General features: G+C 31.8%; 1 protein-coding gene and 2 long non-coding RNA genes across 3 annotated transcripts; 1 reads left to right on the forward strand and 2 right to left on the reverse strand.

Annotated features, from left to right (window-relative positions):
* The first annotated feature begins 5,706 nt into the window (after positions 1-5,706).
* LOC134270263 (coadhesin-like) lies at positions 5,707-39,959 on the forward strand. The gene is made up of 8 exons (XM_062752461.1): positions 5,707-5,746; positions 5,892-6,008; positions 16,929-17,102; positions 23,296-23,469; positions 28,404-28,577; positions 34,414-34,587; positions 38,890-39,085; positions 39,780-39,959. Exons 1-7 carry the CDS (start codon positions 5,707-5,709, stop codon positions 39,066-39,068), a joined length of 1,032 nt encoding a protein of 343 aa, XP_062608445.1. The 3' UTR covers positions 39,069-39,085; positions 39,780-39,959.
* LOC134270262 (uncharacterized) lies at positions 25,811-27,303 on the reverse strand. The gene is made up of 4 exons (XR_009992753.1): positions 27,109-27,303; positions 26,480-26,545; positions 26,093-26,175; positions 25,811-25,886 (listed from the first exon to the last, which is right to left on the reverse strand). It is a non-coding gene; the product is annotated as an uncharacterized LOC134270262 (long non-coding RNA).
* Positions 30,863-32,384, reverse strand: LOC134270261 (uncharacterized). Its single transcript, XR_009992752.1, has 4 exons — positions 32,203-32,384; positions 31,577-31,642; positions 31,192-31,274; positions 30,863-30,985 (listed from the first exon to the last, which is right to left on the reverse strand). It is a non-coding gene; the product is annotated as an uncharacterized LOC134270261 (long non-coding RNA).
* Positions 39,960-57,313: the final 17,354 nt, after the last annotated feature.

The raw sequence follows: 57,313 nt of genomic DNA on the forward strand, positions 1-57,313 counted from the left end.
GGCTGGAAATATTTCCAACACTGTCGACATTGTCATTACATCCATAGGGAAAGGCTGTCCCTAGTTTTCTTATCCGAAACTCTTCTCGTTGTCACGGAATGGTGTAATCAACGACGGACTATTTGTGTGGTGATAAATCTTTTCGAGAATTCTAACTTTCATTGATAAAATAGAATGATCAGGTGAATTAAATTGTTTGTATAAAAGCTGCTGACCACCATGATTTACATGTATTTGAAGTCGACAAAAAACAAGTCAACACAGATTACATTCTATTCAATAAACAAGATTAGAAGATTTGCAATTCAGATTTTCCCAAGTTTTGGTATAGAAGCTCTGTCCAGTAAAATTACTGGTGAAAGAAGTGTCAATTATCAAAATGTCACAGGTTTTACCGTTTCGCACAGAACATTTTGTAATAAAAGACATGGGATCGGAAAACTAATTCTATAACGTTTACTTCCATTAAGTATATTAAATAAAAAATTAGTTTTTTAATCATCTGTTAACACTAGTAAATTAAAGCAGTGACTTGTTTTTCTCCATGTGACTTTTTTTTCCGAGAGACTTTATAAACTGAGCAGCATATCGCTGCGCCAAAACACTCTGCAATAATGCTGTATAAATAAATATACTAAAGGTTGTAATTATTCAGATAAATTCTACACTTTTCAAACCTTACAAAATGAAACCAACAATCAGCAATGATCAATAATTTGGTTTAAGATCCGAGTATCTAAACTTTCTTCCAGTATCCACGACTCCACATCAAAAATAGCTGAGCCTCTTTTTCAGATATTAGTTCACCACGCCCGATCGAAAAAAAAAAAAAACAATCTCACCTCTCTGTTGATTTTATTCCTGACGTACACAAACTAAACAAAATTGATTCTGCATCTTATAATGCAAAATCAGTCACTACATGAGGGGGCTTCCATATAATAACCAATATTGGCTTTGCAGTTCTTGAGAATTTTTTTTATAGATTTATCCTATGTATTTCTATGTAAAACTTTGATCCCCCATTGTGGCCCCACTCTAACCCTGAGGGTCATGATTTTGAACAAAGGTGAATTAACACTACCTGAGGATGCTGTCTTATGAGTTTCATGTTTCCTGGCCAAGTAGTTCTTGAGAAGAAGATTTTTAAAAGATGTCATTAAATTTTCACTAATTCATAACTATTTCCCCTTGGAAGAGGGCTTGGCCCTTCATTTGAACAAACTTGATGCACTTCATCAAAGGATACTTCGCAGCAAGTTTGGTTGAAATTGGCCCAGTGGTTCTTGAGAAGAAGAAGAAAATGTGAAAATTTAACGACGACAACGACTACGACAACGACAGACAACGGACAAATTTTGATCAGAAAAGCTCACTTGAGATCTTCGGCTCAGGTGAGCTAAAAATATATTTTAGTCCTATCTGAGAATTTTGTATAGATATTACATATCGTAGATTAGGTTTATAAAATACCAAGACAATGATGTTCAAAGAAGTGCACAATCATAAATGTACTCAGATGTTAAAGATTGCTCCATTGTGTAAACATGGTTTAAGATATATAATTTCATTTATTTTTTATACTATTTTAAGATACTACTGTTTTTCTTAACTAATGATTAAGTAAATATATTATATGATAATGCTTTTCTTCTTTACATGTAAACATTATCTGATAAAGTTAGAGATGATTAAAAAGTTTACCATGATGGAAATAAATCATATCTACAATAAACATCTACAATGTATTTAGATTTACTAAAATTGTTCTCTTTTCGCTATCTTGACATAAAAGATTTACCAGTACATATCAAAAATAAGTATCCTTGAGCTTCCAATTGTTTCTTAATCTTTTCCCAAAATTAAAATTCAGTACCCATGTTGTTTCCATGGCAATAGAATTTGCATTAAATTTTAACATTGCTTCTTTTACAAAACTGAGGGAATACTTTCGTGTGTTTAAGGTATGAAGAGACCAATGAATTCATTTCCAATGACAAATGTAAAATGTTACATTCAGAACTACTCAGCAATTCTTCATCCACAAAATTAATTCCCAAAGAACTAAAAAAAAAAAAAACATGAAAATTGGATCCCTAGGAAATATTTGATTTTACAGTATATTGGTAGAGGGTTTCAAATTAAGACAAACAAGACTGAGGGTTTCTAACTTTATCATGCCACCGCCTAAATTGATATGAAACGTCAGTTCTTAAGGTCTTCTGGAAGTCCCTGGCTGCTGGGCGCTGAACAAAATATCGGTTACAACAAATATTTACAATGCACAGTAAATAAAATAAAACGGATTCTCATCTTTGCTTTGAGTGACCGGTATAATATTTTTTTTATTATAAAAAAAAACATATAAATTATCAGTTATTATATTTGAAATTTAAAGTGTAAAAAACCAATATTGCCTTTTGGTGTGATTGAAAATGTTTTGCATTATTTCAAGTTGAACTGTGGCTCAAGACGTACATGAAATGAAAGTATTCGAAATGTTTTTGATTAATTTAAGAACTCATGAATTAAAAAAACATTCTGGTTCAGTACTTTAATTCATAAATGTTGGCAAATTGAAATGAATTATAATAATTATAGTGAAACAACATTTGATATCGAATATAGCATAATGTATGAATGGAACCTGTAACTTCCTCTCAGTTATTACATGTTTTCAGTGTCTTACCTGAATTTTTATAATTAATTTTGCTAATAAAATGGAATTTTACACCCTAAGGACAGATAATACAAACAATTTTTTTTCTTTGAAAAGAATAAATATCATGTCACAAGATTAGAAAAGTGGATGGTTCTTAGAATTTTTTCTCCAAAGAACTAGAAAATGAAAATTGCTTGGAAAATATCAGTAATATTTCAAAAAAACAAACAAATATAGACAAATCACATTCAGTAAAGGTTAACAGGTGAAAATAAATTTCATAATATGTTTTCTTTGTGCTAAAAGTGTTAAATAAACTTACAAACTTTGTTTACTTGCATTTTTTGTTGAAAGCAAAACCGAAAATATCAAATGTCTAATGTTCTTAAGATTAGGATGTCCAAACATGTTCTTCATTAAGATCGTTTTGTGCTAACTCCGTGCCAAACATTAATTAAACTTTAAAAACTAAATTTAACTACTAATAACTATCTATTCCAAAAAAAACAAACAAACAAATGGCAAAATTATTACGATTTTTCTTATCTTAATGAAATCACTCAATGTCTGGTGTAAATACTACTTAAGTTTGCTTTTAAAGGAACTGGTATCTAAAATTTAAAATTTCATTAGTAATTTCTATTTAAACTTTGGATGAATACAAGTGATTATCATATGTTGATTTCGTCAATGATGTAGACAGCACACAAGAATATGATAAATATAGTTTAGAGCATAAAGCTTCGTATGAGGATAATCCCTAATAAGTCGTAGACAGAGAGTACAGTTCAGTTTCTCTTTGTGAAATTATCTTTTTATTCTATGAAGCAACATACTATGGTCAAGTATGAAATAAATTGATAACAAATAGTATTCAAGTGCAAAACTCCTTTAAACAATGCAACATTGGAGCAAAGCAAACAATACCTCCAAAATATTAGAGGTGTCATCAAGTGCTATCGTGAACATACCCTGAAGACCGTTCAAATCCGGCGTCTGCTTTTTGTCATCAAAGCTTTGAGATAGTAATTTGCTTATGATTTTGAGTTCGGAAAAAAAATCGTTAGTACTTGGAAGGCATACATTTACTACAGTATTTACTTTGACACTATAGTGAAAATTTTGAAACTTTGATTATTGTATTTTACCAAAGTATTTTTCATAACATACACGATTAGAAAGAAAGGGGGAGTTTCGATAAGGCTGTTTCTCGGCCCACTTGTTTTCATAAAATTGAATTTCAATTTATTTTTTCAAAATAAGTGTAGAATAAACGATAAATATCTAAATTTTTGTTATTAATATTTCAAAAGTTAATATGAAATAAATTCACACCATAGCCGACACAAACTTAGATGTACCCGCAAGTGCGTTATCATTAGGCCTATGGGAAAATATAAGAGGGTGGCATTTATAACTCGGTTTTTAGAACTGAGGTACATGAGGGACACTCACCTAGTTTTGAATGAAGCGGAATTCAAACTCGATCTCTAATTCAGCAAGATACATTTAATACTCAAAATAAGTTTATCAAATAAAAGTTTGAAAGAAAGCGATTATAGAGAAAAGTGCGGAAAACCAAATGGGACAGACTGACAGACAGAGGGACGGACAGCTAGACAGACGATATGGAAACTATACCTGTAGTTCCTCTGGTTTCACCGGTAAGGGACTATTAATTGCTATCTTGCTAAAATATGTTGACTTTGTTGAATATTATTTATATATTTTAAAAATACAACGAGCATTGCAATGCAATTCTTTTGAATATACTTTTAAAATAATATAAATATGTACTTGCATTTTTTTTAATCGTACTGAAATCCATTTTTCTTTCAAAGCATGGTTTTAAATTAAATTTGATAATATTACTGTATATAATTTCACAATAAATTTTGCGCTATAACTTAAGTTGATGAAAATGTATTGCAAACAGTTCTAAACACCTGTAAATTACACTCAAAGTTGATCTATCTCATGTCTTTTTTATCTATTTGCTTCCCTACGTACGCGAAAACTGTTATAAATTGATTATTATGTTCAAATTAAAACTGTCAGTAAATTCCTCTTGTAAACGTTTCTGTCTGTACTATATATATATATATATATATATATATATATATATATATATATATATATATATATATATATATATATATATATATATATATATATATATATATATATATATATATATATATATATATATATATATATGTGTGTTTTATTAGTTAAATTCTCCCTCTTTTAAAGAAAAATTTACAATTAAAATCCGAGAAAAATCTTGCAACTTAAAAAACATTTACATAAAATAGATTTTATGTATTTTCTGTAAAAATTAATAATGAAATTGGTTATTTGATGTTTTTATTCACATTTATCACATTTTATTTATGATTTGACGTTGAAAAAACTGCCCTATCCCCTTTTAAGTATGCCTACTCCTAAAATGAAGGGAAGGGGGTATACTTAAACTTTTATTCATCACGTGACCAGATAATGTGTACTATAAATTATTTTCATATTTTTAGGAAGCTAAGACATTTATTTACAACATATCTCAATTTCATAACATTTCTCGAGGGGCCGCAAAACAGCCTTATCGAAACTCCCCCTTTGAAAGGGAATTTCAGATTAAAATCCCTTTTCTTCTTTGAAATAAAACTCTTTTTCAAATACTAAAAACACCGTATTGTGATCAGAAAATTTATGAATTAAGATGATGATAACACTCAAAAATAATTTCATGCAATAACATTCAATTTGAAACTCACGATACTTTTAAACCACGGGGGAGCATAGCTTGCATTCCAATGAAATGTAATTTGAAACTATATTTTAAATACCAATGATAAGGTTTATTAAATATAATTGAACATCATTTTTAAAGGGTCCATTATGCTTCTCCAAGGAAATACGTCTTTGAAGTACAAAAGTACGTTGAAACAAGCCTGATATAATTACATGTTTCATACTCCGTGTAGTTCATATAAAATAAAAAGGATGAAGTGGAGGCTTAAAGAGGAAACAACATATCTGAAACAATGTCCTCTGTTAGTCCTGAAAATGAAGGTTTGAAAAAAGGTAAGAAAGCTCAACTATTGGGCGATATTAAAAGATAGTTTTGAGAAAGCTTCACCATTATACATTAATGTGACATGTTAAACTCTAATTTATTACTGGTAATAATTTACCAATGCATATTCTTCATACTTTTATGTAAAATTAGGTGAGGTGAACTTTAAAGCTAATGGACAAACACAAAGGATTGTTTCAATAGTACTTGGAGTGCTGCTGACATTAGCCGTTACAGCTTTTATAACGATTCTTGCCATACATCTGAAAGGTACTTATATTAGTTTACTTAGAAATTACTAAGAATTACTACTAATTACTAAGAAAATACACATAAGTGTAGTAAAGGGGATTTGAAAAAAATGTATGCAACAGTAGAGCTTAAATATTGAATTGGACTCAATTTCTTTCAATGACAGTCAAACCAATTTCTTTCAATGACAGTCAAAAATTATAGAAGTTCATGCGAGAATGAATTATTTCTCTTGCGTTAATTTAGTACTGATGAGATAACGGCTTTATTTCAAAAACAACATACAAAATAGATCACATGATTAATAAACTCTGTCTCGATGTTGGGAAAAAAATAAAAATCCTAGGACTGAGATGTCTGACTGTCACTCTACCTAGTGTACATGCTGCTTATTATAGCTCAAACATGTTCCGTATAATCAAAAAGCTTTACAGCACTTCGATTTATCTAATCATTTTAATGATGCTATACTTATTTCAATGAATTGCAAACATAAAAATCGAAATCTTTGTATTTTCATGAAGAAAAAAGCGAATGCAGTGTTGATATTTCTTTTTTCGTGTCATTGTAATTTTTAGTTTACATGCTCAAAGAATACGAAAGAATTAAGTTGAACTTCATGATCTTGATTTATATAACTTGAGTATATCAATCACTATAGTATTTTAAAGTAACCTGGGTTAATACAAGAAAATCATATATACAGCAATAATAAGTTTCCGAAGCTATTGTTAGAGTAAACAAAAACATCAAACTTATAATTTCTATTATCTAATAGTATATGTACATGTAAATAACATAGTGTGGAAAATATAAAGTGTTATCTTCAAAATGTTGTAGACCGCGGTTTACTGGTATTTTTGTAAATTTCATGAAAAGACCATTTTTTGTAGACCTCTATTCGGAAGAAAAACAAAAACGGTTTTCTTTGAGTTATGACAATTTGTCAAATAACTGGGTTTAATACAAATTTTAGATAAAGTTTATACTTGTAATAAAGAGTTTAAATTTTCAATATCTTTTAATTTTTTTTTTAATTAAGAGGCAGTCAACTGAAAATCAGGCAATGGGTGGCACATCGCGTGTCATGGATTTTTATTATTTTTTGCATATAGAGTTATTCAAGCAAGTGTTTACACATGACAACATCAAAAAAATTTTTAGTGCTCAACTAGTCCTATTTTTGGTAAGTGCTCAATTTTAAGTGCAAAAAGGTCAACATGGGGGAAAAAAAAATACTAGGTTTTTATTTTGTTTTATATTTACCAGATACGCAAAACAAGGATGTCTATCAATATTATTTATACCACAGACTCTTATTTTAACTTTAACAATGAATAAGACTCCAATTTATATTTCTTTAGAAAAAATTTTGTGGTCCAAAATTGAGTTTAGCAGGTAACTTTTTGAATTCATTATCCAATTTTCATTACGTTATAAAATCCAATACATTACACTGACATATTAGTTTTCTCATGTTATTATGAATACAAAGTACTAACTTTTGAGTCACTCTAAAAAATCAGTGGGCACCGGTTTATTGCGAGAAATAAAAGGAGTCGAATTTACCTATGTTTTACAATTTTTCCAAATCATACCGATCCCGACCGGAATTATATAAAGAAGGAAATACTATAACTGTAATGCTAAATTTTGCTCTTTTGTTGTAATATGGCCAAAAAATTACTTAATTTATTTTTTTACATGTCTTATAAGTGGCAGTTTTCTTCAGTTTCATAATTTTACACATTTTGCATAATTTTTAATCGGGATCAGTTTTATTTCAATCGGGTTCGGTTTTAACCGTAAAAATAGAAATATTCCTAAATTTGGTTCCTCGTTTAATTTATCAGAAAAAAAATACTTGTCTTTTATTTCTGATTAATCAGTCAACTGTTTTAAAATTATTTTATCCATAGATTCAAATGTATATTCAATGTCGTGTACGTACATGAAGATTACAATCATGTATAACATCTGTTTGATTTCTTGATACCTGTACTCGGTATTTAAAAAAAACAACAAGTATTTGTACATGTATTATCCAATAGTTTTAATTAACCTTGAGTATAAGTAACTGTTCAAACTAAACAAAATTGGGCAGTATTACGTTTTTCAAAAAAAAATTATATCCGGCTGATATCCAATGCATCTTGTGGTATGTAACTTTCATATTTAATTATTTGTTACTTTAATATTAAAGATTTGGGTAATACATAATATTTTAATTGCAAACTTTATACTTTATTGTATTTTTGCAGTTAAAGTTGTCTCAATTAAGTCTTATATTTTGTCTGTAGGTTCAAAGTTTATTTTGCTACAGTACATTTTTCTATCTTCTATGTGTATACTGCATAAACGGTAACTTATTGTCAATGTTTATGAAACTATGTATTTTTTCTAGTGTATTCTTTGTATTTGTTATAGGTCAATGTCTTTATTCTAATTCTTCATTAAATAAAATGGATACCAACATCTGAGTCATCATTTGCAATTAACTGCTCGGTTACATATGCAACACCTGAGAGCAGACAGTTTATCTTTATTAAATATCTTATTTCCAAGTAATTTATTTTCTCATGAATTAAATAGTTAAATAAATTGGCGAAATTATACTTGCACCTACCTTAATGCAAAAATATTTTTTTTGTGAACTTTCTCGGCTTTTTCAAATTTTTTTTTAAACCTGTCACCTATAAAAAGCCTTTTTTCCTATATTTTCATCTTTTATAAAATCTAATTTTATAGAAATAAGAAAATAAGTTATTTTATATACACGAGTAGCATCATTTTTAAGAGCCTATAAATCGCAAGCAAAAGGCCGGGGGGGGGGGGGGGGGAGCAAGGCGGCACCTTTAAAAAAAGGTTTTATTAATGTGAAAACATTTTAGAATTGGCCAACATAGTCACATATTTTAACTCCATATTGAAGGCGAGTATGTGATTCTTTCAATATTCAAATTAACCCCCCTCCCAAACTAAAAGATACAAAACAAAAAAATACCCCAACGAAATTTTCCGTTATAGTGCCTAATTGAAGTAAGGAGTTGAACAGTAATTTTCCTCAATAAATAGTTTTTAATCTTAATTTTCACTTTTTTAATAAAATATTTTTACTTTGGTTTGACTGCATAGATAAATATAATTTTTAAAAAAATATCATAAAATAAACAACTCCGTAGAAAATATTGTGTAAATCTAAAATATTCATCCAATTTTACAAGACACATTCAATATAAACAATTCTAAGCATAGCCTAGTAACTCAGTGAAAAAAAATTTGTTCTCGGACATGTACAAAATTTTTAATTAAATTGGACTTCTAGCTGAGACGACGCCCGTGAAAAATACATTTTATATAAAAATATAATATATATAATATATGATTATTAAACATGTAGGATAATGCACACTGAAGAGTAATTGAACAGAAAAAAAGAAATTATTTATTTTTAACCTTTTTCTTTGCGCTTTTATGCATAGAATTTACAAACTTCTGTGGAAAACTTGTAACTAAATGTATTTCATTATGACGCAATATAAGTCAGGTATATGACGTCACTGATACATCAAGGAAACTTGGATTCAGCTTGAATAATACTGCCGATTTTAATCCGAATATTACATTTGGAGGCGAAAATAAATTCTATTTTGAAAATAAAGTAGTAATTTTTGGCTTAATAATTTTATTTTGTGTATATATTCTAATTTTTTTTACTAGGATTCCGATAGTAAGATGTTATAGCAGATTTATTGATGCCACGGGAGATAACTCTTGCATCGCAAAATTTCATAAAAACGTCTATATATTTTGCCAGAAAACTACTATCAAATGTGTTTGCACACCGATTTTATTTTTGAAACTGAAAGACGGAATATTTCTAGATTTAGTTCAGCATGAATAATAGTCCTGTTAAAAATGTATTCGAAATTACAGCTCTTTGTTTCTGATCTAAATTCAACGGTTTATATAGGGGAATTCAAGAACACGAAACAAAAAAGGATATTTTCCTAAATAAGCAATTTTCAAACGAATCTTCGATTACATTATTCAATTTGGACTACATTGACATTGTTTTCAATAAAATATCAAATATTCGTCACATTCGATGTGCCGCAGCCTATTGATAAAATACTGCCTGATTTTCAGTGCACTGCCTCTTAAAATAAAAAAAAAAAAAAAATTGATGCATTGCTTTTGTACATAATTATGTTTATCTCTCTTACAAATTATTAGGATATGATACGAAGGAACAAATGAATGGAGACACAAATAAAGGTACAGTTTTAGTTTATTGTTTGAATTGAATATATACCTCTAATGTTATCATTACGATATGAGTCAATGGACAACTTCTTAGCATGCCTTTGTGTTGCACATTCTATTGCAATGTTTCATAGAGCGGAAAGAACGTTTGAAAAAGGCACTGACTTTTACAGTAGGCAGTTTACTTCGACATTCAAACATGTATCATGTATGGATGAAAGAATTTTTTTAAAAGCTTTCCTGTCGACATAGGCATTGAGATAGGGCCAGTTACATGTGAAGCTGGGAGTTAAGGGCAGATTTGTTTTCTTTTACGTCAAAGGCAGTTTATTTGTGCTTTCAAGTTTCCAGTTAAACTAGATTATGGACATACTGAGCTAAACTCATATATAAAGTAAAAGAGCTTCCGTTCATTGTTCTGGTTTAAATGTATAGGCCATCAACTGTAAAAGTCGGCGCACCTCCATTTTAATCCAACGTCAATTAGGTCCTTGAACCGAAATACATCGAGGAAAAAAAACCTCTGAGAATCACATCATTAATCTTTCCTCGGTCTGTCAGTGAAAAACTTAAAACTCGCACAGATTTAAATAATTTTTTTCACTTTTTGCACATACGGTGCTAATTATAAAAAAACAACACAAGATGTTCTTTTCCATAAACCTTTCTTGATACGCACAGTTATGTTTGATATATTGTATTCTTGGTAGTTTATGTTATGTTAAAATCAGTTTTGAATGAAACTGTTTTCAAATGTTTATTTCTATAAGTTGCCTTCCTTGTTACAGTGACTTCAAATTTTCAAGCAATAATTTCCCCTTAAGGTAGGATTCTTCTCTGGTTTCTGAGTAGATGAAATATTCAATGCATATTTGCTTAATATATGTCTTATATATTTAGGTGAAAGAGATTTAAAAGACCATATTTTTCTTTCCTTATCACAATTGTACAACTTTAAATAAAAATGGTCAATTGTGTTTGAAAACTAGCAGGGATTATATTTTTTGGCGGAATGGTGGCGTATGAAAATATCTTTTCTGCCTCTCAAAATTATTATAGAAGTACGAATTTAGTTATGATTTTTACACAATCAAAGACTAGAAGAATTTTTCATATTTTAGCTAAATTAATAATTAGGAACAAAAGTTTTAAAATATATCAAATAAATATGAATTTCCAATTAAACTACAATTATGTTTGCTTTTAAATGTTTCGTCTCTAAGTACAGATATGAGCTAAAAACTCATAGAAAGTGGTTTTACTCTCTTACTAAACGGTCAAAACTTTTTGTTTTTGTATCATTTTGTATCTCTATATGACGGCTTTGCTAAGTGTAAAAATAAGAAAAAGTTAAATATAGGGCGCACATAAAAATAACTTAGATATCCTAAAAATTTAAGAAAAATAGAAAAAAAATTGGGATTAGCCAAAATCCATTTTTGTTAAACTATTTGTTTCAATTTGATAATATCATCTTATAGACCCTATATGGTATTATCTTTTTATGCAAAAAGAAATACATTTAATCTTTTGAAATAGAAGACCATATCTCATGATTGAAGGCAGTTATCTTTATTTTTAATGACCAGGGAAAAGGTTATGACCTTGACCTGACCTACTCTAATATAAAACGGTCAAAACTAATCAAACTAATACCATCACTTGGTAATATTGTCTTCGTGATTCTGTGAAAATTTCATTAATTTTTAAATACAAGAAATACATTTTTGTGCGAGAAGAATCCTACCTTAAACACATGGAATAGTCAGATTAACGATCCAATTCGAGAAACCTTTTAGTCAAAAATTTTAAAGTATCAGCATAAAAAATAAATGGCGACACAAATTGGCGTTCTATCAACCAATTTTCGCATTAGCACAATTTAAAACTAAAATAGGGAGATGCATTGGGAAAATCTGTCTTGAAATATTACCACCTATCACCAAAGCATCACACTTTCAATCAAACTTCTAATTTAGATTAGAAGTCACCTTTAGCTCATGCTTTTGGTTGAAGGTAGTTAAGCGAGTAAAACAAACCTTTTCATCTTTTTTTTCTCATGAAGGCTACCATTTCTTAAGCAATATATATAAAGTTTAGATTACGTCATACTTTTCATATGACAAAATAAAATTAAAGTAATGAAAAAGCCAAGTGATTTCCAACAAATATTTTTCTTCTGAAAATTCAGGATTAAGAGATGGGAAAATTTTGTGTCATAAAAATAGTGATATATTGCTATACGAATAAGAAAATTACCGTTTGATTGCCTAGCAAATGGTTTAAATTGTTTGTTTTTTTTCAAGTTTCATTCAGAGGTTCTCAGACTCAAATTTCAACTACAAATGTTCTCAAATATTCTGTATAATACCAAGACTAATTTATTGCAATGGCATTTCAAACAAAATTAAGAAAAAAAAACTTGTTTAGTTCGGAAATTATTGGAATTAGTAATTCTAGGTCGCGTTTTATGAACACATCTTTGCACTTTGTAAACTTTATCCTTAAATTTAAGAAAATTAGCAATTTTCGATTTGTATTACTGAAAACATCACAACTTTAATCCAGATAAAAATTTGCAATTTTATTTATTGGGTATTGCTTTCGAACATTTTTACTCTGAATTAAACATTCGTTGAAATAAGTATCCTTTATCAACGTATTAACATTGTATTAACTCCTTTAATGAAAAAATCAATTACCAGTTTTAAGGAAAAAATCGACAAATTTGCGTCTCGCTATAATTTCCACTTATACGACATGTTGTACTAGTCATGTCTAACATAAAAAACCTAGATATGACACATAATCATATTAAACGTAACATATAATTATTTTCCTAGAGTGATTTTAATAAAATAAACAGAAACTCAAATGCTAAGAAGGATATGGAGATAACGAACAGTATTCAATCTCAACGTCCATTAAAGAATCTACAAAATAAGAGCAGAGCAAACACGGACCTCTGAAACATCAGATGTGGGATCAGGTGCCATTGAGGAGTGAGCATCCCCTGCCGACCGGTCACACCCGCCGTGTACCGACGTACCGTAACTGACCTAATAATCATATGTGTATAATACCAACCAACTTAAAGATTTGTTTCGTATATAGGGGAAACTTTACAACCTAATCTGTCTTTAACCCCCTTCCCCACAGTCACGCATTTTAACGCATATACCGTTGCCCCACAATCACGCATTTTTACGCATAAACCTTTACCACACAATCATGCACTTTAACTCACATTGCGTTTTTTGCCGTTTAATGTTCTGATACCTCGTAAAGTTTTGATGATGTTTTGATGAGAAATAATATATTTTTCCATTCCATTCTAATATATTTCGCAAAAAAAGAATATTTTTCCTCGCTTTAATATGTCCGAGTCGGTCGATTTTTTAGACAAAACTTGGGATGCGAGACAAGTTAAGAAGGTCTTTTTTACACTAAATAAGCTCACCACTTGAACCACTGGGTTGGTGATGTAGGTATCCCCCAAACTTGTGTGAGATGAGACCCTTGATCCAAAATTTATCAAATTCGATAAATGAATATTTTATGAAAATAAATTTTAAAAAATGAGTGCAGAAAACGACGGAAGGAAAGGATAAAAATACAAAAAAAAAGATTAAGGTTAATTCATACTCATACAACTGAAGAGAAAAGAGGTTTTGTTCATATAATAAAGTTTTGTTTTATTTTATTTCTTGTTCGATTTAAATTGAAATTCGTAAAAATACAACCTTATTGTTTCCGCCTTATACAGCAATAAAAAATACATAGATATATACACAGTTAGAATGATTTCGTTATCGAGTCAACGTTTCCAATAGTGCAAAAACTACTGCGCCGTAAATTGCACCTTTTTTGCATTACGGGATCTGTAGCGTTATGTTCAAAGACAAATATATATAAAACCATAACGCTACAGATCTGCTCTACGTTTCCAATATTCGTAAAAATGTGCATGTTGCACTTACTCGTATGTATTGATTAAAAAAAAAAGAAAAAAAAAGAACATGTATATATATAAGGGAGATTCAATGCAAGTATACTTCATACTTGTTTGATATTATTGATATTAAAAGCAGGGTTAGAAAAACACAAGTCTGTCAGCCAATGGAGGCTAGTAGTAATACCCTGCTCTGATGTGAAAATACACTGATATGTTAGTTACAATTTACACAAGTTCAGTTATGGTCAGATGCACGGACAAATATGAAGTTGACATCATATTCATACCAAAATAAATCCCATCATATGGCATGCCACTACAAAGTATGTGCTAAAATTTCAAGCTTCTGCAATATAAGTAGTTGCTGGAAAAAAATGCGACGAAAATGTGTTATGTGTTGTATGACAAACACACGGATTAACAGGCAGTTAACATCAAATATTTTTTTAATGGATCCACCGATATACATGTAGCATGCCTCAGTAGAGAATGTGCGAAAATTTCAAGCACCTGTGATGAAGAGTTGCTGCGAAAACTGTGATCAAAACCTACGAACTACACACAAACAACTAGACAGACGGACAAACACACAAGGGTAAAACACTATACCCCATCCCCCTTCCTCTCTCCTTGGCTTCGGAGCGTAATAAGTTTGATAGGGGGATAAATATTTCCTTAGGAATATTTTTGACCTTCCTTGAGTACCTTTATATTGTCAGTATATTACGAAATATTCACTTATCCGCTTGAAAATCACATACGTATGTATTTTTGAATATACAGTGGAGTCTCATTTATCCGGATGCTTTGGTTCCCAGTCAATTTGTCCGGATATGTGAAGCGTCCGGATATCTGAATCACCAGTTAAACAAGACAAAATAATATTAAAAAATTCCGTTCCAATGAAAAATCGTCCGGATACTGAAGCATCGGGATATCTGGAGTCCGGATATCTGAAGGTCCACTGTATATATATGTGTGTACTCTATAGATTCAAGTTTGTCAACACTGCATACATTAGACATGATAGGATTAAGAATACTGAATAGGGGAGTAAACTTTCCATAACAGGACAACGATTTGGTCTGATGTGATTCTTCCACCGGTTATGTTTACGTTATACACAGAAAAAAACACCATTTGATATCCACCTTGTGAATGGACAGTTAACTCGTGACTGTATTTATGTAAAGGGTTGTATGAGGAACAACGCATTTAGGCGCTAAAAACTCCATTCTGGGAGGGGGTGTAAACATATTTGACCAACAGCGATCTAAATAATTTCCTACATCAATCTTCGGAATTACCGATATATTCAGCATTCTAGCATTTCTTTTCTTCGATCAACAGCTTGTTATATAGAAGGACTGATTTGAAATTGTGTACTTCATTTATGAAATTTCAGTAATTATGCTCAGCATTTCCGACATTTTTTGTACATTTGTTTCGTCTTTTTTAGGGGGGGGGGGTGAGTTTTATGTTTTATGTCTACTAAATTGAATAATCGATAAGTGAAAAAATCAAATAAACTTGAATTACATTATGTCATTGATTGCATTTTGTCCGAAACAGATGTTATTGATCTCAAATTTTAAAAACAAGTTTGTTTTTTAAAAAAAAAAAAAAAACGAAGCAAAGCTTTTACCTTATTATTTTGAAGTCAATGATTTATTGTTCGATTTTGATTTTCAGTTAAGAAAGTCTTCAGTTCCAGTTTTATTACATGAAATTTACTTTTTCATAAATGTTGGAAAATAAAAGTTAACTAAAAATTGCCAAATAAACTTTGAAATACAAGAAAAAGTAGTAAGAATATATTTTTCATTACTGAAATATACTAAGATAAACTGTTTATTCCCCATTCTGATTTATATGAACATTTATTTCGGTCAGAATTGCATATCTTTTACAAACACAATCAATTATTTTAATGCCGTTAATTTGTATATTTTAAAAATATGATGATCATAGGGATAACCGAGCAATAACAAAAGTATAGATATTGAACCATCAATTTTCGATTGATTTTAATCTGTTTTTATGATGAGATTTTTTTTTTCATATAAATCCAGAGAAATATTTTTTTGCATACTGTAAACATAATATATTTGGTGTGTACGATATTTGGCGGAAATTAAATTTTCAACAAGTTGGCATAGATTTGATTAAGCGCTTTTTGAATGTGCGTTACGTAAACCTTTATACACAAAGCACTTAGCGATGTACTTGATTTAGCGGAGTCTGCTTTCCGCCAAAAGCGCTAAAAAGAATTCACAGCCAAATGTTATACGTTTACAGTAACTTGTCACGTAAACTCAGAATAAATGAGTTAGATTTTTCCAATATTTATATGCATAAGATATTATTATATAAAAAAAACAAGATACAATCATTTAATTTCGTCAGGAAAATATTGTATTCATTAAAGCTAAAATTTCAGGAGCGTTAACTTTGTATTGTTTGATGCTGCATTCCACAGTGAAAATGTTCAATGTTCTATTGATTTTAATCTGTTTTGATAAAGAGAATTTTACCATATAAACCCACTGCGATATTATACGAATAACTTGTCATGTGAACTTAGAATAAATGAGTTAGATTTTTCCAATATTTATATGCATAATATATTATTATATATATATATATAAAACAATATATAAAATCAAGTAGATGCGGGTACGAAAATAATAATGCAACAACATATCTAATCTTTACAGCGGTTGATGGTGGTTGGAGCTCGTGGGGAGAGTGGTCAACCTGCTCACTAACATGTGGTTCCGGGGGCAAGTCTAGAGAGAGAAGTTGTACCAACCCTTCCCCACAATACGGAGGGGCTGACTGCAGCGGAGAATCGGAAGAGACGGTACCCTGTAATACCCAAGGATGCCCAGGTAATTTACAGAATAATGATCTCAGAAGTTGAAATAGGATTTTTTTCACATTTCAATTTTAAACCTTTCCGAAAAGATGGGGAAACCAACTGCAATGTATCATACAAAGAATCTATAGGTTGTAAAATACAAATGTTCACAGGTGATTTACAGGAATATGATAAAAAAATCTTAACTAGGAAATAATCTTTTCATATTCTAATGATAATTCAACTGTAAGATGGCTGTGTATTCGTGTGTTTCAAGTTCATAAATTAGATTTAGATTGTCGTCATAAATATGTTTTAGCATAAACGTGTAAATGTAGGCACCAGACTTCACGAAGAATTGTTACCGACGAAAATTGATGATTCCACGGAAGCTAGAAACTGAAAAGCCGGTAAACCTAATCAGTTTTACCTGTATTAAAAATTATTTATCGTTACAAATTTGACCTTGTTTTTTAGTTATCATACACAAAGTGTATATTTTTTTCTTTGAAATTTAAGTGATTCCTTAGTTAGAAGACATTTATAAGAGATTTTGAAATATGATTGAAGAAAATATAACAGCAAAATAGTTAAAAAGCAATATATATCTACATGTGAAAAACTATCACCCTTGAGCCAATTTATTAGCATGAAACCATGGCAATAGGCAGCTGCGTCACTGGGGTGACTAGAGTTTGGTGTACGACCGGTGAACGTTATGCTGTGTTGCTTAGCAAGATTGTTTTGGGGTGGCTCTGTGATGGTTTTGGTGTGGTTTCAGTATAATCAGGAAAAACCGAACTGTGAGTTATTTTACACGAAATCTTACAGGATAAGATACCGAGATGAGATGCTGTACCCTATTGTCAGGCCGTATGTAGGTGCTATCGGTGATGAATAAATTGTAATTGACGATAATTGTAGACTTCACAGGGCTTGCATCATAACAGACTACCTGGAAAATAAAACAACCAATCAAATGGACTGACCAAGTCTTTTGCCTGATTTGAATCCGGTAGAACATGCTTGGAAAAAGCTACAGCAAGTTATTTTAGCGCACCCAGTAATCCATAGGAACCGTGAGGCGCTTTCAGTAGTGCTCATCGAGGAATGGGCTTGATTTAGGCAAATCTTCTTCCGGCGACTTACCCACAGTAAGCAGAAGCGTTGTGGTGAGGTCATTCAAGCATAAATTGTAGTTCATTAAAGCACACAAATTTGTAACGTAGGCATACTTTATCTACTTGGGAAATGGAAGTCTGTGTGATTACTCACCGATAATTTACTCTAATGTTCACAGTGCATCATACCACAAACAACTGACACAAGATGAAACACACCATTTTAAGCCTGGTTTAATGGTGGCTTATAGGTCCTTAATGGTGGTTTAATGATTTTCTTTAAGAAACCATTAAGCACCCTTAAGTAACATTTACACCACCATTAAGCCATCTCAAAGTCCTTAATGGGTGCTTAAATGTACGAAAGTGAGTTAAGGCTAAATATGGATATTTTTATGCAAATAAGCTAATGAAAATTCATAATTTGTATATTTTATGTACAGAGAAGGTTCAAATTGATTTTCTGATACATACTCAGTACCCACAGTTTATTAATGCAAGTGCACATTATGACGTCATATTATGACGTCATTGATCTCTCCCATTCAAGGTATTAAATCATATAGACAAAATCACCTCGGCGCAAGGGCCTATCCTATCTAATTTAAAATAAACAATGTATAATATTAAGGTGAATATTCTTAAAACTAATAAAATTGCTGCACAAATCCTATGCACTTTCTCAATTGATAAAAAATTTAGGAAACTTACCCTGGACAGTTAATTTTTATCCATCTGAAACTTATAACTGCACGAATAGTAAGTAACCAATTGCACTGCCGACATTTGTGCAGCAATATCTTAAATCCTTGCAATACCCTGCGTCTTTTGATACCTTGTTTCTGTAAAACAAAGTAAGGTATGCCCTTGCGCCGAAGCGATTTTGTTGATGTTTCTTATAAACTTGTGTAGTACAGGTCGATGACGTCATAATATGACGTCATAATGTGTACTGGTTATCGCATGTCGTGGGTACCAAGAATGTATTAGATAACAAGTCCTAGCATTTTCTGTGCGGTAGTTGGAGCAATTATGGAATTTAATTAGATATTTTGTATAGAAATTTCCATATGTAGCCTTAACTCGCATGCGTAGCTTAATGGTAGCTTAATGGTGGCTTACAAGTCCTTAATGGTAGCTTTTAGACCACCATTAAGTTACCATTAACCAACCATTAAGGTAGACCTACAGGTGCTTAATGTCCAAACTCCTTTAAGCTACCATTAAGCTACCATTAAGCCACCATTAAGCCAATATTACACAGTCGATATTACTGTTTTTATGGGTGAAAAATTATTATTACATGTATAGTGATTTGTCCTCACAAATTATAAATGTCGAGTTCGCATATATCTTGATTTGGTAAAAATAAGAAAAAGAATAAAATTCAAAATGAAAAAAAAAACCCTCACACGGGGCGCGAACTCATGACCTTTCAATTAGGTGCCCAGTGTCTTAACCATTAGTCTAACACCGCTCCTTATGTATAAGCGAAAATATTAAATATATATTTTGCACAGTTTGTTTTTGACTTGTAAAAGTAATTATTTTGTTGAAAGTTTCCAAAGTCTTGAATTGATTTATTAATCAAAGCATAAAAAAGTATTATTTATGGATCTTTTTTAAAAAAGGCTTATATCACATTAATATTTTTAAACCATTAAATTCGGCTTTGAAATTGTCATGAACTCTTCGCTTTGTTATTCGAAGAATTATACATGCAAGCATTAAATCGTGATTGAAATTAAACTGGATAAAACAAAAAATCTATCATCGGGAAAATGAAAATTTTATTTTAGAAATTCTGCGGATATTAACGGTTTTTTGTCTAAAAATTAGGCCTAGTGACAATACTCGTTTACGAGTTACCTGGTTATGTTTACAAAAACTTTTTTGGGAATATCATATTCAGTTAAAATTCTTTCTGAATCATAACGGGTATCGAAATAATTGTCCTTTTACAAAGAATCATAATTTTTAATTTGTTATATGCTTGCGTTAAATTTAAATTTTGTAAAAAATAATTGATCATCAAAGTTTGTTAGTGTACGTTGTGTATGTATAGTTTCCTGTTAGTTGACCGGGGACGGTGGACACCTAATTAAGGTCTATTGTTTAACCAGTCGGTACTGTACACTGTTAATCTTACCCCGTTTCCCAATGTGTATAAATCTGGTCGGATGTCACGTTTAATCTGATCTGCTGTTCTTCTGAAAATTGATTTTGAAATATCAATCATTGAAGACCGATTAGATTTTGACAGATACTTACCGCTGTATTATATAAGAATAATAGCGAATTAATACAAATTATTCATAATGTAAAAGTCAAACTTTAAAAACTAAACATTTTGCATGGTGAAAGAAATGTTGTATAAAAATGACAAAGGAGACAAAGTTAAAGATCACCAAAAAAAATTGCGTAAATGACATTGAAATAACTTAAAAAATTAGATCAAAGATTCGAAATAAAATGCGTAAAAGTTAATTGAGGTTTGACCATTAAGTAACCATAAAGCTCGGCTTAAAAGTGCCTTAATGGTGGCTTAATGAAGTTTAAACATTAAGCACCTGCAAGTTGCAGCTTAATGGTGGCTTTAAGGAGTTAACTTCTTAAAGCACCATTAAGTCACCATTAAGCTACAATTAAGTGATTGCTTAAAGGTGGTCTTTCGTCTTGTGTGACAAATCGTTGAATAGATAGCAACGTGTTCGCCTGCTACATCTTTATTTCAATTCAAACAAACGGTTCTGGTCCCTCTTTGATCGATATTAAATGAAGTGCAAAAATCGTTCTTCTGAAGCAAGGAGCATTCAAAAATTGGAATGTATGAAAAATTGCATGGGGGTTTAGTATAGACATGTTTGCAATTCATGTACTTATCTATGTTCAGAACACCAGCGCACTTACTGTGTGCTTTTCACAGCAACAAAAGTGTTTGTACTACTCATTGATATTAACTTTTTTTACTTTTTAAAAATATTATAGTTTACAGTAATTTTTATAGCAGATGGCTATACATTTTAATATTTTTAGTTTCAATTAAGTGGTCATTGGTTTTCATGTTCCATGAATTGGAATGGGGAACTTTCACTCATTTTTAACATCAGAGTAACTGCTACTTTTTTCTACGTGCAAATATCCCTTCAATCCGAATACAAACGCTTCTTTAAGCAGTTTTTTAGATAACCATCTCAATTTAGTCAGGAAAAAATTGTATTCTTTAAAGCTAAAATTTCAGGAGCGTTAACTTTGTATTGTTCAATGCTGCATTCCACAGTGAAAACCTTCAATTTTGGACTGATTTTAATATGTTTTAATGAAGAGATTTTTTTCATAAAAATCCAGAGCGATATTTTTCGCATAACTTGTCTTGTGAACTTAGAATGAATGAGTTTTAACCTTTTCCCAAAAGATGGGGAAACCAACTGCAATGTATCATCCAAAGAATCTATAAGCTCTCATATACAAAGTTTCACTGGTAATGTACAGGAAAATTGATATCAAAATCTTAACTAGGAAATAATCTTTTCATATTCTCATGATATTTTAACTGTTAAGATGGGTGTGTATTCGTCTGTTTCACGTTCATAAATTAGATTGAGATTGTCGTCATCAATGTGTTTTTAGCATAAACGTGTAATGTAAGCACCCAAAATCACGAACTATTGTTACCGACGAAAATTGATGATTCCACGGTAGCTAGAAACTGAAAAGCCGGTAAACTTAATCAGTTTTACCTGTATTAAAATTTATTTATCGTTACAAATTTGAACCTGTTTTCTAGTTATCATACACAAAGTGTATATTTGTTTCTTTGAAATTTAAGTGATTCCTGAGTTAGAACGCAGCACTGTTAAGGCTTACTACGAGAAATCAACGGAAAACAGAAGTGCAAAAAAGGGCATCGTTTTTATAACTGAATTTATTTTTATTCAGCTGCTCTGGTAGAACATTCAACTTATTTTAGCGCACCAAGTAATCCATAGGAATCGTGTGGCTTTTTTAGTAACACTCATCAAGGAATGGGCTTGATATAGGCAAATCTTCTTCCGACGACTCACCCACAGTATGCAGAGGCGTTGTGGTGAGCTTATTCAAGCATTAATTGTAGTGTAAAGCACACAAATTTGTAACGTATGCATACTTCATTAAGCGCTATAGAAAAATGTGTCTACCTGCGAAATGCAAGTCGTTTTGATTACTGACCGATAATTTCCTCTAATGTTTACATTACATCATTCCACAAACAACTAAAAAATCGTTGAATAGATAGCAACGTGTTCGCCTGCTACATCTTTACCTTCTTTTCAAACAAACGCTTCTTGTCCCTCTTTGATCGATATAAAATGACGTGCAATAATTGTTCTTCTGAAAAAAAAGGAGCATTCAAAAACTGGAATCTATGAAAAATAGCATGGGAGTTTATTATAGACAAATATAAAATAAATGTACTTATCTATGTTCAAAACACCAGCGCACTTACTGTGTGCTTTTCACAGCAACATACATGTTTGAACTACTCATTAATATTTTACTTTTAAAAAATATTATAGTACATGTATTCTGTAATTTTCAAAGCAGATGGCAATACATTTTATTATTTTTAGTTTCAATTAAGTGGTCATTGGTTTTCATGTTCCATGAATTGGAATGGGGAACTTTCACTCATTTTTAATATCAAAGTAACTTCTACTTTTTTCTACGTGCAAATATCCGTTCAATCCGACTACAAGCGCTTCTCTTAGCAGTTTTTTAGATAAACATCACAATTTCGTCAGGAAAATATTGTATTCCTTAAAGTTATAATTTCAGGAGTGTTAACTTTGTATTGTTTAATGTTGCATTCCACAATGAAAACCTTCAATTCTGGACTGATTTTAATCTGTTTTAATGAAGAGATTTTTTTTTCATATAAACCCTGTGCGATATTATACGCATAACTTGTCATGTGAACTTAGAATAAATGAGTTAGATTTTTCCAATATTTATATGCATAAGATGTTATCATATAAAAAAAAACCAGGGACATTTAGTGATTTATCAAATCAAGTAGATGCGGATACGAAAATAATTATGCAACAAAATATCTAATCTTTACAGCGGTTGATGGTGGTTGGAGCTCGTGGGGAGAGTGGTCAACCTGCTCACTAACATGTGGTTCCGGGGGCAAGTCTAGAGAGAGAAGTTGTACCAACCCTTCCCCACAAAACGGAGGGACTGACTGCAGCGGAGAATCGGAAGAGACGGTACCCTGTAATATCCAAGGATGTCCAGGTAATATACAGAATAATGATCTCAGAAGTTGAAATAGGAATTTTGTCATATTTCAATTTTAACCCTTTCCCAAAAGATGGGGAAACCAACTGCAATGTATCATCCAAAGAATCTACAAGCTGTAATATACAAATATTCACAGGTAATTTACAGGAATAATGATATCAAAATCTTAACTAGGAAATAATCTTTTCATATTCTAATGATAATTTAATTGTTTAGATGGCTGTGTATTCGTGTGTTTCACGTTCATAAATTAGATTTAGATTTTCGTCATCAGTGCATTTTTAACATAAACGAATTTATGTTTTAAAATTGCTTTGTAAGTGTAAGCACGAACAATTGTTACCGACGAAAATTGATTATTCTACGGTAGCTAAAAATTGAAAAGCCGGTAAACTTAATCAGTTTTACCTGTAATAAAAATTATTTATCGTTACAAATTTGACCTTGTTTTCTAGTTATCATACACAAAGTGTATATTTTTCTTTGAAATTTAAGTGATTCTTGAGTTAAAAGACACGTAGTACAGTTAAGGCAACATTTTCTATAAAAACTCACTGAATCCGATACATTTAATGTTGAACAGATTTATTTTTTAGCAAGACACCTTAGTTAGAATAGCTGTATGTTATCTTGAAGAGTATGTTCATCGCTTTTCACATCGGTATTTTTTGACATCATGTGACCCTCTGGGGTCACGTGGGCTCCGATTTTAGGTCGAAAAATGAAATGTCAAATTTAACCAAAAAGTGCAAGGGCAAGACAAACAAAAAATTAACTGCGCAATGCTTTAGGTTGTCCTTATGTATCTATACTTTCTAAAAAGTGATGCTCATTCAGTTAGTTTTTCGATATATTTAAGTTATTCAGCTAAAACAGACAGTAGTGTATGAAAAATAGGGTATTTTCCTAATTTCAACGGGAATTATAAATTAACTAAAGGATTACAAAGAAATGAGCATCACTTTTTGAAAACTATGCAATAAATTATAATAATTTAAAATTAAAAACCTACTTCTTTGATCGTCGCCTTGCCCTTGCATTTTTTGATTGAAAATTGAAATCTTGAAAGAGTCAATCTAATTATAATTTTCAAACGCATCATTGACCCAGCATGGGAGATAACTCTTTAGTACTTGATATAGTTTGTTTACCTCGTAAATTTAAAAAAAAATATATGCAGACTGGGTTGAACTCTATTTTTACTAAATCAAAACGGTATGCATAAAAATCTTTCTCATTTTTTTTTATTTTGTGTATTCGTTCTCTATACATGTATGCCAAAAGACGTCTTTCAAACCTCTCACATTTCCTCATAGATGTGGGTAAAGGATTAAACACAAATAGGTCTAAATATTGCCGCACTATTTATGTAAAACACAAATGGTTATAAAAAATAGAGCACACATCAATAATTAATTAGATATCTATATACCCCTCTCTTACTGTACGCATAGGCGTCGGAACTCGTGGGGGGGGGGGGGCTTACCCTCCCCACCGTCTATTTTGCAAATTATATACATAACATAGGCATTTAAGATTGGAGTTTACTTTTAATTGTTTGTTTAGTCCCCCTTTCAATTACCCAACCCCACTTTCACTTTGTTTCAGACGTCTATGGTACATACACTTGTGTTAAAAAAGTTTTTTTTCCGCAAACAAGATTCTACGATGGCTTTTAATTAGACCTTCTACTGTTTAGAGGATTTAAACCAAATTATTAGTTAGGAACTATAATTGGAAAGGATTGGGGTATACACCTGTATTTGTTAATTCTGTATTCTGAGGGGGTGGGGGGGGGGGGGGGGCTGGCAGATCTTAGAAATGAATATTTGTCCTTGAAAATGTTGAAAATAAATAATCTGTCCACGATTGGAGAGGAAATAAATAATCTGGCGCAGACTAGTGATCTCCCTCCCCCTTTTTTTGCTTGTTATACTTTTCATTGAAAATGGAAATAAATAATCTGTCTGTCATCTTATTGATCGGAAATAAACATTAATCTTTCTTTCTTTGACATGAAAAATCTGACATGGAAAAACTTGCCACCCCCCCCCCCCCCCTTCCCGATTCAATTTGTGGTCAACTATCCTGATTTGAATCAATAAAAGGGATCCTTAGTCTCCTGTTTTTGATGCTATTATTGATAATCAAATGAACACAAGGTACATGCTGGAAATATTTTCTTGATTGACATTGATACCCTCCACACAAAATATGTATGTAAGTTGAGATTTTCAACTCTAATAGCATTTTCAACACCTGTACAGTAAATATATGAAAAAGTCAAATTATTATTTATCTAGAAAATTTATTTAATAAGCATTTTCTTCATATCCAAAGACAGACTGTAGGAAAACTGGACAGGTGCAAATTATTTCCATCACTTCATGTTCATGTAGATAAAATGAATTCTGAAAATATGAGAAACACAGGAAATACCATTATTGAAAGTAATTTGTGTTTTAAAAAGTGAAATAAAACAAAAATGCATTGAAACATTTAACATAGAATGCATATGTATATACTTAATTGCAATTCTACTGTTAGTTTTATTATTCAAACAGTTCAATAATCTTGCCAGGAATACTGTATGGTTTATAGCTGATATTAAGCATACCATTTTCCTTTAATGATGGATTAACTGCTTGACTTGCTGCTTGAATGGATCCATTGGTCCAATTTTGTTGGTAATGGCTAGGCCTACAACACAATATACATGCAGTAATATGCTATGGAATTACTATATATACATTGTAGAATAAGATGGCATTATATTTTGAAAAAAAAAAATACAAAATTAATCATGCTACATTGTATTCTGTAGTGAATTTATGTTATTCATATAATTGGAAAAAGTTGTGTTACAAAACTTTAATCGGAATGTGATTCATTGAGATTATGGAAAGGATATTTAAAAAACACTTCTGAGTTTCACCTTTACCAAAATGAAAAACAAAATTACATAGCACAAAAATAAAGTGAAATGCTCTAGAAGTTTACATACCCTGGCCTATGGAGAAATTGATGCATTTTTTATTTATTCATTCTTTAAGCCTGAAACTCTTGCCAGCTACAATGATAAAAGTATTATATATAAAAATATTTTTAATGTACATGTAATCTAAACAAAAAATGAATATTTTTTTCATTAATTTAGAAATAACAACCATAGATCTGAAGCAGAGGTTCTATGTTTTCAACATAATGATACTGATAATTTTTTTTTTATATTGTGCAGCATGTTTGTTTATCAAAAACAACATAACTACTTGTTTAGGCTTAGTGAATCATTGACTGAAACAATAAAAACATCTATTTAATTTACCCAAGGTTAAATGTGTGTTACTGATGACTTCCATTACTATACAAAAGTCATATAGTATCAAAGAAAATGAACCAATTGAACTCAGTGTATATTTAGTGAATTTAAATTTTAATAATTCTAAACCGTGACAGAGTGCAACTATGTAGGGGGGGGGGGGGGTTACACACAAGGCACTGCATTACATTTTTTCACTGATTGTGTACATCTAGAACATACACACACTCGGGTTTTTTTCTTTGATGTTAACAAAAGCATGTCTACATACTGTAGATCTACACATGTACCTACGTATAGATGCGAATACATACCTGGTCTGGATCTACGGAGCTGGTGCAGATCGTCTAAGTTTTCCATTATTTTCCGAAATGTTGTCCTCATATTCTCGTAAAAGGGGTAAAAAAAAGCCTTGTCTCACATTTTATCCCTATTTTCTCTAAAGATTGCCTGGTTAATGCATGTAAATCCACTGCAAATCTCAGCTGATGTCGCCACGTTTTAGATGTAAACAACATTCAATTCCATGTCATCGAGTGCAAGCGCTTGGCTGAAGCCGAAAGCAGCCAAACGACACATTAAAAAGAGATTTATATTAAAGACATGATATTTTATATACGAGAAAATCACTTATTATTTTTTATTTAAACATGAAAATATTGCCGTTTATTACAAATCCTTGCAAACACCGGAAAATAGTTATTTTGAGCTCTATTTCCTTATATGGTTCAATCAGGGCGGAGCAACTGTCATGACGTCAGACCTCATTATGACCTCATTACCATATTTTTTTTCTGTGTTGCCTTAACTGTACTGCGTGTTTATAAGGGGTACCTATAAATTGCGAAACGAAATAGAAACGAAACGAGCTGAAACGAAACGACATCTGCCGAAACGAAACGAAATCTACCAAAACGAAACGAAACCTACCGAAACGAAACGAAATCAAGACAAAACAAAACGAAATCAAAACGAAACCTGCCGAAACGAAACGAAACAAAACTATCCAAATGTTTTGCTTGTTGTTTTTAAAGCAAGGTACATGTATATAATTATATATATGTAACTGCATGTGGACTTTTTTTTACTTCAAATAAAATTTATATACGTAGTTTAAGCACTTGTTAATATATAAAATTTAATTTAATTATCGATTATGCTCCCTTCTCAGTCTAATGATGTATTTACATGTTTGCCAGCTACAAATATGCAAGAGCGTACTATGCATGTTTAATTTCAGAATTTTTTTATATCTTACTCTTATTTCAGTCCTTATTCATCTAGATACAACACATCTATCAAAATTGATGTGTTACATGTAAAGGCTCGTTTATGTACGGGTCGAAATAAAGTCACTGTACTATTGTATTGCGAATGTCTTTAAACATAGGATAAACCAGAAGCTTAAAGTATTTAGTATTCCATTCCGAGGTGTTTGGTTTTTCCGATCAATTATACATGTACTTAGAATAAATGAGTTAGATTTTGCCAATATTTATATGCATAAGATATTATCATATTAAAAAAACCAGAGACATTTTGTGATTTATCAAATCAAGTAGATGCGGATACAAAAATAGTTATACAACAAAATATCTAATCTTTACAGCGGTTGATGGTGGTTGGAGCTCGTGGGGAGAGTGGTCAACTTGCTCACTAACATGTGGTTCCGGGGGCAAGTCTAGAGAGAGAAGTTGTACCAACCCTTCCCCAAAGTACGGAGGGGCTGACTGCAGCGGAGAATCGGAAGAGACGGTACCCTGTAATATCCAAGGATGTCCAGGTAATATACAGAATAATGATCTCAGAAGTTGAAATAGGAATTTTGTCATATTTCAATTTTAACCCTTTCCCAAAAGATGGGGAAACCAACTGCAATGTATCATCCAAAGAATCTACAAACTGTAATATACAAATATTCACAGGTAATTTACAGGAATAATGATATCAAAATCTTAACTAGGAAATAATCTTTTCATATTCTAATGATAATTTAATTGTTTAGATGGCTGTGTATTCGTGTGTTTCACGTTCATAAATTAGATTTAGATTTTCATCATCAGTGCATTTTTAACATAAACGAATTTATGTTTTAAAATTGCTTTGTAAGTGTAAGCAGAAACAATTGTTACCGACGAAAATTGATGATTCTACGGTAGCTAAAAATTGAAAAGCCGGTAAACTTAATCAGTTTTACCTGTAATAAAAATTATTTATCGTTACAAATTTGACCTTGTTTTCTAGTTATCATACACAAAGTGTATATTTTTTTCTTTGAAATTTAAGTGATTCTTGAGTTAGAAGACACGCAGTACAGTTAAGGCAACATTTTCTATAAAAACTCACTGAATCCGATACATTTAATGTTGAACAGATTTATTTTTTAGCAAGACACCTTAGTTAGAATAGCTGTATGTTATCTTGAAGAGTATGTTCATCGCTTTTCACATCGGTATTTTTTGACATCATGTGACCCTCTGGGGTCACGTGGGCTCCGATTTTAGGTCAAAAAATGAAATGTCAAATTTAACCAAAAAGTGCAAGGGCAAGACAAACAAAAAATTAACTGCGCAATGTTTTAGGTTGTCTTTATGTATCTATACTTTCTGAAAAGTGATGCTCATTCAGTTAGTTTTTCGATATATTTAAGTTATTCAGCTAAAACAGACAGTAGTGTATGAAAAATAGGGTATTTTCCTAATTTCAACGGGAATTATAAATTAACTAAAGGATTACAAAGAAATGAGCATCACTTTTTGAAAACTATGCAATAAAATAAATAATTTAAAATTAAAAATCTACTTCTTTGATCGTCGCCTTGCCCTTGCACTTTTTGATTGAAAATTGAAATCTTGAAAGAGTCAATCTTAATTATAATTTTCAAACGCATCATTGACCCAGCATGGGAGATAACTCTTTAGTACTTGATATAGTTTGTTTACCTCGTAAATTTAAAAAAAATATATATGCAGACTGTGTTGAACTCTATTTTTACTAAATCAAAACGGTATGCATAAAAATCCTCCTCATTTCTTTTATTTTGTGTATTCGTTCTCTATACATGTATGCTAAAAGACGTCTTTCAAACCTATTGCATTTCCTCAAAGATGTGTATAGTATTACACACAAATGGGTCTAAATATTGCTGCACTATTTATGTAAAACACAAATGGTTATAAAAAATATAGCACACATCAATAATTAATTAGATATCTATATACCCCTCTCTTATTGTACGCATAGGCGTCGGAACTTGGGGGGGGGGGGGGGTTACCCTCCCCACCGTCTATTTTGCAAATTATATACATAACATAGGCATTTAAAATTGGAGTTTACTTTTAATTGTTTGTTTAGTCCCCCTTTCAATTACCCCCCCCCCCCACTTTCACTTTGTTTCAGACGTCTATGGTACATACACTTGTGTTAAAAAAGTTTTTTTCCGAAAACAGGATTCTACGAAGGCTTTTGATTAGACCTTCTACTGTTTAGAGGATTTAAACCAAATTATTAGTTAGGAACTATAATCGGAAAGGATTGGGGTATACACCTGTATTTGTTAATTCGTATTCTGAGGGGGTGGGGGGGGGGGGCTGGCAGATCTTAGAAATGAATATTTGTCCTTGAAAATGTTGAAAATAAATAATCTGTCCACGATTGGAGAGGAAATAAATAATCTGGCGCAGACTAGTGATCTCTCTCCCCCTTTTTTGCTTGTTATACTTTTCATTGAAAATGGAAATAAATAATCTGTCTGTCATCTTATTGATCGGAAATAAACATTAATCTTTCTTTCTTTGACATGAAAAATCTGACATGGAAAAACTTGCCACCCCCCCCCCCTTCCCGAATCAATTTGTGGTCAACTATCCTGATTTGAATCAATAAAAGGGATCCTTAGTCTCCTGTTTTTGATGCTATTATTGATAATCAAATGAACACAAGGTACATGCTGGAAATATTTTCTTGATTGACATTGATACCCTCCACACAAAATATGTATGTAAGTTGAGATTTTCAACTCTAATAGCATTTTCAACACCTGTACAGTAAATATATGAAAAAGTCAAATTATTATTTATCTAGAAAATTTATTTAATAAGCATTTTCTTCAAATCCAAAGACAGACTGTAGGAAAACTGGACAGGTGCAAATTATTTCCATCACTTCATGTTCATGTAGATAAAATGAATTCTGAAAATATGAGAAACACAGGAAATACCATTATTGAAAGTAATTTGTGTTTTAAAAAGTGAAATAAAACAAAAATGCATTGAAACATTTAACATAGAATGCATTTGTATATACTTAATTGCAATTCTACTGTTAGTTTTATTATTCAAACAGTTCAATAATCTTGCCAGGAATACTGTATGGTTTATAGCTGATATTAAGCATACCATTTTCCTTTAATGATGGATTAACTGCTTGACTTGCTGCTTGAATGGATCCATTGGTCCAATTTTGTTGGTAATGGCTAGGCCTACAACACAATATACATGCAGTAATATGCTATGGAATTACTATATATACATTGTAGAATAAGATGGCATTATATTTTGAAAAAAAAAATACAAATTAATCATGCTACATTGTATTCTGTAGTGAATTTATGTTATTCATATAATTGGAAAAAGTTGTGTTACAAAACTTTTATCGGAATGTGATTCATTGAGATTATGGAAAGGATATTTAAAAAACACTTCTGAGTTTCACCTTTACCAAAATGAAAAACAAAATTACATAGCACAAAAATAAAGTGAAATGCTCTAGAAGTTTACATACCCTGGCCTATGGAGAAATTGATGCATTTTTTATTTATTCATTCTTTAAGCCTGAAACTCTTGCCAGCTACAATGATAAAAGTATTATATATAAAAATATTTTTAATGTACATGTAATCTAAACAAAAAATGAATATTTTTTTCATTAATTTAGAAATAACAACCATAGATCTGAAGCAGAGGTTCTATGTTTTCAACATAATGATACTGATAATTTTTTTTTATATTGTGCAGCATGTTTGTTTATCAAAAGACAACATAACTACTTGTTTAGGCTTAGTGAATCATTGACTGAAACAATAAAAACATCTATTTAATTTACCCTAGGTTAAATTTGTTACTGATGACTTCCATTACTATACAAAAGTCATATAGTCTCAAAGAAAATGAACTAATTGAACTCAGTGTATATTTAGTGAATTTAAAATTTAATAATTCTAAACCGTGACAGAGTGCAACTATGTAGGGGGGGGGGGGGTTACACACAAGGCACTGCATTACAGTTTTTCACTGATTGTGTACATCTAGAACATACACACACTCGGGTTTTTTTCTTTGATGTTAACAAAAGCATGTCTACATACTGTAGATCTACACATGTACCTACGTATAGATGCGAATACATACCTGGTCTGGATCTACGGAGCTGGTGCAGATCGTCTAAGTTTTCCATTATTTTCCGAAATGTTGTCCTCATATTCTCGTAAAAGGGGTAAAAAATGCCTTGTCTCACATTTTATCCCTATTTTCTCTAAAGATTGCCTGGTTAATGCATGTAAATCCACTGCAAATCTCAGCTGATGTCGCCACGTTTTAGATGCGCAGCTAGGATAAGGCTGCCCGTAAAATATCAAACTGTTCAAACTGTAGTAACTTCTCTGAACTACCTAGATATGACGTCATAAAAGAATATGACGTCATGTCACAGCATACTTGAGCTGACATGACGGGGAAAGTGTTATAATTATTACACGGCATGTAGATTTATTATGGGGATTTGTGTTTAATTCAAGAGTAAGGTTTGTTTTTTAAACTATAGTGTGCTGTTATAATGTTTAACATTTGCTATTTTAATATCTCTATTCCTTTTGCATGTCCGATATGCATATATTCAAGCAATAGCAAACAATTATGTTTGAAACGCTCCCCTTTCACATCCGTAGACAGAGTTAGAATTTATAAATCGTGTTTATATTGGACAGGCACAAGTGAAAGACAAGGATAAATTGAAGATATTCTGCGTGAATCTAAAAGAAAAATATGTCTTCTAACTGAATTTTGCTGGGGGATCGTATGTAGTTTATCCGTTTTTGTATAAATCGTGATAAACTGTGGAAAAGATCCCTTCTTACGTTGGTAATTTTAATTTATCGTAAAATATTTTCTTAAGAAGAAAAAATTAAACCTGCCCCCAGCACTTTTTAAGTACCATGGATCACGATGAATTGGTCCATGTAAAAAACTTTGCACAACAATTGTGTTATGCACTTGTGCCGATGCGATATTTGTGAAACATTTAAGAATATCAAAAATGTCCGTCACGTGATCAACACAGTCATCTGACATCACAGAAATGCTTTTTTATAATACCTGATTAAACTGTTATCTCAAGTTGACTGCAATTTCAAACAAGGATAACATACTGAAATTAAAATCTAGCTCAAAATGAAATGTATATTTTTTAGACATTTTAAACCTTCGGACAGCCTTGTCATAACTGCGTGTAAACAACATTCAATTCCATGTCATCGAGTGCAAGCGCTTGGCTGAAGCCGAAAGCAGCCAAACGACACATTAAAAAGAGAATTATTTTAAAGACATATTTTATATACGAGAAAATCACTAATTACTTTTTATTTAAACATGAAAATATTGCCGTTTATTACAAATTCTTGCAAACACCGGTAAATAGTTATTTTGAGCTCTATTTCCTTATATGGTTCAATCAGGGCGGAGCAACTGTCATGACGTCAGACCTCATTATGACCTCATTACCATTTTTTCTGTGTTGCCTTAACTGTACTGCGTGTTTATAAGGGGTACCTGTAAAGTGCGAAACGAAATAGAAACGAAACGAACTGAAACGAAACGACATCTGCCGATACGAAACGACATCTGCCGAAACGAACCGAAATCTACCGAAACGAAACGAAACCTACCGAAACGAAACGAAATCAAGACAAAACAAAACGAAATCAAAACGAAACCTGCCGAAACGAAACGAAACAAAACTATCCAAATGTTTTGCTTGTTGTTTTTAAAGCAAGGTACATGTTTATAATTATATATATGTAACTGCATGTGGACTTTTCTTTACTTCAAATAAAATTTATATACGTAGTTTAAGCACTTGTTAATATACAAAATTTAATTTAATTATCGATTATGCTCCCTTCTCAGTCTAATGATGTATTTACATGTTTGCCAGCTACAAATATGCAAGAGCGTACTATGCATGTTTAATTTCAATATTTTTTATATCTCACTCTTATTTCAGTCCTTATTCATCTAGATACAACACATCTATCAAAATTGATGTGTTACATGTAAAGGCTCGTTTGTGTACGGGTCGAAATAAAGTCACTGTACTGTTGTATTGCGAATGTCTTAAAACATAGGATAAACCAGAAACTTAAAGTATTTAGTATTCCATTCCAAGGTGTTTGGTTTTTCCGATGAATTATACATGTACTTAGAATATATGAGTTAGATTTTGCCAATATTTATATGCATAAGATATTATCATATAAAAAAAAACCAGGGACATTTAGTGATTTATCAAATCAAGTAGATGCGGATACGAAAATAATTATGCAACAAAATATCTAATCTTTACAGCGGTTGATGGTGGTTGGAGCTCGTGGGGAGAGTGGTCAACCTGCTCACTAACATGTGGTTCCGGGGGCAAGTCTAGAGAGAGAAGTTGTACCAACCCTTCCCCACAATACGGAGGGGCTGACTGCAGCGAAGAATCGGAAGAAACGGTACCCTGTAATACCCAAGGATGCCCAGGTAATTTATAGAGTAATGATCTCAGAAGTTGAAATAGGAATTTTTTCATATTTCAATTTTAACCCTTTCCCAAATGATGGGGAAACCAACTGCAATGTATCATCCAAAGAATCTACAAGCTGTAATATACAAATATTCACAGGTAATTTACAGGAATAATGATATCAAAATCTTAACTAGGAAATAATATTTTCTTATTCTAATGATAATTTAATTGTTTAGATGGCTGTGTATTCGTGTGTTTCACGTTCATTAATTAGATTTAGATTTTCGTTATCAATGTGTTTTTAACATAAACGAATTTATGTTTTAAAATTGCTTTGTAAGTGTAAGCAGAAACAATTGTTACCGACGAAAATTGATGATTCTACGGTAGCTAAAAATTGAAAAGCCGGTAAACTTAATCAGTTTTACCTGTAATAAAAATTATTTATCGTTACAAATTTGACCTTGTTTTCTAGTTATCATACACAAAGTGTATATTTTTTTCTTTGAAATTTACGTTATTCTTGAGTTATAAGACATTTATAAGGGGTACCTGTAAAGTGCGAAACGAAATAGAAACGACACGCACTGAAACGAAACGAAATCTGCCGAAACGAAACGAAATCTACCGAAACGAAACGAAACCTACCGAAACGAAACGAAATCAAGACAAAACTAAACGAAATCAAAACGAAACCTGTCGAAACGAAACGAAACAAGACTATCCAAATGTTTTGCTTGTTTTTTTAAAGCAAAGTACATGTATATAATTATATATATGCAACTGCATGTGGACTTTTTTTTACTTCAAATAAAATTAATATACGTAGTTTAAGCACTTGTATATATAAAATTTAATTTAATTATCGATTATGCTTCCTTCTTAGTCTAATATGTATTTACATGTTTGCCAGCTACAAATATGCACCAGCGTTCTATGCATGTTTAATTTCAATAATTTTTATATCTTAACTCTTATTTCAGTCCTTATTCATCTAGATACAACACATCTATCAAAATTGATGTGTTACATGTAAAGGCTCGTTTATGTATGGGTCGAAATAAAGTCACTGTACTGTTGTATTGCGAATGTCTTAAAACATAGGATAAACCAGAAACTTAAAGTATTTAGTATTCCATTCCGAGGTGTCTGGTTTTTCCGATCAATTATACATGTACCGGTAACTCCAACCGGAATCTTGTGTATCCTTTCTACGTACATACGGTCCTATTTTTATCGAGGTAATTTTCGAGGAAGAAATGAGTGGTTTGCAATAAAGAGGCTCGATAAGAGACGTCTTTAACGATTAAACTGACAAGAAAAAAAGTCTCTCGAAGCGAACGATGTCACTTTTCAGTAGGTAAATTATTCAGTAAGATATTAACAAAATATGACATAGGCGTCGGAAGCGGGTTGGGGGTTGGTTGGGTTAGCCCCCCCCCCTCCAATTTTTTTTGCAAAGATATATTATATTTTATTATATAGGCATTGAAAATTGGGGTTTACCTTTTATGTTTGTTACCCCCCTCCCACACACACACATTTTCAATTTCCTTCCAACGCCTATGTATGAGCTTGAAGCGAAACAATTGCCTGTCGTGCTTGAACCTGAAAGTTTTGATTTCGTTTCGTTTCGGTAGGTTTCGTTTCGTTTCGGTAGATTTCGTTTCGTTTCGGCAGATTTCGTTTCGTTTCGTTTCTATTTCGTTTCGCACTTTACAGGTACCCATTTATAAGAGATTGTGAAATATGATTGAAGAAAAAATACCAGCAAAATAGTTAAAAAGCAACATATATCCACATGTCAAAAGCTATCACCCTTGAACCACGTTATTAGCATGAAACCATGGCAATAGGCAACTGCGTCATTAAATTGACTAGAGTTTGGCGTACGAACGGTGAACGTTATGCTGTATTGCTGAGCAATATCGTTTTGGGGTGGCTCTTTGATGGTTTGGTGTGGTATCAGTATAACCAGAAAAAACTGACTTGTACGTTATCTGACAGGAAATTTTTCAAGATAAAATACTGAGATGAGATACTATACCCTATTGTCAGAAGGTAAGCAGGTGCTATCGGTGATGACTTTATTGTAATAGACGATAATTGTAGATCTCACAGGGCTTGCATCACAACAGACTACCTGGAAAATGAAACCACTAAACGAATGGACTGATCAAGTCTTTTGCCTGATTTGAATCCGGTAGAACATTCAACTTATTTTAGCACACCCAGTAATCTATAGGAACCGTGAGGCGCTTTTCAGTAGTGCTCATCGAGGAATGGGCTTGATTTAGGCAAATCTTCTTCTGACGACTTACCCACAGTATGCAGAGACGTTGTGGTGCGGTAATTTAAGTATTAATTGTAGTGTAACGCACACAAATTTGTAACGTAGGCATACTTTATTTAGCACGCTAGAAAAATATGTCTACCTGCAGCTGGGAAATGCAAGTCTGTGTGATTACACACTGAGAATTTACTTTAATGTTCACATTGCATCATACAACAAACAACTGATAAATCGTTGAATAGATAGCAACGTGTTCGCCTGCTACATCTTTACTTTCATTTCAAACAAACGGTTCTGGTCTCTCTTTGATCGATAACTGTTAAGATGGGTGTGCATTCCTGTGTTTCACGTTCATACACTAGATTAAGATTTTCTTTCTCAATGTGTTTATGAAAGAAACGAATTTCTGTTAAAAAATTGTGTTGTTAGGGTAAGCACCAAACTCCACAAACATTGATGATTCCCTGGTAGCTAGAAACTGAAACACTGTAAACTTAATCAGTTCTACCTGTATTAAAAACTTTTTTCGTTACAATTTTGACCTTGTTTTCTAGTTATCAAACATAGAGTGTACTTTATTCCTTTTTTTATTCAAGTGATTCTTAAACTAAGAGACATTTACATGTAGAAGAGATTGTGAAATATATTTGAAGAAACAATAACAGCAAAAACGTTAAAAAAAATATAAAAAAAAACAATACATATCTACATGTCAAAAACTATTATCCTTGAAGCTCGTTATTAGCATGAAACCATGGCAATAGGCAACTGCGTCACTGGAACCCTGTTCTGTTTACAGATGAGTGGCACTTTTATGTAGAATTTCATGACGGTCGTAGAGTTAGAGTGTGTTGTTGAGCATGATCGTTTTGGGGTGGCTCTGTGATGGTTTGCGGTGGTATTAGTAGAACCGGTAAAAACCGACTTGTATTTTACAAGAAATCTCATAAGATAACATACCAAAATGAGATTCTGTACCCTACTGTCAGGCCCTATGCAAGTGCTATCGGTGGAGATTTTATTGTGATAGCAATTACACCGTTCACGGTAGCTCAGTTGGTAGAGCGCTCGCTCTGTGATCGGGATGTCGTGAGTTCGAATCTCGGCAGCCACTGACTTAAGTCGATAAAAAATGGGTAGCAACGTTTCGTTCGCCATGCGCTCTGTACTTTGAAGTGAATGTTGCGTGTCCTTCGGATGAGACCTTAAAAACCGAGGCCCCGTGTCAGCGGCAGGCATTGGCACGATAAAGATCCCTCACTGCTCAAATGGCCCAGAGTGCCGAGTAAACGTCAACATTTGAGGCTCTTCACCAGCATACGGTGACCTCTCCATATTAGTGAAAAATTTGAGAGGGACGTTAAACAATATACAATCAATCAAACAATCAATAATAGCGATAACAGGGTTTGCATAGTAACAGACTACATGGAAAATAAAACCATTAAACGAATGGACTGACCAAGTCTTTCGCCTGATTTGAATCCGTTAGAACATTCTTGGGAAAAGATACAGCAAGTAATTTTAGCGCACCCAGTAATCCATAGGAACCGTGAGGCGCTCTCAGTAGTACTCATCGAGGAATGGGCTTGATTTAGGCAAATCTCCTTCCGAACACTAACCCACAATATGTAGAGGCGTCGTGGCGCAGCTGTTCAAGCACGGGTGGTCATACAGCATATTAAACACATCAAAACTTTCGCAAACGGTTACATGTGAAATGTCCATCCTTTACCAAGATTGTTCGTATTCTGATTTGAGGGTTGTGTGACAATTAATCCCAATATTAATGCACATTAATTCAATGTTTGATCAACACAATAAAAAGCGCTTGTTTACTTGTCAAAGATTTATATTGTATAGTTATAATGGAATGTATTGTTATTCGCTGAAAATTAAATAATGTACAAATTATGATCCTTAACTTATTTTGTCCACTGTATCTTCTTTTGTTATATACATGTTCTTGGTTTATTAGGATCTGCTTTCAACCGACATTTTGCTATATATCTCATTTTTACAGTTAATGGTGGATGGGGCCCGTGGGGACCCTGGTCAACCTGCTCAAGACCCTGTGGTGGTGGAAATAAACATATCAGCAGAAGTTGTAATAACCCTTCCCCACAAAATGGAGGGACCGACTGCGGTGGTCCGGCAAGAGTATGGATGATATGTAATAGACAGGCGTGCACAAGGAAATAATGATCTCAGAAGTTAAAGTAGGAAATTACGGTATCATTTGCATGTACATAGTCTTTTGACAAGATTAACATTAAGTTAACATTTGCGTAAAAAAATTTTCCATGACTATTTATTTCCATGAGAACATAGTTTTATAAATTTTATGAACGAAGTTACGTTATATTTCAAAATTTCTAAAATTAGAATATACATAGAGAAGGAAGAGAAAATTAATAAGAGAAAGAAAGTCTTTAATGCTTTGAAATATAAAATTAGTAATTTTGCAACATTCTTTACTGAAACATACAGAAAAGATTTACCTGACATTTAAATTTGTATTCTATGAATCGGAAGTTACATGCAGATCAAAAGTATATTAAAAATATATATCGAGAATTTATATATAAATTTGTATTATTTAATGACAGTAGTATATGGTAAATTCGATCAGTTTGTTATTTAAAGTAAATTGTCATTAATTTAGCTCGAGAAAAAAATGTTATTATAAAAAGAATACTTGTATACAGATACATCTTAAATCTATTAGAATGTATCATTATATAACTTAGACTTCCATACAACTTTATCAAAATCTTTTTTTAACAACGTGCACTGTATCATAATTCTTTTTTTATGGACTTCGATGTTGAATACCGTTTATTATCTCCATATCCTTCCTCTGTAAAAACTACCACAGAAGACACAATTTAATGTTTTATTTTTTTTATACAGGAGGAATGTATGGTAAAAGAAGGAGACGAAATACTCTGGATGATCTTGTGTAATCGGTATTGGATATGAATCGACAGCCATACTTTCAGAGCTTTTAGAAAATTGTATATGTCTTGTCATTGATTTGAACTGTCTAATACTTTGTGAATCTTCTGCTTTTATTAAGGCTTCAAAAGATTCTTGTGCAATAAAATAAGTTTCTTATATAACATGATTTCGTGTATCATGGTACATTCGCTTTTACACGGTAATGTGATTTCGCAATCTGGTTAGTACCAGTAGATTAATGTATATCAAATATCTCATTTTGTTTAGTGTCTGTATAAATATACATTAAAAGCAATTTAACAACCCAAAATATGTTCATTATTCACTTGAATTTATCAATTTCGAACATAACAATATCATGGGACATCGTTTTCTGATATGATGCGTGCACTTGTTGATAAATATAGTGCCCAAACTTACATAATTTATCAGATAAAGTTCTAAAGGTAACCCTGGAATCTTTTTATCGATTGCACATTCTCTCAGAATATTATTCCAATTGAGTTATTTTGTACATTCTGTTGCTGTTGCTTGTTTGTGTAAAATTTTACCACTACTGTATTAAATAAACCCTGAGAATCCAACAAAACCCTGAGGAAGTACTGAGTTGTACTGAGGAAAACCTGAGTTGTACTGAGGCTACTACTGAGAATCTGAGGTAGTCCTGAGATGCACTGAGGTTTTTACTGTGCATTCTGTTGTGCTACTCAGGAGCACTGAGGTTAGAACTGTTGCTACTGTGGAAGTACTGAGGGGCACTGAGGTTCGTCTGAGGGAACTGAGCTGATACTGTGTGATACTGAGGTTTTAACTGAGGCTACTGTGGACATAATGAGAGGCACTGAGGTTTTCAAAACACAATTATTTGACAATAAAATAAGGTAAAGAGTGGGCAGACAATTAATTGTTTTTGAACCATATCTTCCTTATAGTATTTCTTTTATCTTTGATTTACTGAACCTCCAACCCTAGTTAATATTCAATGGCTTAGTATATAATTTTAGTGCATATCTTCCATTTTATTTTTATTTTCTCAAGTCTCATAATAATTTAAAAAACCGTTTGCATGCATTTGTCGTGTTTGTAATTATTGTCAGTAACAATAAATGTTGCTACACTAAGTATTATTTTTATTAAAAATAGAATTGTTAATGTATATACTAGCCATGATTTCTTTATAAAGACTCATGCATGAATTGAAAATACTTGATATGCTCATCTATTTGATATGGTGTGTGTCGACATTATTAGAATCTATTCTCATTTTGTGTTAAAATTGTATTTCCAAGTATCTCCTAAAATTGTATTTCCAAGTATCTCCTATTTTTACTCGTAATTTCATTTTCTGGAGAAAAAAAGAGTTTCTGTAGTCTTCTTTTTAAGCTAAGCTGGTACAAAGCATTTATCTAATATTATGCTATAATAACTAAATAAATTTTAACTGTGTTGTATTTGTTTTTTAACGATCAAAACTTGACAGTTATAATTACCACATATGTTTATGATATACGGTAAAAAATGCCAGCAGGTTTTCCAGGGAACATGCAGACAAACATTTGGAACATGACATTAGAACAATGTATTTCCATATAATTTTCTTTGAAATATTGACATACTATATGGTGTCTCCTAGGTTCCTGTGAATGTAATAATCAAGCTGTCGCTTCTTAAATAAGAATTTAATTACAGAATCAAAGTTCCGTCTAGTTTCCATTTTCAGAAACATATAATTTATTATATGTTTTAATTGGTTTAAAATCATTTTCTTGACAATGCATATTTTGAAAAAGATATCAAAAGATTTGACTTAAATTTCCTATGAACTTTAGTCTTAATTTGTCAGCTAATGTAATTCTAGCTCTGTGTATTCTGCAAAATAAAGTTAAATCAAACTAACTGAAAATTTTAATATTCTACTTTCAGCAAAATTGTATTATGACATTAAATAGAAATTGATATAGAGAAGTTTATTTTATCGAAATATGAATTAAAATCATCGCAAATTAATTAGGTAGGTTTCAATCATTACGATGACCCTCGTAGTCTAGGGCACCTGTCCGCACGTGTCACAAGTTTTCCACAACTAAAAAGATGATGATATTTTGATACGCAGATATATTCTGATTTAGGAAATCTACGTTAATGTTTGAATTTAATTAAAATTTTACATCAAGTTTTCTAAACATATTAACAAGAATGTCTTGGTGCACATAAATAACGTTTTCCATCCACAGATTTTAGGCTTTCTTATACACCCACTCCCTCTGGTAAGCAGGAAAAAATTAATATCTATAAAAATGTAGTTTAAGAATTTGATAAACTATGTGTAAATTTTATGCTTTCATGGCGGTACAGTATTTAGTGTTTGACGATTTTATGTCAACGCCGCAAAAATCTACCCAAGTTAAGATCAATAATTATAGTACCGACTGTCAATCATAAAAAAATGATTAAGCTATTAATGAGCTAAATGCGTATACAAAATGTACATCGCAATTCTGTGCATGCAAAATTTACTGCATTCATAACAGTGAAGAAAATGTGTTTCTAGTTTATTAACTTCTATTTCTAAATTTCTTATACATTACCAGGAAAATACCCCCCAATCCGGCCCTTCATTAACACTATATGTACATATTGTTTGAGTAAATTGCTTTGGGTAAGTTTATAGATTGTCAGCATTATACATACTTAATTGATTAATTGAAGGGTGTACATTTGAATTCCGATCGTTGTTAAAATGAAATCTTTTTCAATGACAAGTATGCATAATACAGAAAGAGATGAAATCTTTTAAGCATTCCTCAATTAAGCCTGTAAATATGTTATAACAGTTCAATAACCAGAAGGTTCTACATGTATGAAAAATCGTGCTGTGCGAGAGAATATACATAAGTTCATTACTGGTTCTCTTTGACTCTTAAAAATGTTAAAATTAATACGTGTAACGTAAATTTTCCTTGCAAAAGAACTTCTTTTGTGCATTGAACTCTAACTTTTATTAGGCCGTGCATGATATACACATTGTGCAGATCTGCGTCAGTGATGCAGCCCCCCGCCCCCTTTCCGGTTCATTGACAATGTATAATACCGGTAGTCATTTGTTCTGTTTGATGTGATATTTAATAAAGAGGATAAACAACTTACATGTAAATGTACGTGCGATACTTTATATGGTCTGTCATTTAATTCATTTGTTACTTTTTAAATTAGAGAGGTGTCGATGAACTTGAATATTTTCCATCTTTTACTTTACAATGAGTATAAGTTGGATAACCACTAGAAGATGGTATTGTTCTAGCTTTATTGTGCCCTTAAAAATGAATTGTTTACAAAATTTTGAAACTGTCTCAAATATTAGTTGAGTTAATGACTGTGATAGATCATGAAAGAATATGGCATAAAAGGAGTACCATTCCGGAAATATGACGTCAGTGATTGGATGCATTTCTCTATTTAAAACAGGAAAATTTCAAAATGACACATTTCAAGGGTAATTTTCCCTTATATAATAGCGTCCATCGCATCGCCCATTTTCATTTTTGGATATATTGAAGAATTTTGAATCATATACCCTGATTCTGTATACGTAGACAGTGATACTATTTATATGGTCAATGATTCTCGAGACAAATTTGAATTTTAAAGCAAAAAATTGTGGTCATAATTCAGATATATTTCTTATATAAAAGGGAATAAAAAATTAAACAAAATGAAAAATTGTAATTATATGACAAAAAAGTATTTTATTTAGAGATATTTTATTTACTGTTTTACACATTATGGTTCAATATCTAAGAACAAGTGTAAGTAACTTCAACGTATTTGTAAGTACCAAAACAAGGGTCCGATCCGCCTAAGTCTTCCTCTAAATTGAGCAGAGCAGCTAGTTGTATCATCACATTTGCCTGATAACAGGCCCTGTACATCTAAGCGACAGTTAGTATTGCCGTCATACGTGCCAGGACACACAACAGCTTCGATGCGACCAAACATGGCGGATTTTATTTTTAGTCTTGTGGAGTTCTCACAAGGGATTTCACCGTTCTCTGACTCACAAATTATTATGGTCCTTTGTTTTTGAATAGAAAAAATGCCATTGAATTATTAATTTAACTTCAATCTCTGATTTTACAAATGCACACTTCTCGGGTACTTTTAAGAGATTATAAAATTCAAATACTGACCAGGTTTTTGTGCCTCTGCCAACTGGATGCTTAAGGGTACTTACCACAAAGAAAAAATGGATGCGCAGATTGATACATATTTTTTGACTGATTTTGATTTGAAATAACATAAATAATAAATCCCTGAAATATAAAGAAATCGTAGGTTTTCCTTGGTGCTTATATACGAGATTTTGTTTTGCCTTCTATATAATTCCATATAAAATTTTGCACAATTTTTTAACCTTATGACAAAATCTTATATAATTCTCCCACTGTACTTGGTAAATATTATTCAGGTTGTCAATTTAAATGTAAATCTATGAAAAATAATGTTGATTTCTAAAAAAAGTTTGTTTGTGTTATTTATCCTTAATCTGTTTTTCTCTTCTTCACATTTATCTATTTCATAAACAGTAAAATTTAATTTCATCATGAAACATTATCTCATATTTCTGTGGATCGATTCCTAATTATATTCGAGGAATTAATTGTCGTGTAATTTCACGAGAAGCTTCACTACCGAAATAAAATATCGCGCTTTTTATATGGTGCTGAAATATACGGAAAAGAAATAGAAACGCAGGGTAAACTTTAGAGGTGAAATAATTTTATATTTCCTATTGTATTGTCTGCTATTCCTATGTAAGGTTTAAAATCATCTTTAATAAAAATGTAACCAAAATTTGATTTGACTTTGCCTCATAATTCGTAAGTTATTGAAACTGATATGACGATACCCCCAAAAGTGAAAATTGAAAAGTCTTATTATCATTAATCTGCGCATCTGTCAGTGTCTTATTTCTCCTTTACATGGAGTTCAGCTGAGTGTGTTTCTTACAAATAGGAATATTTTTCAACCTTGTCAACAAGATAACCCGTAGTTGAAAGGGACTTTCTTGGTCATTCTAAACCCTATCTTCCACTAAGTCCCACAGATGTTCAACGAGAAAAAGATGGACTTTATGGAGACCAGTCGAGTGGATTTTTTGCTAGAAAGACTTGATAAACCTCAGCTACAATGAGTCGGAGGTAAACTTTTTTTTTTTAAAAAAGGCAAACGGCGAGCGCATGCGCCAGTGAGAGGAATCCTAGCGTAAAGTTGACCAACCCAAAGATCCAAATTGCGCAATCGGTTTCTTTCAGTTTTATTGTGAATGAAATGATTGTGAAAACATGTACTATTAATAGTAGCTTTGTGGTAGTAAAATGGCGATTAACAGGTGGCAGGACGAATAACCCAATATTGACGTGGCTGTGTTACGCGTCAATGTCATGGTCACGGATGATTTAATACCATCCAAGGCCCTCTCTGAAGACGGTTACAAGGCTAAAAAAAAATGCATTTTGTCTTAAACTACTGAAAATAAATGTGTATACTTCATGTGCATGAATTGGTACAAAAAGGTCATGACAAACTTGTCGTAATCAAGTTGCACGTGTTTTTGGCTTTTTAGCACTTTTCCGACATGACGTCATGAACCTTTCACGGTTAAGTAATTCTGAAGACTGATTTAAGTGCACAGTAACAAAGATTTTCATGGACAAATTTCCGTAATATTTTACTTGCGGTAAAGAAAATTTCGCATATTATGTTATCCTTCGTTTCGTTTTCCTTTCTGTATACATGTACATGTAAATTCTCTCGATCTACCTTCCAATTGCGGATCATTGTTCTCGCATTTTATTGATAACTTGTGGTGGTAGGTTTGTCGATATTGTCTTCTTTCAGCCACAAAGTGAGAAAAAATACAATATTTTAAACGTTGCTTTGGTAAACGAGTCTGCTTTTGAAACTGCATCTCTCGGTATATTTTACTGTTTTATTTTCCAGACTTAAAAACAAATTGCGGATGGTAAAGGATATTTCACAAGTAACGCATTGATGAGATATGCAATACAATATCGGTTAGCTATTTTAATGTAATCAGTAAATTTTATGTTTTTTATAAACACTGCTCTACTGGCATTTTCTGATGAGCGCAAGTACCTTCAGAGAAGTAAATTAATATCATACACTTATTCTAATCCGAATTTTATCTTTTTATCTCCTATGTGTTGATTTAGAACAAACTCAAGAAAAGGTACACATTACTCTTTTTAATCAGAACAACCTTCTTGACCTAGCTTTTAGGCTATTATTGTAAAAAAAATTAACTAAACAGTCTGTTTTGCTAAATTATGCTAAATTATACATCTAGCGACAAACAGGGCTAACAGACAGGAATATAATATTTATTTGCTTATTTCACAGTAAGATCACGATTGATTTATTTTTTTAATCTCGGACGTCATATTGTACAACGTTCCATTACTTTTAAAATCAAATCAGCTCAATTCTCGGTAAAGTTGTGACAGAGAAAAGAAACTTAACTCATACTCCTGCCTCTTTATCATCAAATTTATATTTCTTTAATAATTCTGTTTCATATACTTCAACAAACCAGAGCAAATCAAGGGTATCTGCTACTTTCATTTAAGAGCGTTGTCGTTAATGTCAACATGGTCAAGGACGAATTATTCTGAAGTATACGTGTGCTTACGATATTTGTTGACTAAAACAATATTCGAAGAACGTACACCTATATTTTATTGATTGTTTGGAAAAATTTAGTGGAATTTTATCAACATTCATCTCGAGTACGTTTCATTCATACATTGCTGTATAAAGTACATGTATTTGTACGATGTACAAAAATAACATTTTGTGTTGATGCTTTAAAAAAGAAATTATTTTTGATATTCATAAATGGAATAATATTTTTAAAAAATTAAACGTTTCATTTTATTCAGAAGTTATCGATGTGTAAACTCATGCCTTTGTTCGTACTTGCAATGTTCACATAAAAGTTGCACTTTTATTCATTTTTTGAGTAAGAAGGCATGAGTTAACTCATCCATTGATCCCTAAAGAAGAACGTTTAATCCAATATTTAATACATGATACAATTGTAGTTACACGTCCTTTCCGAAACAGACTGAAATGGAAAATTAATATTAATAATGTCAACAGTATCGATAATATTTAATTGAGATTAGAACAAGTTTGAGGTTCATGAGAGCAAGCTTGATTTAGTAAAAGTTATAGACAATTTACCTTGTCAATTGTCCCCGTCAAAACCAACAGTACAGTTACTATCTCTTATCCTAGATTGGTCTGCCACGCAAGTCCCATTCTGACAATCATAGTTGTCACATAAAGCAACTACATAAACAAATATTTAAATTGTTTCTTAAATCTTAAACCGGGTGCTATAAAATAGCATAGTTAAAATGTATATTACACACTTTACCTTGATTAAGGAATGCAATGACGACAAATTTGCAGCATGGAATTAATTGATTGTCATATAATTATTGGTAATAATTGGTGGCAGGTTTGTCCGTATTGTTTTTTATAACAACAATCTCGGGAAAAACACGCTTCGACTTAATTGGTTTTGTAGGATCAAAAACATGATAGGCACTTTATTTTCCTTTAAGATTGTTATTTTTGCAGAAAAATTTTTACTCAGCTATGTTAAGGAAGGTCGGAGTTCACATTCGTGATGCACCACTTGGGAAGTTTAATTTTGACGTCATGAAATTTAACAAGCCAGAAAAATCAAATTAACGACATAATGATGCGAAAATAACATCATGAATTTATTTATTTTATCAATTATTTATAAAATCCTGTTAAATTGAAATACTTGATAGCAGTACGGTCGAGTAATAGAAGAATGTCTCTCGTCAAATATGACGTCACCAGCCTTGACATGACGCAGCAAGGTCATCCGGAGGACTAGATTCTCTAGTTTAATAATTATAAAAGTGTTGAAATAAATATTAAATTATCCGTTTTAACCTAATCATTAAAACTGAAAAAAAATAATTAATAAAAATTGTATAGAATATGAATTTATCTAGTAGCATTGGAGCTGCACAGGGACAAGGAATGTAAAGAATATCGCTAAAACAATAAGCGTTATCGTGATTTGCATCCAAATTACAAGGAAATAAACTGTTTTGATTGGACTGAAATATTATAGGAATATTTATTGTTTTATAGTGTATATTTTGTAGTGTGCTGGGAGCCGATCCTGGTCTGCATGACATTATATTTATTCAAAACAGATTTTAAGTGAAGATTACGGCAAAATTTTCAGTACTTCCCAAACAGCACAGACTAGCTACAAGCACTTTTCGGGTAGAGAAAATGAACATTTTTAAATTTATATCTTTTTTTTTTGGATTTTTTTTTTGGGGGGGGGGGGGAAACACAACCTCATGTCCTTTGACTATACCCGTTTTCTACATTCAGTTTAACAATTCTGTATTTATACAAGAAACGCGTCAGAAAGCCGATGCATGCCATATACTATATGTGTACAAAATTAGCGTATTCATAATTTAGCGCAATCCCCAGGTATGGAGTGGTTGGCGTTGTCATGAGTTAGCGCTACACATGTAGCGTTTACAACTTGTTGACTATGTGTATAATAAATTACTCTAAATCTATAAATCTTTCTCCTAATAAGTTTTAAATATCGTATTCGATTATTGTTTTTCAATTAGCGCTTCAACCTGGCTGAAAATATCTATTTAGTGGTCGAAGTTTGGGTGTTTAACAATTATTTACCATTTACTACATGTAGTAATTGAAAAAAATTACCGGGGACTTAAGATTCTCTAGTCAAGGAGGATCAATGATCTATAATTATGTCAGGGTAGGATTGTGTAACTATAATACCGGACGTGCAAAGTATATTGTCTGGTTTACCTAAAGAGAGTATACGGTCGACACAGTTCAAATAAATGGTCCAAGAGACAAGTGCCTATTACCCATTTTTAAATTAAAATTGATGCTCAAAATTACGTCGTAAAAATCACATTTATCACACTTAACATGGAGCTTTTTTACATACATAATGATACATTTATATAGACGTATTGAACAAATTGGTCTTGGTGTTCAAGGCCTGAAAAATGGTAGATCGAAGCAAATAAATGGAAAGTCATATCGTATTCATTTATTAACGGTAATTATGAATTAGTAAATTGCTGTTTGTGAGAAAGCCGCTAAAATATCAAGTCAGCTTGTTTTAGCAGACATACAGTAACTGGTACTGTGCATTGCACTTATATATTATGGATAGCTATATTACATTTTTACACGTATTCAGTCGCTTTGTAACATTTGTTAAAACAAGCAATGCATATTAAAACGGTCCTAAGGTCACATTTTCCATATCGGTCCTAAACATAGCTGAGTATAAATCAATTTTAAACTTAGAAAAGTTTTACATTATATAAGGAGATAACGAACAGTATTCAATATCAAAGTGCATAAAGCAATACTAAATAGAAGCAGAGCCAGCACGGGCCTCCGAAAATCTCATTGTCTAGATATTTGAAACAACCGTTGCAGAGCAATGAGGGGGATTCCTCATTTAATTTTTTCTGGTCCTTAGTTATACGAATAATATATATATATATATTTTTCAAATTGTACCCCAACGTAACACAAGTAAAATATAAGGATGATCGGATAATTTGGAAGCACCTTTTTCTAGCAAAGAAAACATCACTTGACTTTCTCAATGCAAACCAGATGATAGTCTTTTACAGCTATTTCTCAGAAATCATTCTAATAAAACCATACTCGTATTACTTTATATGTAAAAAGTCAATAAAAATTAAAAACGGTAAAGTAAATCATCGAGGGATTCTGAAATACTACAAAGGATGCTACAGTAAATAAGTTTTCTCTTTAAACTGCAACTCCTTTTGTGATTTATTTTTACTGTTTTATTATCCCGATAAAAATTAGTCAACGTAAGCGTAAATGAAACTGTATGACAAAGCTATCAATTTTGCTGTGCGCTAAAGTAATTCAGAGTATGTTTATATACTGCACTTGTTTTTAACAAATATTAAATCCATAAAACTAACATTTCCTTTTCCGGTCAAAATGCCATGGAAAATTAATTATGTCAACAGTATCAACATTTTTAATTGGTACGAGAACAAGGTTGAGGTTCATGAAAGTAATTAAAGCTTTTGGCTTGTTGAAATGAGAATTATAGACAATGTACATTGACAATTATCTCCGTCAAAGCCAATGGTACAGTTACACGTGTATCCTCTTATCCTGGATTGGTCCGCCACACAAGTCCCACTCTGGCAATCATTGTTTTCACATACAGCAACATTTGGTCAAAATCAATGAATATGATAAGTTTTTTGCCTGTTACGTTTATTGAATTACAAAACAGTTTAAACATCGCGCAACTGATACACCAACACATTTAGTGTTATGTTAATTTTTCGGGACCCTAATGCACAGATAGTAATAGGAGCTCGAGTTTACCTTGACAATTGTCCCCGACATATTTGGTATCGTCTGCTACACAAATTCCGTACTGGCAATTATGGCCGTCACATACATCAATTCTAGGAACTAATTTATAAAAGCTGTTGTGTAAAGATCATTGACTAAATGTTCTAATAATGTTTAAAGAAAGAAGATTTAAAAATATTATTGTTAAGATTTCTCAAATCTAGAAAATATGCATAAGAATTGACTCGATATATATACAAATTTATATATTTTTTATGATCAGAGATATGACATATAACTCTAACAAACAAGGCTCTAAATATATACCAGAGTCACTCATTTATTCATTTATTCATTCATTCATGTTTATATATGATATTATTTTGTTGAATAATTTGTATTCGTATGTCACAATTGCGGTCTTTTTCTTAAATAAAAACATAAGATGAAGAAATTCTTAAGTCCATGCAGGTTGCAGTTTCAAATAGTGTTAAATGATAATGCCCTCAAAGAACAACAATAGCAAAAGGAATTACATCTGTATATTAAGGCCAATGGGTTAAGCAGAGGAATGACTACTGTAAAAAATAAAAACTAGATTCATCCCATACATGGTTACTTTTAACTGTGTATGAAACAGATGAAGGTAATGAAAACTATTCAAGATCAAAAATCCACAATTTAAAAAAAAATAGGTGTAGAGCAAACACGAACCTCCAAAACATCTGAGCTAGGTTCAAGGGCTATCTTGTATTATTATACTTTCATGTTAAATACTAAAGTCTGATTGGTTTAGACGCAGTTAACAACCCGTTCTATTACCCTCAGCCCTAGCAACACACATGACATTGGGTGACACATTGGTAAAGTCACATGCGTTGAAATTATGCGTGTACGGTTCATTGTTGAATTTTCAAAACGTCAGTTGCGCATTTGAAGTCAATGAAAGCTTGCGTCCGATGTAGCTTACTTGAAAACAATAAATGACAGACGGACGATGCAATTGCTTGCAAGTGCAGAAAAAACGAAAACTTAAGATGATAAAGGACTCTTAGAGTATCAAATAAACAATAAAGAGGTCAGTTAATCTTTTTCGAAGTAGCGGGGAGTTTGGAAGCTTTCTAAACGTGAACGTTAAGACGAGGAAATATTTTATTTTTTCCTGACATTCTAAATCAAGAAGACATTCAGTATAATAAAATAAATATTAAATAGTGCCTGTTTTTGAGGGTAACAGTTGAAATTGACACACCTCGGAAAACCAATGTCAACCTCCATTGACGCGGTTTTCCTTGTTGTGTCAATTTCAACTGTTACCCTCCAAAACAGGCATCATTTATATAATATTATACTTTCACGTGAATAAGTTGAATCTAATCAGTCGAGTAAAATGTATTTAAAACACTGTTACCCGCTGAATAATGAAGCAACGCCCTCTAGCGTAGCAACAGTCAACATTGCTTGACTTTGCTTGACAACGGGTGGTATTCCAAAAAATAGCGACTTCACAGAAGTAATGCGTGCACGGTTCACTGATATATATATTTGTATCAAACATTCAGTATACTATAATACATATTGCATGTAGTTGAGTGTAACATTGAAAATTTTCACCCTTCGAAAACCATGGTCAACTCTGGCTGCGCCTCGGCGGCAGTGGTTTTCTTGGGGTGAAAATTTTCAATGTCACATTCAACTACAGGCATATCTATCTATTGTTTTATAGACTTTTGATCCCGAATACTGTTCGTTATTTCTACGTTTCATTCTTTTGAATAAATCTATGACTAGTAGGTCCCAAATTAGTTTTAAATTTCAGAGACAAAAAAACTTTTCTCTTTGAATTTCCTGAATAGAAAGGTTATCATATAAATTTTAACCTGTTAAAATTTACAAAGGTTTAAATGAATTTTCAAAATGTTTGCATAGTCCAAAGTATGATAAAAAAAATGAGTACAAAGTGTTTCATCATTTAAATAATGCAAAGACACTTAATAGAGGATATTACTTTTTTATTTACTAAGTACCTTATAGAAACGGAATATTTTACAACTGGCAATGGTGTAGTCTCTATGAGAAATGAATGTTCCAATGCTTTTAATTACCTCCTTTTTATAGAATGGCGTTACTGTCTCTTGGCAATGGCATCCAGATGACATGGAACTAATCTTAATTATTTTGAGGAAAATTAATTGAAGGCAGAACGAAGATTATACATAATCCGATATGTTTTATAAAGAGCTTATTGATTTGTAAATGCATCCAATTCCAAACTCCAATTTTCATTTTAATTTCTTGGTATACTTTATTGACATATACTTATTAGATTCTTACCTTTAAGATGTATGAGCAAATCGTCATAAAAGCTATCACGGCAACTGTCAAGAATACTCCAAGTAGTAAAGAAGTATCGTTAGTTTCTACTTTTGTACTCCACCCTTATAATTTTTCCCACCTACATTAGTAAAAGAATTTATAATAAATATGGAAGCACCTATATTGACATATAAGGCATTAGCTAAAATAGCATACTAGTATTTAACAAGCATAATCCATGTTAATTTTGATGTTTTTTTTTTCAAAATGAAACACTAATATTTTACAATCGTAGAACTCTCATACCTATCGTACTATTCTTCTTTCTCGACGACATTGTAGTGATGTAAGATAAGATATGCCTTGCTTTCCTCTTCCTATAGAATATGCCCTGTAACCTTTTCCCATACTATATAAAGAACTAAGCACTGATCAAAGCTATGCTTTTATAAAGTAATTACATCAGGTGCATCATGATAAACGCATATATAAAAAGTTTACGTCCCCTTTGGCATACTTTCACAAAAATGTGAAAAAGCAAAAGGCATTTTGTAAAAAAAAAAATTAAAAAAGTATCCATTTAAGTTATTTGAATAGTTTTCATATCATTGAACACAAGTAAATGAGGGACCATGAAAACGTTTTTCTGCAATTCGAAATTTAGTATAGATGGCACGTTGACTTTGGATATTTTCATCTCGTGATCACAGATAAGTGAATCGTCATCATGTTGAGTTTTTGTTGTGTGCTATATTGACATTCCTTTTCACCTTGGTCGTGAGAACTAAATGTGTATTATAATGCAAAGAGTCAAATATTGTTGTTTATACTAGAGAGTGTAGCAATAATTTATTTTTCAGAAAACACAGAATATTTTTTTTTTTCTAACGTATAGCTTTTATATACAGTGAAACCTGTCTAATCCGACATGCACTGGGAGACAAATTTTGTGTCGGAATAGACAGGATGTCGGATTGTACAGTGTTAAAAACAAGGAAATTACTCAAATGGGAAAGAAATTTAACGTCGGAATCCACTGTGTGTCGGAATTTTTCAGGTGTCGGATTGACCAGTTTTCACTGTAATTCTAAAATATACAAATTTTATACGTTGGATATGAATGATGATAACAGTGATTTTAATGTTTGACGAAAGTTGCTGTTCAATAGAACAACTTCATAGACTTTTCTGCTATGTAAAAAAAATTATAAGGCACATACATTTGTAATTCCAGACATTTTTATTGAAGACCTTTGGATGTTCAATATGTCCTTCTGATCTACGTTTTATTGAATTAAAACCACTTTTAATTCTATAGTAAGCATATATACATGTACATATATATATTACATGTAACGAACTTGGATTTCTTTTAATTTGTTCCAGCTTTTTTTTTTTACAAATGTTTATTGAAATGTACTTTTGAAAGATTCTTATGTACCAATATAATTTAATTCTTCAAAATTATAAACAACAATCAGTAGACAAGAAAACTGCACACAATAAAACGCCTTATAATTCTTTTTCTCTACTTGAAAATGTATAGGACCTCAGTATTCCACCGAAGATAATTCATACTTGAATATTGCAAATCTAGGCAATTTAAAAATTTTATCTTCCTAATGACGCATACGAAACTAAGATATAATCTATGTAATGTCTTTAAGTGCATAAAAAACAGCTTTTTATTTTTCTTAATCTGCTATAGAATTCAAATTGAAGGCTTTCAATGATATATATGGAGAATCTAAGCTTTAAAGCCCATTAAAATTACAAAATTGGAGCAAAGCAAACATGGATCTCAAAAAAATCAGAGTAGGGATCAAGTGCCATGGAAATTTCGATTTTCCAAAAAAGTGTCAAAATATCAATATTACATGTAACTTTATATCATCGGGGAAGCCAATTTTTTTTTCAAAATTTGATATAGGCAAACAGCTTTAACAAGTACACAAATCCACGAAATACGATTTTACTTGCTTGTTGGCAGAATATGCAGAAATAGCAATACAAAACTTTACCCTGTTACATTACAGGTAAGTATAGAAAGAAAGATGTCAAGGGAAATATTATCAATAAACAACTTTACAGATTTCAGAGAATATTTCAGAACTTGTTGATTTATTGGAAGAAATATACAGTTTTCATTCTATATCCTGATGTTTGCAGCTTCAATTGTCAGCTTTAATCCATATAGCAATAGTTTGAACGTTAACAGCCTCTAAAATAATGGAAATCAAATATAACAAAAGATAGTTATATATTTATTTAGTCAAATCATACATTCAGGTTACACATTTCAGGCAGGTTATTAAAAAAATGAGTCTTTTTTTTTCAAATACAAATCAATTCATAAATGACATTAACAATATGCTTTAGTTTCTGATTGACAAGATCTATCTGGTTTTTGGAGACCAGGTATTCCAACAATCTATTGGAATTCCTATGGGTGTAAATTAAGCTCTGTTATTAGCAGACTTAATTTTTTATTCATATGAAGCAGAATTTATGCAAAATCTTATGCAGCTTTTGAAAAGATCCGAAAATACGTGCTTGCCTTCAACTCGACAAAAAATATATCTACAAAACTATTGTCAATTAATGATGATAATTTCCATTCCTGATTCCATACGATATGTTGAGCTTGAGACAAACAGCAAAAGCGGGAAATTCTGCTTCATATTTGGATATTTTACTTGAAAAAAAAACACTAATGGTAATCTTACAACCGAGCTATATGATAAACGTGATGACTTAAACTTTTCTATTGTCAACTTCCCTTACTTATGCAGCATTATACCTTCATCACCTGCATACTATATATATCTCAGTTTATTCGATACGCAAGAACATGCTCTACGTATGAACAATTTCTAAAACGAGGTAAATTATTGACAAACAAGTTGATAAAATGAATTTCAGCAGTCTCGTTTAAAATCATCATTTCGTGAGATATATCTATGGACATACAATAACCTTTTCAGAAAATACAATTTATCATTGATTTCAAATGCAACATCACGTTTTTCATATCAATTGTTAGTCCATTATTTATACATTGAATTGACAACGAATTTTTTTTTACCGTTATTTCCTGGTCGACTACGAGCACACGGCGTGTGTGACCGGTTGATATTTTTTTCTCACTCCTCCATGGACCTGAACGACCTCTGATGTTTTGGAGGTCCGTGTTTGAACATCTTATTTTATATATTGTTTAACGGACTTTGAGATTGAATACTGTTCGTTATCTCCATATCCGATCACCTATTTGCTCCAGCAAAGAAATATCTGTGCAAAATGTATAAAAGGTCTATCAATATCCAATCTGCATATTGAAAAGTAAAATATTAACAACGATGCAGATGGTAGTAATTGAAAAGTTTCAATTTAGATAATGTGAAATCTATTTTTTTCCTGCAGGTTTTGTTGTGTTTGTTTTCGAGGTATAATAGGATCCACAACTTCATGTCCCGAACGAATTGTTAAATTTCATATATTACAGCAAATTTTATCAAGGAAAAACCATTCCAAAGGAACGGATATATATTTTCTAAAACAACAACGAAAAAACTTGCCCCACAGAATGTGTTATTCAACATTAGTTTATACTACTTTACCTGACTGCATAACGCAGTGTGTTGCTTTTGGACATACAGAAAAAGCGGGAAATTTTCCTCCTATTCTATCAAAGCCACATCCACCTTCTGGGTAAAAAGAAGAAGCGAACCATCCGTTGTCATTTGGACAACCAGCATGTTCACGGAAGATATAAAATTGACGATTAACACTGTCTCTACAATGAATTAAAAATACAACTTATCAATGCAGTCGTCATAAAGTGGTACATTTTACCATTTTGGTAAAGTCAAAAACAGTTTTACTTTGATTAAACTTATTTATTGCAGACATAATGTGAAGAATTTATAAAATGATTTCTTGTATGTCATCGCTGCTCAAAGAATTAAGTCCCTTGGAGATATATTTATAGACTTCATTGTATTTTTAGAATTATTGCCAGTAAGTTCACAGATTTCAAACAACATCACCAGTACCAATTTCATCTCCAATCTTTTCAAACGTTAGAATACTGGTTTTCTTTATTATTATATTTTGTCACCTAAACGAGTCAAAGTGGTAGAGAGACTTTAAAAAAAATCATATTAATTTCTTGCTTTCATTTGTGAATAAGTAATGAACCTAAGAACAGTCCGAAAAAAATATATCAATTCGAGATGTGTTTCAACTGACAATAAACTTCTCGATGGGTTTTTCCCAGGTTACCCTAAACTACATAAAACCGGTAGGCTAATGATAAAGCTTCGTGATCGGGAGGCCCTGGTTCGATTCTCGTTCACGGCGCCGCATCATACCTAAGACGTAAAGATAGGTAGTGACTGTTCCTTCACCAAGCACGCGGCACTAGAAGTGAAAGTCACGGGTCTTTTGGATATGACATTTGGATATGACATTAAAAATGTAGGTCCCATGCCCATGTTGGCGCGATAAAGAACTCTCACTGCTGAATGGCCCTGACTGCCAAGTAAAGGTCTACATTTGAAGCCCTTCACCGGCATACGTCTCCAAGTGAGTGAAAATTTTTCGAGAGGGACGTCAAACAACTTACAATAAATCAACTACTTAAAAACTTATTATGCATACTACGTATACTTTGTCTAAAA

The sequence above is a fragment of the Saccostrea cucullata genome, unplaced genomic scaffold (genome assembly GCF_032062105.1).
Source record: "Saccostrea cucullata isolate Sc308-1 unplaced genomic scaffold, CSIRO_AGI_Scuc_v1 ctg3327, whole genome shotgun sequence".
NCBI lineage: Eukaryota > Metazoa > Mollusca > Bivalvia > Ostreida > Ostreidae > Saccostrea > Saccostrea cuccullata.

Bases quoted from the DNA above. Each gene is read 5' to 3' on its own strand.
- LOC134270263 (XM_062752461.1), top strand. From the start codon at position 5,707: ATGTCCTCTGTTAGTCCTGAAAATGAAGGTTTGAAAAAAG. The intron at 23,470-28,403 runs GTAATATACAGA...TAATCTTTACAG, and splicing joins TAATATCCAAGGATGTCCAG to CGGTTGATGGTGGTTGGAGC. The intron at 28,578-34,413 runs GTAATATACAGA...TAATCTTTACAG, and splicing joins TAATATCCAAGGATGTCCAG to CGGTTGATGGTGGTTGGAGC.